Raw genomic sequence first — 72,089 nt, 5'->3', positions numbered from 1 at the left:
AGAAAAATCCATATTGGTTGACATCGGTGGTACCAGTTGGGAAGTCTTTTTTTAAAAAAAATTTAAATGTTCATTTATTTTCGAGAGAAAGAGAGAGTCAGAGTTCAAGCAGGGGAAGGACAGAGAGAGACGGAGACACAGAATCTGAAGCAGGCTCCAGCTGTCAGCATAGGGTCCGATGCAGGGCTCAAACTCTGAAACTGCGAGATCATGACCTACACTGAAGTCAGAAGCTCAACTGACTGAGCCACCCAGGTGCCCCTGGAAGTCTTAGGAATATAAGAGTGGAAGGGGAGATTGGGAGATTGGTGTTGAAGGGCCTTGAATGCTCTGCTAAGGAGTTTATATTTTGTTTAGGAAATAGGGAATTATAAAAGATATTTTTGTTAAGAAATTTTAAAAATTGAATTCTTACTCTTACCTTACTCTTACTCTTACCATGAGTGATGAAAGATTATTTTGGGAGAAAATTCTTCATGAGTCCCACATTTCTGCACAACTTCTGAGCAAAGACATTGAAAGCTTTTGGTTTTTTTTCCAAAAATGTCCTTGGAAGTTAGAGGCAGGGGGAAGATTTTTAAGGGAGATTGAGATGTAAGAGATTGGAGTTTCTTAAACTCAGAGTTCCTCAGTGTGATACAAATTTACTGTGTACTCAGCATTCATCTGGACTGCTGGGCATCTTTACTATGGGACATAGGGATCAAGAGACCTGATATAAACATGAAACTCATAGAGTTTGCTGTGCTGTGAGTTGTGAAGTCCTTTGTTCCTGACCTGGGAGTCTCATGTCTTTTGACAGCAACCATTAAACTGTAGCAAATTAACTTGTTAATTTGTAAGTGGGGTAAAATCTCCTAGCCTTCAAAGTTCTTGACAGGCTGAAATCTTGAAGTTCCAGGAGACAGTTATTATAACTCAATAAGACGCTCTAAGGTATTGGTAGTGGACATAAGTCTAACATTTTCTAGAGATAGAATTGACAAAATGTATCCATACATTGAGAAAATAATTCATTAAGAATAATGGTTTTTGAGGGGTGACTGGGTGGCTCAGTTTGTTGAGAGTCTGACTTTGGCTCAGGTCATGATCTTGCCATTCCCAACTTCAAGCCTCACGTCAGGCTCTGTACTGACAGCTCAGAGCCTGGAGTCTGCTTTGGATTCTGTGTCTCCCTCTCTCTCTGCCCCTCCCCTGCTCATGCTCTGTCTCTCTTTGTCTCTCAAAAATAAACGTTAAAAAAATAATGGGTTTTACCCTCAGTTTCCCATGGGATGATGCTTATCTCATTAATAACAAATAGGATTAAGAGAATTAAAAGGGGGACAGCTGGGTGGCTCAGTCAGTTAGGCGTCCAACTTCAGCTTAGGTCATGATCTCATGGTTCATGAGTTCAAGTCCTGCATCAGGCTCTGTGCTAACAGCCCAGAGCCTGGAGCCTTCTTCAGATTCTCTGTCTCCCTCTCTTCCTGCCCCTTCTCCATTTGTGTTCTGTCTCTCTCTCTCAAAAAAAATAAACATTAAAAGAAAAATTTTAAAAAAAGAGAATGAAAGGTACACCACATAATGGGAGAGAATATTTGCAAGACACATATCAGATAAAAAGACTGATCTCCAAAAACTTAGCGATAGGAAAATAACCTAATTAAAAACTGGGCAAAAGATATGAAAACATCTCACAAAAGAAGATACACAGATGGTAAATAAGATGGTAAATCAATTGTCATTAGGGAATTGCACATTAAGCCAACAATAAGATATCACTACACACCTATTAGAATAACCCAAATCCAGCACCAACCCCACCAAAAGCTGGTAAGGATGTGAAGAATCAAGAACTCTCATTCATTGCTAGTGGGAATACAAAATGGTGAAGCCACTTTGGAAGACAGCTTGGCAGTTTCTTACAAAATAATCATATGCCATGCAATCCCTGAATAGCCAAAGCAATCTTGAGAAAGAAGAACAAACCTGGAGGTATCACAATCCCATATTTCAAGATATACTACAAAGCTATAGTGATCAAAACAGTATTGGGATGCCTGGTGTCCCAGTCAGTTAAGCATCTGACTCTTGATTTCTGCTTAGGTCATGATCTCGTGGTTTGTGAGTTTGAGCCCTGCTTTAGCTCTGCACTGGTGGTGCAGAGCCTGCTTGGGACTCTTTCTCTCTCCCTCTCTCTCTGCCCCTCCCTTGCTTGCTCTCTCTCTCTCTCTCTCTTAAAATTTTTTTAATGTTTATTTATTTTTTGCATGAGAGAGAGAGAGAGAGAACACAAGTGGGAGAGGGGCAGAGAGAGAGAGGGAGACACAGAATATGAAACAGACTCCAGGCTCTGAGCATCAGCACAGAACCCGATGTGGGGCTCAAACGTGGGAACGGCAAGATCATGACCTGAGCTGTAGTCGGACGCTTAACTGACTGAGCCACCCAGCCCCTGCCCCCTTCTCTTAAAATAAATATAAATAAACTTTTTAAAAAAAGTCTATCAAAAAAAAAAAAACAAAAACAAAAACAGCGTGGTCCTGGCAAAAAAATGGACACATAAATCAATGACACAGAATAAACCCACACTTATGTGGTCCATTAATCTACTACAAAGGAGGCAAGAATATATAATGAGGAAAAGACACTCTCTTCAATAAATGGTATGGGGAAAACTGGATGGCTACATGCAAAAGAATGAGACTGGACCACTTTCTTATGCCATTCACAAAAACAAACTCAAATGGATTAAAGACTTAAATGTGAGACCCGAAACTATAAAAATCCTTGGGGTGCCTGGGTAGCTCAGTCGGTTGAGTGTCTGACTTTGGCTCAGGTAATGACCTCACTGCTTGTGAGTTCGAGCCCTCTGTCAGGCTCTGTGCTGACAGCTCAGAGCCTGGAGCCTGCTTCGGATTCTGTATTTCCCTCTCTCTCTGTCCCTCCCTCGCTCGTGCTCTGTCTCTCTCAGTCTCTCAGAAATAAATAAATGTTAAAAAATTAAAAAAAAAAAAGAAACTATAAAAATCCTTAAAGAAAATATAGGTAGTAATCCCTTGGATATTAACCTTAGCAACATTTTCCTGGACATGTCTCCTCAGGCAAGGGAAACAAAAGCAAAAATAAACTTCTGTGACTACACTAAAATAAAAAGTTTTTGCACAGTGAAGAAAACCATCAACAAAATAAAAATACAACCCACTGACAAAGAGAGAATATTTGTAAATGATATGCCCTATAAAGGGTTAATATCCAAATATATAAGGAACTTGTATAACTCAACACCAAAAAACAATACCATTAAAAATGGGCAGAGTATCTGAATAGACATTTTTCCAAAGAAGACATACAGATAACCAACAGACACATGAAAAAATGCTCAATATCACTAATCATCAGGGAAATTCAAATCAAAACCACAATAAGATGTCACCATATCCAAGGCAAGAAATAACAAGTGTTGGTGAATGTGGAAAAACTTGTGCTTTATTGGTGGGAATAGAAATCAGTGCAATCACTGTGGAAAATAGTATGAATGGTCCTCAAAAAATTAAAAATAGAGATACCATATGATCCAGAAATTCCACTACTGGATATTTACCCAAAGAAAATGAAAACACAAATTAAAAAAGATATATGCAGGGGTGCCTGGGTGGCTCAGTTGGTTAATCATCTGACTTCAGCCCAGGTCATGATCTCGGTGTTTGTGGGTTTGAGCCCTGCATCAGGCTCTGTGCTGACAGCTCAGAGCCTGGAGCCTGCTTCAGATTCTGTGTCTCCCTCTTTCTCTCTGCCCCTCCCCCACTCATGCTCACGCTTTCTCTCTCTCTCAAAAATAAATAAAATTTCAAAAAAAATTAAAAAATAGATATATGCATTCCTATGTTTGTTACAGCATTATTTACAATAGCCAAGATAAGGAAGCAACTTAAGTGTTCATCAGGAGATTAATGGATCATGAAGATGTGGTTATACACACACACACACACACACACACACACACATACACACACAATGGAACATTACTCAGCCATAAAAAAGAATGAGATCTTGCCATTTTTGACAGACAACATGGATGAACCTAGAGGATATTATGCTAAGTAAAATACCAGGCAGAGAAAGACAAATACTATATAATTTCATTTATATGTGGAATCTAAAACAAAACAAAAAAACCCCAAAAACAAAAATGTAATCATAAATACAGAGAAGAAACTGGTGATTGCCAGAGGGGAAGGGATTTGGTGGGGGGGAGGGGTAGGTGAAAGAGGTGAAAGGGATTAAGAAGTATAAACTTCTAGTTATAAAATATATAGGGGCACCTGGGTGGCTCAGTCAGTTAAGTGGGTGACTTCAGCTCAGGTCATGATCTTGCTGTTCCCGAGTTCGAGCCCCACATCTGGCTCTGTGCTGATGCTCATAGCCTGGAGCCTGTTTCTGATTCTGTGTCTCCCTCTCTCTCTCTCTGCCCCTCCCCTGCTTGCTCTATGTCTCTCTCTCTCTCTCAAAAATAATAAACATTAAAAGAAATTTTTTTTGAAGAATAAAATATATAAATCAGGGGGATAACAATTACAGCATATGGAATATAGTCAATAACATTGTAATAACATCATGTGGTGACAGATGGTAACTAGACTTCCATGAATATAGCGTAATGTAGAGAGTTGTTGAATCACTATGTTGTACACCTGAAATTAATATAACACTGTATGTCAACTATACTTCAATTAAAAAATAAAAAAAAGAAACTGCCATAGCCAACTCAACCTTTATTAATACCACCCTGATCAGTCAACAACCATCAACATCAAGGCAAGACCTTCCACCAGCAAAAAGATTTTGACTCATCGAAAGTTCAGATGATTGTTAGCATTTTTTGGCAATAATTTTTAAATTAAGGTATGCACATTGTTTTTTAGACATAATGCTATTGCACTTAATAGACTAAAGTATAGTGTAAGTATAACTTTTATATGCTCTGGGAAACCAAAAAATTCATTTGACTTGCTTTATTGCAATATTCACTTTATTGCGGTGGTCTGGAGCCAAACCCACAATATCTCCAAGGTATGCCTGTATATAAATTCTGGCTATAAATTTGGGATTTCCACATTCCTTCCTCAGTTTTGATAATTTGCTAGAATGAGTCACAGAACTTAGGAAAGTGCTTTACTTACTATTATTGGTTTATTATAAAAAATACAAGTTTGGAACAGCCAAATGGAAAACCCATAGGAGAAGGTATGGGGGCAGTTGCTGTGTGCACAGCTTTCATGCCCTCGCTAGACATGCCACCCTCCCAGCACCTCAATGTGTTCACGGACTTGGAAGCTCTCTGAACACAATTGTTTAGGGATTTTTATGGAGCTTTCATTACTTAGGCAAGATTGATTAAATCAGTGGCCCTTGATGATTGAATTAACCTACCCTCCCTGGAAGCCAGGGGGTAGGGCTGAAAGTTGCAATTGTGCCTTGGTCTTCTGGCAACCAGCCACTATCCAGAAGTCCTTTAGGGACCCATGTTGCCAATTACCTCATTAGCATGCAGATGACATTATTATTCCTTCTGAGATTCCAGGGGTTTTAGGAGCTTGTGTGCCGGGAACCCAGGGGGAACAAAGACCAAATATATTCCTTATTATGCCACAGGTATGTACTGTATGATTCCAAGTTTATGACATTCTGAAAAAGGCAAACTATGGAGACAATAACCAAACCAGTGGTTGCCAGGAGTGGAGGGAGAGAAGGATGAGTCAGTGAAGCACAGGGCATTTTTAGTGCAATGAAACTCTACTGTATGATGCTGTAATGGTGGGTGCCTGTAATGATACATTCGTCAATACCCATAGAAGGTACAACACCAAGAATGAACCCTAATGTGAACTATGGGCTTTAATTATTAATAATGTGTTAATGCTGGCCCCTCAGTTATAACAAATGTGCCCTACTGATGCAAGATGCTAAAGAGGAAGAAGCCCCCTGGTGGGGGGCAGGGGAGGGAGATTAGAGGAACTGTACACTCTGCTCGAGTTTTCTATAAACCTACAACTGCTCTATAAAAATAAAGTCTATTAATTAAAAAAAATAGTAAAGAGGAAGACGGTGATTGGGAGAGCAAATTCATTTAATTTGACAGTTTTGAGTTTGAGGTCCTGAGATATATAAAGATATCAGTAAGGCACATAAAGCAATTAAACAGTCAGAGGGTCAAAAGTGACCCATCAAGGAAGGCCAACAAAATACTGGGTAAAACAGCAACAAAACTGATAACAATAATTTATCCTGGTGGTGAGAATAGAGGGACCACCACATTCAGAATACAGCTTGTATCTGACTGATATACCTCTTGAAAGACATGCCATATCTAGGCCTCAAGCCTCCAGTAAGTTTGAGAGGAACTCGCCCTGTTGTCATCATTAACTTCTAGTTTTGGAAGAACTCATTTTCTTTTTCTTCCGGAGAGTAATCTAACATGTCCCAAATTGGTCTTTATTCTCTGAGAATACCATTGTAATCAAAGCATGGGCCAAAGTGGCCTTGTCCCACAGTAGATCCTCATAGAACATTGTTCTTTTATACATATCTGTCTGCTTGCATCATCTCCTGATATAATTAAGCCCCCTTTCCCTATCCTGAAAAATTTCCTAAGTATTTGATTGGTCCTTGATCACTGACTTCCCCTTTATGTATTTAGACTCTGTCTCTACCCAGCTGGCATAGAGCTTATACCTTTCTGGCTCCCCTCTGATATGACCCAAAGCAGATCTTAAATGCCATCTGCAAGCCTGTCTGCTGGCATCTGTCCAGTTATCTGTCTCCTCAGCTTTGAATTGAAACTCAAATTTAAACTGAAATTAAAAAATTTAATTTTCTGGATAGCTAATATATTTGCATAGTTCAAAAATCAAAAGAAAATAAAAGATATACCATGAGAAGTCTTGCCTCCACTCCCTATTCATTCCTTAACCTTAAGTTTCCTTGTTTATTTAGGTATTTTATAATTATGTATGTGTAACCAAGTCTGAGCTCGTTCTGCTCACCGTATGACAGGCTGATAAGTTGAGAGGCAAGATATTGGGGTAAGGAAAGCAACTTTATTTGGAAAGCCAGCAAATCGAGGAGATAGTGGACTATTGTCCCAAAGAAGTATCTCCCGTCAGTATGAAATTTGGGCTTCTTTTGTCAGTGAAAGGGAGAAGCAGGACGGGGTTGGATTCAAAAGGTGACTGACATCTGTAGGCATCTAAGGAAGGTCATGTAATTTCTTCATCCTTAGTTGATCTTTGCGTACGGCATCTGGTCATGTCATTCCTGTAAATCTTAAACATAGCATAGGTAGTTCTGTATGTACCTTTCTTATCTCCTTGGGTGAAGTAGGTTTGGGGTAAAGAGTGGTATTTGCAAATGTTAGCTGTAACATGCCAATGTGCAGGGTTAAACAGAACTTTCTAAGCTATACATCATAGCAACAAAGGAAATAGAAGCAATATGGAGTCAGACATGCTAAGTTTCTCCTTGTTACATGTATATTTCTGTAAGTTGCCTAAGAAGGTTGTTCTTTCTGGAACATGGTATGATATAGCTATTAAAATTCTGACCATTAGTTTTCCTTAATTTCCCATTTAATACTGTTAATATTTGATCAGATTTATTAATTCTGTTGATAAGTAATGTTTCTTTCTTATTAATATCTATTGTGTAAGTTACGATTCTTAGTTACCAAAGCATTTGAGAGGAAATTTACCTAAGAACTTATAAGAATTTAGTATCCAAGAAACTCTATATTTCTATTTTTCCTGTTATATATTGCAGTTTACTAACCTGTGATCTGCATTTATGATTTCCTGCAGACTTTTATAGAATGAAGGAAGAGTTTAATTCTACATGGTACAACATCATAATTTTAATGGTACATATGTTAAGAAACCCTCCAATTTAATTTATGTGGGAACGTATTTCCACATCCCTCTGAAATTCCCAGTGAGTGCTCCCCTTTACAGTGAAACTTGAAATAATTGTCTAAAGTAAATGATTTTACTTTCATACTTCTCATTCCTTCTTCAACCCTTTCTAATTGGACTCTGTCTTTACTATGTGATTAAGACTAGTCTTCTCTCAAAGGCAGCAGTAATCTCCATGCTGCCCAAACCAGTGGTGATCGGGAGTGCTCATATTTCCAGACCTCTTGACATCTGCCCTATCTCTCCATAAGACACTTTCCTTTTCTCGCTTCCTGGATACCACTCTGCTAGTTTTCCTCTTGCATCACTTGTAACTGCTTTTTAGTCTGATGTACTTACTCCTTTGTTAAACTTTAAATATTGGTATGCAGCAGGAATTGGGCCAGGGTTCTCATGTTTTATCTATGTATGGCTTCTCCTTAGATCATCTTATCCAGTACTTTGGCTTTAAATATCTCCCATGTGGCAAAGATGCCCAGGTTTATATCGGGCTCTGACTTTCTCCCAGAATTCCAGATTCATATAGTCAGCTGCCTACCTGACGTCTGCACGTGGATGTCTAATAGGCATCTCAAATCTGAGACGTTCAAAACAGAACTTCTCCCCCAGTTGTCTCCATCTTTGTGGCATCACTATCCACCAAGTTATTCACATTAAAATCTTGCCATCCATGTTCTTCCCTTTCTCTCCCCTCTCAATGTTCATCTCACCTCTAAAGTCTTGAATCCAATCACTTCTCTTCCTCTACAGTGCTGTCACCCTAGAGCAGCCACCAGCATCTTCTGCCTGGATCACTGCATCATGTCACTGCAACTGCTTGAAACCTGCTGTATTAATTTGCTAGGGCTGCTGTTACAAATTACCACAGACAGGGTGACCTAAATAACAGAAATTAATCTTCTTGCAATTTTGGGTGTTAGAAGTCTGAGATCAAGGTGTCAGCAGGGTTGATTTCTTCTGTGGTCTCCCTCCTTGGCTTGTAGGAGGCTGTCTTCTCTTTGTGTCTTGACATAATCATTCCTCTGTGTATGTCTGTGTCCTAATTTCCTCTTATTATAAGGACATTAATCATATTGGTTGAAGGCCCATCTTAATGACTTCATTTTACTTTAATTGTCTCTTTAAAGACTTTGTGTCCAAATATAGCCATATCTTGTTTGTTTGTTTGTTTGTTTGTTTATTATTTTGAGATAAAAACTTAACATGAGATCTATTAACAGATTTTAAGTGTCCAATAAGTTATTATTGCATATAGGCCCAATATTGTAAAACTGAAACTTGATGCCTCCTGATAAATAACTCCCCATTTTGCCCTCCTGCAGTCCCCAGCATTTTGGTCTCTGATTTTTATGAATTTGATTATTTTAGGTACTTCATTTAAGTGGAATCCTGTAGTACTTGCTTATCTTTCTGTGTGTGGCTTAGCTCACTTAGCATAATGTCCTCAAAGTCCATCCCTGTTGTCACGTAGTGCACAATTTCCTGTTTTTAAAGCTGAATATTATTTCATTTTATGTTTGTATCTCATTTTCTTTATTTATTCATATGCGATCACAATTTAGGTTGTTTCCTCATCCTAGCTAATGTGAATAGTGCTGCATTGGACATGTAGTACAAATATATCAGTGAAAACCTGACTTCAATTCATTTGGATATATGCCCAGAAGTGGGATGGTTGGATGATACAGTAGTTCTATTTTTATTTAGTTGAAGAACCCCCATACAGTTTTCTATAGTGGCTGTACCATTTGCATTCCCACTAATAGTATGCAAGAGTTTTATTTTCTGCACATCCTCACCAAAATTTGTTAAGTTCTTGGATTTTTTTTTTTTTTTGATGATAACTGTCCTAACAGGTGTTGGGTGATATCTCATGGTGGTTTTGATTTGCATTTCCCTTATGGTTAGTGACTAAGCATTTTTTCATATACCCATTGGTCATTTGTATGTCTTCTTTGGAAAAATTTCTACTCAAGTCCTTAGCACATTTTAAAATTGGGTCTAAGCTCCAACACTGGTAGGTCAGTTTATTGGGGAGGCCCCTCAAAAAAGAGCACTGGATAGGCAAACCAACCTCTACTTTACCTGGGAGAAGCCGGGAGCTGGGAGATCTCCTTCTGACCATGTGACATGGCACCGGGGGAAGCAACTCCAGGAAGAAAGTGTCCTGAATCTCCTTACTGACATCAGTAAATCTGCTTTTGTGATTGCCCAGCATTCAAGAGCCTTTCACTTAATTTCTAGATTTCCCATAAAGAGCATTTGTTCATGAATTGTTGCTTAATTGGTCTGTTTGTGGGCAGAAGGATGGTCCAGGGCCTCCTACCCCAGCATATTTCTGATCTTGCTAATATAGTCACATTCTGAGTTATTAGGGATTAGGACTTTAGCATGAATTTTGGGGAGCACGATTCTGTCCATAACACCTACCCTACATTTCTAATAACACTTAAATATATCCACTCTCTTTTCCCTATCTTACACCTCTCTATAGGATCTGACCTGAATCTGCTTCTGATTTCATCTCAGACCTTGCCCCCCGTAACTCATTATGTTACATACACATCAGCCTTTTTCCTCCAGCATTCCATGTTTGTGCTCACCCTAGGGTCTTTGTACTATCTGTTGCCTTTGTGTGGAATTTTCTGACCATACATCTTAACATGGCTTGTGCCTTTGTCTCATGCAAGACTCTGTTTCTTTGTTTACAGTGTATTCATTTTTAATAATAAGGGTATCACTTGAGAGCTTACTTTGCATTAGGCATTGTGCTAAACATTTATATGTTCTATTTGATAGAAACAACATGCATAGTGGTTGAAAATTTCATAGTTTGGAGCTAGACTGCCTAGGTTCACATCCAGGCTTTGTTACAAACTATGGGAATTCGGGAAAGTTATTTAACTTTTCTCTGCCTCAATTATTTTCCCCTCCGGAGACCATTTATCTTTATTCCAAACAATTTGAACCTACAGAAAAGTTACAAGACTGATACAAAGAATCCCCATGTTTCCCTGCCAAGAGATCCCAGTCATGTTGATTAATTTCACCAGTAACAACTTTTTTATAGCAAAGGCTCTAATTCAGGATCACATTTCCCCCAAGTTACTGTGTCTCTCACCAGCCTCTTTGAATATGGAATAAGTCCTCAGTCTTTCCTAACTTTCCTTGTCTGAGCATTTAAATGATTTAGGCCAGTTATCTCATAGAATGCCCTTGATTTGGGCTTGTTTTATGCTTCCTCATGATTTGACCCAAGTCAGGACTCAGTTTGAATGTCAAGTTTTCAGGGTTCCATCTAATGTAAAGTATTTGCCTCAGTTACTTTGCAACACGAGATCCTGCCATTTTTCTCTTCTTAGTGTTTTCTTGCATATTTATTTGTATTTTTGTTTGTGTGTGTGTGTGTGTCAAGTTGGTGGAATATAAAGTTCATAAGGACATTGCGGACTTTAATTTTCTTTTGCAGTGTTACATCCTAGCACATGTGGTGATTCTATCTGCTAGTCACTGTGGTAGGCAGTAGGAATATAATGGGGAACACAAACAGGTGCTCTTTGTTATTCTTAAAAAATAAGTTAGAAAATATAGTTAGATAACTTGCTATTTAGACATTCGGTCAATGCATATACTATGTTCTGAACCCAAGGGATATGTTATTCTGTGAACAACACAGAAAGTGCTCCTGATCCCCTGAAATTTACATTCGAGAAAGGAAGCAGACAATAATATGAATAAATAAATATGTAATGGTGTGAGTGGAGAGGATGAACCATCTAGCTCTTATAGATGAAGAGGATTCCAGAAAGAGGAGGAAGTGGGAAGGCCCTGAGTCGGGAATATACTTGGCAAGTCCAAGGATCAACAAGGAGTCTGCTGTGGCTGGAGCAGCATGAGTGAGGGAGAAAGTGGGAGGAAATGGGGTCAGTGAGGCAGCCAAGGGCCCATCTTGTGTGGCTTTGGATTTGATTCTAATTGTGATGGGAATCCATTAGAGCGCTCAAAGCATGGGAGTGACATAATCCTTTACTGCACAGAGAATTGCTTTATGAACTATTTCCTTTTCAGAGAGCTCCTTAGGGGATTGGCTGAGAATCTGTGATTCTCAAGAAACTTGAAATTTCTGGCTATTTCTTATACATCAGGCCCTGAACTGGTAGCTAGAAATCCTGGAATGTGTTCCCAGATTTGCACATTCCTTTTTGAGGGACCTTGGCTAGGCCAATCTTCCTGGCTTAACAGCACCTCTTCACACTCATGGATTCAAGAAACCATGAAGAGTGAATAGGAAACAGCAGAGCACTTACGGGAATTTTCTGGCTATCTGAAGCCTCAAGTATGAATATGGTATAAATAAATTAGTATGCAGAAAGAGTCTGGACCTATTCCACAATTAGAAAAAAATCAGTAAGTTCTCTTTTGGAATATTTTCTTAAGGTTTAATGATTAGTGTAGGCTAAATGAGAGGTCAACTTGATTCTGTAGAAAGCAAAAACAATTCCTCGGCTTTGTTTTACCCATAGACACTTTAATGACCCCAAGAGTATCTTATTTAAAATTTTTTTGACTTCCTCACATGATTCGCCTACGGATGAAGCATTTTCTGAATAAATCAATGTGCTGATAATAAAATAATTACTGGGAAGAGTTAGGGAAGGATACTTTAATACCTGAATATAAATGAAAAATGGAACTAGAAGAGAATTCTGGGAGAAATGGTGTATTCCATTTCTGGAAATAGTGCATTTAGATATTATATTCCTAAATATGTATCATTTTATTTGATATGGATTGAGATTGGGGTGATCCATTTAAACAGTATGATAGTGAAGAAAATGCAGCCAGGCACGGTCGTTGTGGGAACGATGGTTTAGGTGTTTATCCACAGGTTTTCTGGTTTTCTCAGTTTTGCTTTCTCACGGTAAGGGAAAATCAAGTCTTTCAAGTGCTCAGGGAAAATATAAATAGGACTCTCTGTAGTTTTAAAAAAAATTCAAAACAGAGTCTGAGTTGTTTTCTACCTGGGCTTAATTTGGGATATATTTGGTGCTTCTTATAAAGGTGTGAAATGGAAGTTTGGGATTTCCTCATAAATGACCTTTTACAGCGACTTTCTGTTATTTTATTTTCTCCTGGGAACTAGAATAGCCATGCAATACATTCCCACTGTGTGAGGTTGAATAAACCTTTCTAATTTAGAATCAGTCACTTGTGAGATCCTAATTAGCATTATGAGTAAAACGTCTATGTTTATTTCTGACCAGTCATGGGATACGCCTGTGTTAAATTCAGTGGAACGTTTTGTTGGCTCTTTCAGTTTGAGAAACTGGTGTCTGATATAAGCATGAAACATCCCCACCCGCGTATTTTTTCTTTTTCTTTTTTAAATTCTGTGTTGGTGGCCTCTGCTCATTTCCCTACCTCTTAATCACTGTTACCTCAGAGCCTAATCATGCCTGGCAGCTAATGTGTACCTTGTGAACTGACCAAACAAAGGACTGATTCAGAGAGAACTCAGAGACAAGCAGGTTGGCATTTACACTTTAAACTTAAAAAGCAAACAGCCAGGCAAATTCAGCATGAAAATGGAGTATCCAATGATCCTGGGCTGGAGATGACAGAGCTCTGTTTTGTATTCTTCATTCTCCTGTTAAGTATTCTAGTCTGTATGTGGGCACACATCCTGATTTGGAGAGAAGGAAAATAGGATTGACCTCGGAGAGACCAACTAGTAAAATCTATAGGACTGGACCAAGAGGGCAATCATTTTTAGTGAAGAATTTTAAAAATATGTAAAATGCAATTAAAATGTGATCTTGGAAGCAGGACTGAATTGTAATTATGGTCGAGTAAATGGATACCCAATGTTCACGTCCTCTTGCCTGGGGGTAGACTGTGATCACAGAGAGGGCATGGACTGAACAGAGGACAGAGAAGGCATCTGGAGGAGAAGGAGTTTGTGGTTTGTCACAGCAATGTTCATGGAGAGGCTGCTGCCTCTGCTGAGGGTGTCATTTGGTGGGTTTGGCTGTGGGATCCCTGAGATGGTGCTAGATTCATCAGCCTATCAAATCTTAGCAATGCATCCACCGACTCCTTTACTGAATTTCCCCTCCAAGAGACCACGTGTGTATGCTCTGGCTTCCGTGTTGCTTTCTGACAGGGAGTGGTTTTTCCGGTCAGCCACTGTCTTATGCTGGATGGCTTAATGGGTACATTTCTCACCATAAACTAAGAAATTGACATTCTGGCTCCTGTGAGATCATTGAAAGTGAATCTGTCCTAAGAAGCAGATCACTTCAGGAAAGGTTGGCAAAGCTGAGCTTCGGGAGCTGTCAAGCCAAGGACACGACCCTGGATCCCATCGAGCAACTGGGCCCTTTCTCATCTTACTGCAAAGCGTGAAGAGAGTATAAACACTATAGTGAGATCTAATACGAATTCATGGGCATCTCTAATCCATCATGGTCAACACTGCATTTGTAATCACTGTACTATTTTGCCTCAATCTTCACTAATAAACACTTAAAAATGGATTTTGATGATCTAAGGTCTATTTTCTTATGCACGTTTTCATATTTTTCCTTTTGTAACCAATATGGTTAGTGACTTTATGTCTAGGTACAAATCATGACAATTTTAGAGCAAAAATATCTGTAAAAGAGGAAGAATATTCATTGGCTATCCATTGTTCATGAACACCATTTTGGTACTTTACAAAGACAATTCTAAGTCATTTATTTTTGAGCTGGAATTAACACCACAAATAGATATTGTTGTTTCAAAATTTCCTGCAATGGAAGGAGACAGATCATTCTCATACCAGATGCTTCCCATCCCCAGTGGGAATATGCAAGAGGTTTTTATGAGCTAGGCTCCATAAGCACACAGGATAGGAAGCATAGAGTATTATGTTCAAATGAAAACAGAAGAAAAATGTTGGTCTTGGGAATGTTGGAATTGGCCTAGAGGACAAGAGCCAGGCCTCTGCTCCTGTGAAAGGGATCATAAAACCTGTAAGTGAGCAACCTTTATTTTCCAAAACTAGGAAAAAAGTTTTTTTTTCAAAATGAGAAATGCTAAAGAGCATCAGAACTTTCTCTTCACTCTAATTATTTAGAATGCATGACCTCGGGGCGCCTGGGTGGCGCAGTCGGTTAAGCCTCCGACATCAGCCAGGTCACGATCTCGCGGTCCGTGAGTTCGAGCCCCGCGTCAGGCTCTGGGCTGATGGCTCGGAGCCTGGAGCCTGTTTCCGATTCTGTGTCTCCCTCTCTCTCTGCCCCTCCCCCGTTCATGCTCTGTCTCTCTCTGTCCCAAAAATAAATAAACGTTGGAAAAAAAAAAAAAATTTTTAGAATGCATGACCTCATGTCTTCATGCACTTACACACCCACACCTAAGTAGTCATAAGGAAGAGAAACTTCAACATCATTTCTCTCGCTAGTGCTATTAGCTTTTGAGGAAATTAATATTTACAATGCTATTAAAAAACAATATAGTATATAGTGACAGTGATGATGGGAAAATATATAACATAAAATAGAATATAATCTTTTCTCTGGGAGGTGGGTAGAGGACAGCTTGCCCTGTGCTATCAGTGCCATTCTAAGAAATCTGAAATTTTTCCTGTGACAGGAAGCCATCCTTAGAATGTTTTTTTAAATGTTTATTTATTTTTGAGAGAGACAGAGAGAGAGAGAGAGAGAGAGAGAGAGACACGCTCGTGTATGCACATGCACACACACACACACACACACACACACACACACAGTGTGAGTGGGGGAGGGGCAGAGATAGAGGGAGACGCAGAATCTGGAGCAGGTTCCAGGCTCTGAGCTGTCAGCACAAACCTGACATGGGGCTTGAACCCACACAGTGAGATTATGACCTGAGCCAAAGTCGGGTGCTCAACTGACTGAGCCACCCAGGAGCCCTTTAGAATGGTTTTTAACCAGGAAAATTACATAGTCAATAAGTATTCATGAAAAGAATTATGGGAAGGGAAAGAGAGAAAATTCTGGAGTGTTAAGGCAGATAAGAGGGGGAAGAGACTGGCAGGAAAACTAATTAAGGTTCTAGTGGAATGGCCCACGTATGAGATGATAACAGGTTGAATAATGACAGTAGCTAAAGGAGAGATGGGGGAACCAGATTTGAAGTAAATTGAGGAGCTCCGTGAACTGTGGGGAGTGACTGGATACCAGGCAAGAAAAAAAGAGGACCACAAAGGGATTCCACAATATTTAGCTTGGGCAAGTTTTATGTGATCATAACATTTACCAGGATAGGAATTCAGAAGAATGAACTCCTTCATACAGATTTTGAATTGGACTGGGGATTCTTTTACAAAGAGTAATTTTTCTGTAAAACACATCCATTGATTTTTATGTTTCAGGGTTCCACAGTGATTTAACTAAGGATTATATTCTTTACAAGCAGATTTAAAAAAGTATATTCCAAACTGAAATTTGATAAGTACTCAATACATTCTTGTCAACAAAACAGCAGTTTTATCTATATGTTTCTTTTGATTTTACCTCTAAATGATAATCATTTGTAGGACTTCAAATCCATTTGGTTTTTCAGTTCAATCAAAAACTCTTTCTTCTTTCAGCGATGGATATGCACTATATGCACTATTATCTCAGTAGAAGTAGGAGTGAAATTATTTCCATTTTCTAGAAGAAATAGCATAGAACACCAACAATTTTAATGATTATTTAAATATTAAGCCATTCTTTTTGAACTAATCCTAAATTTGGCCTTAGCACTAAACATTATTGGTGCTCATACATTAAAAATACATTTTGTTTATAGTCAGGGAGTGGAATTGTTTCAAAAGCATCTTTGTATGTTCGTGAAAAGTAGAAAAATATTCTTCTAACTAATCCATTTTTTTTTACAAGCCCACACTTGCTTATTGTACAGAACTTAACAAAGATTTAAAGAGGTATTTCCCCCAACAGCATTTTGAAGTATGGGGTTCTTTCCTTTAGGGGGAAAAGAACTCCCTTTTAGATGCAGGATGTGAAAATTAGCATGACCCAAATTGTTTATACAAAAGCAGTCCACACCTCCCTGATTAGGTCAGAGAGTTTTGCCTTTACCTGCAGCAGCTGCCTTCTATTAGCACTAGAAACAAACTGTACCATCTATGGTCGCTGAACTATGACCACCTTCACATTTTGAATTTTTTTTTTTTTTTTGTCCGAGAGGACCCGGAATCCAGAAACTGGGTTGGTGGAGAGGAGCTGTTGCTAGGTATAACTTATCAGAGAATGGGAAGTACAGTGCCTGCCTTAACAGTAAACTGAACTATCAAAATAGCTACACATTATAAAATGAACATAATGGGGCAGTCAGAGAATGACTCCTGAATTTTTTTTCTTTTCCACTGTAAGAAATAAAGATAAAAACCGTATGGTCTTATCATAGGCAGGGCAATCTCTTCTTCCTCACTTCCTCTATGAGTTATTCATAGCAGCTCCGTGGACTTGTTTTGAGTTTAGTTTAGAGGCTTTGCAAGGTGGTACCTGTAATGGTTGTTCCCACTATTCTGGGGTTAAGAATGAAAGGTGGCTACGTGTAAGCCTTCAGATTTTGCAGATTTCTCAATGTATTTTATTGCACCCGGAAGAAATTGTGCATTGTTGAGAAAATACAATGCAAAAACGAGTTAAGACACAATGCCCCTTTATCTGTCAGCAAAACCAGTCTTACTTCTCTAAAGTGGAAATAGAGAGCAGGGAAGTTGTGGGTTCTGAAATCCAACAACCAAGTATCGCTGTGCCACTCTCTCCCCGACCCAGCGCCACTCCTTAACTTGATATCTGTTTACTTTAGAGGAGGCAGTTTTGGAGAAAGGATCATAAATATCCTGGCCCAGTGCCCCAGGAGCCATGACAAGCAAAAGAACATACTCGCCTAGAGATAGCCCTTGTGATATTTAAATGTGTGGGTTAATTTTTTATCCACTTTAATAACTGGATTATTCCCCTCCACCCCTCCTTTGCTTTCTATTTCTGCTCGGAAGCCGTGGGCACAGAAATCTCTGCAGGCAGATTACTCCTGAGCATATTGCAGGACAATCCTATAACCAACAGATACATTTGCAGCATCTGGATTCCTGATCTTTCTTCGACATGGCAGGTGTGAGTGGCTGTTTAAAATATTCTATGTTTATCTTCAACTTCTTGTTCTGGGTAAGTGTTTTCTTTTTTTTCCTAATTATCAATTTTATGCAAGAAAGGGGATCTTGATATCAATAGCACAAATAAGAACAGACTCTGCACTAGAGAAATAGGAGGAGGAAGAAAATGTATTTTCCATTTACTTGTTTGGGTTTGTTTGTTCTTTCTTTGGTTATTTCAGTAATTCAAAATGAGCCAGTGACTCAAGAAAGTAGACTTCAGGATCTGCGAGGGTAAACATTTCATAAATGTTTTGATATTGTTGCAAAACAATCACAGGAGAAAAAATACCCTTTAATTAAAGGACAACTATTCTTAGTTGTATATCATATAGGCCTCCCTAGTTTTAAGGACCTTGTGGGAAAAATTTGGTCTGATTCCACCAGAACCCAGCCCCTGAATTCTAATCTTTACATCTGGGTCTGAAACAGGTGAGTGGTGGGTTGTCAGATGATAGACATGAGGAAGGGATCGTTTTCAGAGACCCAAAGAAGAAACAGTGAGTCATAAAGTAACTTGAGAGGGAAACAATAAAATTGTTTAATCAAGGAAAAATTAAACTTTCATCATGGAAAAAATAAAAATTAAACTTACTAGGTTTATATCAACCACTGAAAGTCAGTATTTTGATTTTGATGTGTCATCACCCCACCTTTTAATCAACAGCGTTGGTATTTTAGCAGGTTCTTAGGTGGTTTTTTTTTTTTTTTGAAAGCTTATTGACATAAGACAGCAAATAAGTTGGTAAGTAGCATCAAATGTTAAAAAATGGAAAAATAAGATCTGGAAGGCAAAAGGTAAAAGGCAGGCTGGGATGTTGGAAAATTGCCATTATCACTTTTAGTATATATGGTACAGTTAAAGATTGTTCAGAAGTAAATCATTAAAAATAGCCCAAAGTTCTTAAATGAAGAAGTCATTTTGTATACTGAATTAAAAAATGGCTTATGCGATGTAAGCAGGAGAGAATTCTGGTTTTGTTTTTTACCTGGTTACCTTTGGTAAACAGGCAGCTGGTATCAATGTTGGTAAATTTCTGTCCAATTAAAATAATGATGTACCTAATTAATCTCAATTGCAGGAATACAGTCTTATTGTCCAAAATTACTTTCATTCAGTGTCAGTAGTCCTAATGACTACAGATGAAATATTGATGAAGTAAGCAAATGAGGATATAAATAAATAAAATAAAATAAAGAAGAAAATTTGTCTTTTACTTCCTCTTTTCCCTAGGAAAAATGGGCTGCTTTTGCAAATATTAAATGTAGGTCATGAATATATATCACTTTTTTAAAGTTACTCCAGATTAATTTCTTCCCTTGAAATATTTAAAATTGGTTAAAGTTTGAGAGTAGAATATAAACAAAGGAATGTCTCTGTACTTTTGATTGGCTTTGTTTGTAGCTTTTTGTTATGGAGAATTTTGAACATTCACAGAACAGAAAAGGATAATCAACACATCACCCAGCCCCAACAGCCAGGACATCATGGCAATCCTTCCGGGTGCTCTCATCCACTTTCTCCACCCTATGTAAATTGAAGCAAATCCTAGATATTTCACCTATAAATATTTTAATATATATCTCTAAAAGAGAAATAATTCTTTAAAAAATATAACCACAATGTTAAAATTTAATAAGGATTTCTTAATCGATTATCAAATATCCACCTAGGGTTTAAATTTTTAATTGCTTCATACATATTCTTCTTTAAATCAGAATCTAAATAAGGTTCAGACATTGTGATTGGTTGATATATCCTTTATGTCCATTTTCATCTTTAGGTTCCCCTTCTGTCTTCATCTCTTTCTCCCCACCTTGAAATTTTATGAATCGGTGTCATTGTTTGTGTTATCACATTACCCACGGGCTGGAGTTTGCTATTTACATATCCATGGTATAGTTTATCATGTTCCCCTGTCCTCCGTATCATCTCCAATCTAGTGATGGCATTTGTCACCTTGAAAAGATTCAGGTTGCTATTTGGGTAGGAGCACAACTACTTTATAAGTGACGTTGTGTTCTTTCTTCACACACTCTCTGACCATGTCACATTTTGTGATATTAGTTGCCACTGATGCTGGAGAACCTAAGAATCAGTCCATTAAGAGTTCCAAACTGGTGATACTCTGTGCTCGCTTCGGCAGCACATATACAAACTGGTGATACTCTATGTCTATCACCTTTTCTTCATTTATCAGCTGGAATATTTTCAATAAAGAGAAACTTGGCATTTACTGATTGGTTACCAGTAGTATCCAGTTTTTATTAAAAAAAAAAGGCAGCATAAAGGCTTCTTACTCTTCACTTAACAAAATGATGAGTTAATTTGCAGGATCATACAACAGTAATAAGCAAGTATTTCTGTAAGTAGCCTTATGATATAGTAGATTTAAACTCTATCACCATTCTTATCTTTGTTGATGTGCAATTTGTTTTACCTTTGACCACTGGGGAGTATTTTCAGTGAGACCTTTTGACATGATCTCAACAACATAACTTCTTCCCCATTTGGTATGAAAAGATGTTCCAGGCTTACTTCACTAGTTCCTGCAATATACCTGGAATCAGTTTTGTTTTTTTTTAATTTTTTTAAGGTTTCTTTATTTCTGAAAGAGAGACAGAGTGCGAGCAGGGGAGGGGCAGAGAGAGAGGGAGACACAGAATCTGAAACAGGCTCCAGGCTCTGAGCTGTCGGCACAGAGCCCGACGCGGGGCTCGAACTCACGGACCGTGAGATCATGACCCGAGCCGAAGTCGGCCGCTTAACCGACTGAGCCACCCAGGCGCCCCTGGAATCAGTTTTTTTCTTCAAGAAGTCCTCATATTTGTTTTTAAGAAACTATGACCATTGTCTTTTTATGGTACACAACGTACATGGGCCATTTAAACAACCAAAATGTGAAAGTGCTAATAAATGCATGGCTCCTATTTTAATAAGATGTTCCTTAATAAGATGTTCTAAAGTGCCTAAACTGGTGGCAATCTTCAAATCATGAAATCATCAAAATATATTTGTTGCATAAAAACAGCATATACATTGCCGGTTGCTATTATGAATACATCAGAGGTCAATGTTTCATTAAATAGCTAATTGGGAATTTGAAATAGATCTGAATTTTAAACTGAAATGATAAAGGCACATTAGGAAAGGGGCATGCTATATGTTTAGGATTATATATGTAAGTTAGAGATCTGTACCATGCTGAACCTAGATATTGTCACTGCTTTCCTGGGGACCTCTGATTATTTTATGGTTGCTATTGTCTCTTTGTTTTCTGATAATGAATACAAAGTCATTCTGATGCATTATATTTCAGTTAGACATTTCTAATTTCGCTGGGGTAAAAGGCCTTGTTCTTTCCATCAACATATTGGTATGACCTACAATCTCTATATGACATATCTTGAAATGTAGTCTTTGAATGAGAACAATGGTGGTAAAGACCAATGATAACTTCTCAGCCAACAGGTGACATCAATATTCTCATTCAAAATCTAGACAGCAGGAGTCTCTGAGGTTAGGGAATCACTGCTATTTCTATTCTCCCCTCTATCCCCCAGCCCAAAGTTCTCAGTTAGGATTTTATGACTCTTCATAGGAAATTAGCAATTTGTCACATTCCTAATGTTTACTTAAGTAAAAATTTTAATGGTCCCACTGATGTGGTTTTCTTATAGATATCCATGGCTTTATGTTTTCAAATGCATTCTTTCTGGTATAACTTGCAAAACTAAGCTTTTGCAAAGTAGGGCCAGATGTTGACATATCTCTGAGATATGCATATGGTCGTGTAAGCTAAACATACCAGTTTCTTTTGTGAGAGAACTTGAGATATGTCACATAAATAGGCAGCAATTTTCATTTGTCAGAATTAGCATTTGAAGAAGAACACGTGGAAACAGAAATCATTCTTAATCACTGATGCTAGCATTTGATGTAAGTTACAGTGAATGGAAGGTGCCGTAGAGAATGGATAAATTCCAGGTTCAAAGTCTATTTCTCCAAGTCTTGTGTGTGAACAGATGAGACGCCCAAATTTTCTTGTGCTCCTCTTAGATATCTGAGGGGGAATATGGTAGATGCTGGGGCATATGGTAGTTGCTCGGATATGGTAGTTGTCCAGATAAACATGGGACACAGCCGTTAGCCCAGGGATGCAGTGGAACTCCTGCCAGAAGTAGAGAGCTATAGAGAGGCCAGCCCTGTGTGCAGGAAAGCAGAGTGAAGCCACATTACCAATCCCAAATGAGGTAAGGGGAGAAGGAAAAGCCAGGTTGTAAAAACCAAATGTATCAGCAACTGCAGGAAGCCAGTGTGTGAAGCAGTGTGAAGAGAGCAGAAGGAAGTCAGAACTTGGAGAGAGTCCAGGAACCAGAATTTTGATATTCCTCATTGTATTTTATGTGGTGCCTGGGTCTCTTGGCTGGCTGTGCTGAGAGCAATGAAGAGAGTTAAGGCAGACATAACTGAGATAGGGGAACCTTAAAAAATCAGGCCCAGGGGCCCCTGGGTGGCTCAGTTACTTGAGCTTCTGACTCTTGATTTCAGCTCAGGTCATGATCTCAGGGTCATGGGATTGAGCCCCATGTTGGACTCTGTGCTGAATGTGGAGCCTGCTTAGTACTCTCTCTCTCCTGTCTATGCCTCTCTCTGCTTATGCCTCTCTCCCTCACTCCTGTGCTCTCTCTCTCTCCCAAAAAACAAAGAAAGAAAGAAAGAAAGAAAGAAAGAAAGAAAGAAAGAAACAATCAAGCCCAATTATATTACTTCCTGTCAGTTGTTGAAATCTCCCATGATAAAGACTTGACTGTGGCTAGAATGTGTGAACTTTTTATATACAGTGGCTTTCTGACACTGTGCCATCAGTGTAGAATTACAACAATGACAGAAGCCCAGTGTAGAATTACAACATGGAAGCCCAGTGGTTGAGAGTTCAGACTGAACCTCAGCTCCTTCATCACTAGCTGTGTGACCTAGGGGAAATTAGTTAATTTCTCTGTGCTTTAAAGTTCTTCATCTTTAAAACTGGGGATCATAGTAGTATCTACTTCATGGCGTTGCTGGGAAAGTCGTTGATTGAGTTAATGCATAAGAAAGAACTCAGAACAACGCAAAAGAAATGTTCAAGAAATGGACATTTCGACCAACGTTGTATAGACATTTTTATGAGACAAAAATATGAAAGTACTCTGTGTAGTGATAAATCAATTCCAATGTTGGAATTTGAAACAGAGGAGGAAATAAGATGGCGAGAATTATGATGAAGGCAGAAATTCTTCTGTTACAAATTAGGGGAAATGGAAAGAAAGCATATTTTTGTAAGCCGACTTGAGATGCAAATCCTGAATTCACTCTATATTGCTCTGTGGCCTGGAACATGTCCCTTAACTTTTCTGTGCCCCAGTCTCTGTATTTGTAAAATGAGGATGATAATTTTATCCAGCAGAGTTAATTGTGAAGATTAAATAAGATACTTTCTGAAAGCCTATAACCAAGGACTGTCATGCAATAATAGTTCAATTAATGCAATTTCCCTCAATTCCAACCATTATATTGCTTTTTCATTTTAAGTATTAGAATCTGGTATGGTAACATTTTATACCTAATTGGCTTTTAAAACTTAAATATTATTTTAGCCCTACTCTGGTCCTCTTCTCGCCTCATGGGGCAAGGGATCTGCGGGGCTAGAGAACTATGCTCACTCTGAGCCTGGCCTCCACTTTGGGGATTTGGGATCCCAAATTTCCCTTCCCAAATGACTCCAAACCTGTTTCCAGAGTCTGCACAGGCCCTTCTCCTGAAGCGATCAAGGGGGAGCCGTTTGGCAGAAGGGGAGCAGGTTGTAACAGAGCTGGCTTGCACTGAGGTAGCCACACTCATTCCTATCATGTCCCTCAGAGTTCAGGACGGAACCGGAAGTGAGGGCCTGGGCGGGGCTGGCTCTCCCCAGGCCACCAGCTGCTGGTAGCAGATTCTGAGGAGTCAGAGAATTCTAAATCAAACCTCATCTTCCAGGTCATTAAGTGGGCACCCTTGTCAACAAGGTTGAAGCTAGGAAACATTTTATATATGTTTATTACTGTGAATTCTAACTTCTCAATATAGAGACCTGTGGTCTGTGGACCGTCTGTGATTTGCGTCCTTGCCCCCCGGGGGACCCTGCAAACGTATGTTCAGGTCTGCAGGTGTTACTGCCATGGCAGTTGTGCTTTTGACACAAAGCGATAAAAACATCCCTGAATCTGCATCTGTTTTATGATTCAGAAACATTCGGGTGCTAATCAAATGCTGAACATCTCTCTTTACCTATTTTGAAGTTATGTAAATTTTAGTGATTGTGTGCATTCATGCAGCAAAGATAACCCGAAGCACGTTCACCCAGACCCTACTTATGTCAGAAAGGAACGTGTTTGATTTCTTTCCCCCACATTTAGAGCTATTTGAAATTAGAATTTGCAGCAGTTGTACTGGGCATTTGGCTTACTTACTAGGTTTAGAAGATACCCATGAATGCGACTATAGAGACACTTTGCTGTGTACTTAATACTCATTGTTACAATAAATACCAGTCATTTGGGGCTGAAGATAGAAAAACCATGAAGGCAGAGCCTGCTAAGAATTGAAATTTTTAATTGACTCCACTGGTTCAGAGCAGAAAAGCAGTGTGTGAGTGGCAGGAGGCCATGTCAGTAAATCAGAGCTGCATTAGGCCATGGCTGTGGAGAGAACGTAGAGTGACCTCTCCTCCAACAGGAAATCCGAGAATTACCATGACCCACGTTGTTAGAGAGTGAGGCGAAGGGCAGACCCTACTCTCAACGAATAATATAGCAGACAAGGTCTCATCTTATTCAAGGATGAATAAAGGAAAATCTAGCCCAAGTCCCAGTAAAAGGACTGAGGAACAAGTGACAGGGAATGTCCCTCTGAAACCTTAGAGGACAAGCACACATCCCTGAAACACTCCAGCATCGTGGAAGAAGGATCCTGAAATCGGTCTCCACAATGCAATGCCAGAAAATAATAACTCCCTGTGAAACAGAGGAGAGAGACCATGAGAGAAAAAAAAAGTTAACCGGAAAAGCATAGAATGGGAAGAAAAGGAAAATGGATACAATAAAGAAATGGTTCATGTAAACCCGATATGCAATGGTAGAATTAAAATCCACTCCAGAAACTACATGAAATGGATACAGTGATACAGAATCCCAAATTGAGAAGCTCTCCCAGAGGAAAATCAGAAAGAGATAAATGAGGTGGAAGAAGACGGTAGAACAGAGAATGGAAAACCAAGACAATTTGTATTCCTGAGGAAGAGGATACAATAAATGGAAAACAAATAATTTAATATAAAAAATTCACATAAGCAACAGTTGCACACTCTGCATTATCTTACCACGATGCAATGAAACTAGACTTTTAAATAAATGTTTAAGAGAAGAAGAAACTTGAAAATTAACAACTTTCCTAAAATGTTAGTACTGTCCTAAAATGTTAGGGCTGTTGGGATTCTCACCGCCTGTAATCATGGTGTCTAGTGTCCTGGGATTACCATAAAGACAAATCTTGTAGTTTTCCAGGCTATCCATTTGGGTGTGTTCTTATTCTTTCATAAACTTTTAGGAAGCTTTCCCCTAAGCTTATCTAAAATGTATCCATTCTGGACCAATAATGATGTAGCTCACAATCCATGCTTCCTCATAGCATAGTGCTATGCACTTCCCTCCATATGCAACACTCTTCAAATACAATGTGATAAAATCCAAAGATAGAATTGAGGGGCATCTAGGTGGCTGAGTTGGTTGAGAGTCTGCCTCTTGGTTTCAGCTCAGGTCATGATCTCACGGTTGATGAGATCAAACCTTGTGTCAGGCTCCATGCTAACAGCACAGAGCCTGCTTGGGATTGTTTTCTCTCTCTCTCTCTGCCTTCCATCCCCCACCCCCAAATAAATAAATAAACTTTAAAAAAAGATAGACTTGAGAGGAAGGAGTAGGGATGATTGGCGGACACACTATCAGAGAAGAGGACAAATCAGCTTGTTCTATGCCATTTATCCTTGATCTAGATGGTGATTCCATTTTTCTTCCTGACACTTTGTAGTTTTCAGCTTCTTTCCTGTCTCAGTCTGCTTGGATTGCCAAAGCAAAATACCACAGGCTTGGTGGGTTAAACAACAGAAATTTATTTTCTCGCCATCTTGGAGGTTAGAAGTCCAAGATCAAGGTGCCAACCAATTTGATTTCTGGTGAGAGCTCTTTTCCTGGCTTGCAGATGGCTGCCTTCTTGCTGTGTCCTCGCATGGTTTTTCCTCCATGCATCAATGCAGAGAGAAAGTGAAAGACACAGAGACAGAGACACAGAAGTCTCTTCCTCTTGTTATGAGGTCACCAGTAATGTCAGATTAGAACCCCATTAAACGGTAATTAACCTCCTAAAGTCCTATCTCAAAATACAGTCAAACTGTAGGGTAGGGCTTTAATATGTAAATTTGGGGGGATATAATTCAGTCCATAGCATGCTCAAAAGCAAACATCAAAATTATTACCTATTTTTTTAGAATGCTGGCTCAGACAAAATGCAGCCTAATTCCATAAAAAGAAAGAGGTCTCATGAGAGCTGAGTAGCAACCACAATGATCTTCCTTCAAAGAGAAGCCAGAAGGTGGGCACTGGGGGGAAGGAGGCCTGTTCTGCCACGTCTACTTTGGGCTCAGAGGCCCAAAATATCTACTCATTTCCTTTACAACCTGATCAACAGAAAGTAGGACAGAGCTGGATACTTATTTCTTGATTTATACTCTCAGTTATTTAAACAACATAAGAAGGCTGGAGACAAACGCCCAAAACCAAACTGGAAAAAGGCTCAAAGAACCATTATGATAGCCAGTCTTTAACAACTGGGATAACATAGGTTAATATCAACCATGACTCTAGAATGATTATTCTTTTTTTTTTTTTTTTAAAAAGTGTATTTATTTTTTGAGAGGGAGAGAGAGAGAGAGAATGGGGGAGGGGCAGAGAGAGAGGGAGACAGAGAATCCCGAGCAGCCTCTGCACTTCAGTGTAGAGCTGGACTTGGCACTCAACTTCACACACTGTGAGATCATGACCTGAGCTACCCAGGCGCCCCTGGAATGATTATTCTCTACAGAAAATCAATTTACTTTCAAAGTCAGTCAGCATAAAATTTAATAATTTTATATCTTTAAGACTAAGTTTTACATGCCAGTATCTTCAAAAAGATGAGAATGGCGTGTTCTCAACATTTGTTTCTTTTGTTTTTAAGAGGAAGTTTGAAGAAAAAAATAGAGAGGAATGGAAATGATAGTTTGCCCGACTTCAAGACTTCTAAGAAAATTGATCTAATTGTAAAGATTGAAATTGGGCAAAATACTCTTGACTCCTGAAATAATTGGATGTTCTTTCTTTAGGAAAAAAACCTTAATTTTGGGGGGGGGGGTGCCTGGGTCGTTCAGTTGGTTAAGCAACCAACTTCAGCTCAGGTCATGATCTGACCGTTCAGTTCATGAGTTTGAGCCCTGTATTGGGCTCTGTGCTGACAGCTTGAAGCCTGGAGCCTGCTTCAGATTCTCTGTCTCCTTCTCTCTTTTTGCTCTTTCTCTTAGAAAAATAAAAATAAACATTAAAAAAATACTTAATTTTTTAGAGCAGTTTTAGGTTTACAGCCGAATGGAGAGGAAGGTACAAAAATTTCCCATATACCCTACCCTCACACATGCATAACCTAACTTGTTATTAGTGTCACTCACCAGAGCAGTAAACATCCGTTATAATTGATGAGCCGCCATTGACACATCATAACCATCCAAAGATCATAGTTTTCATTAGGGTTCTCTCTTGGTTTTATACACTCTATGAGTTTGAACAAATGTATAACGGCCTTGATATGTATCCGTAATTATAATGTTTTATAGAGTATTTTTGTTGCCTTAAAAATCATCTGTGCTCTAGCTCTGCATTCTGTCCCCCCCCCCACCAGCAACCCCCAATCTTTTAACTGTCTCCATAGTTTTGCCTTTTTCAGAGAGTCATATAGTCCAAATCATGCAGTATGTAGCCTTTTCGGATTGGCTTCTTTTACCTAGTACTATGCTTTTAAGCTTCTTCCAGGTCTCTTCATGATGTGATAGCTTATATTGTTTAAGTCTGAATAATGCTTTCTTGTCTGGATGTACCACAGATTATTTATTCATTTGTTCACCTACTAGAAGACATCTTGGCTGCTTCTAAGTTTCAGCAAGGGTGAACAATGCTGCTGTAAATATCCTTGTGCAGGTTTTTGTGTGGATAAATACCCAGGAGCATGACTGCTGGATCATATAGTAAGAGCATGTTTAGTTTGGTAAGAAACTGCCAAGCCGTTTTTGAGGGTGGCTGTGACATTTTGCATTTCCACCAGCATCTAATGGGAGGGTTCCTGTTGTCGCTTCACATTTTTGCCAGCATTTGGGGTTGTCAGCGTTTCAGATTTTGGCCATTTCAGTGGGCGTGTAATAGTGTCTCATTTTGATACACCTTCTTTTAAAGTTAATGTTACAGGTGACTTTTGGTGACTGAGAAGACTAAAAGTTATCATTTGAGGAGCAAATAGAGTTGATTTCATAAGATTTCTCAATGATTTGAGATCTAAAAGCATTGAAAAAGTAAACTAAAAAGTCACACAGAAACAAGCAAAAAAGTTAAGAGTTTAAAAAAAACCACAGTCTTAGTCTCTAGGACCTCCTACAATTTTCTCATTGATAGTCTCATAAATAAATATCAGATAACGATAATAACTATAATACCTATTTGGATAATTAATACTAATTTCAGTTAAGCTAAAAGCCAGGCCAACTATTAAGGCAATCAGTGTAAATCTGCTTGAGAAGAAAAGAAAGAAAATATCAATGAACAAATTGAATAACAAAAATCCAACTGCTGTAGATTACTGAAAACCTCAGAGGGTCTCATTGTCATTCAACATAAATTTTTATAGACTTACTTATTAACACAGAACTGCTAAAATGAGCATTTATCTCCATCTGCAAGGGAAATTAGGATTTAGTGGAAAACAGGAGGAAAAAAATGAGGGTTTTCAGGCTCTAAAGCTGTCTTTTCAGTGGTTTGTATTTTATTTTTTTTTTCCTTTTTTTTTTTTTTTTTTTTTTTTTAAATGCAACTTTTTTTTTTTTTTTCCAACTTTTTTTTTTTTTTTTTAATTTATTTTTGGGACAGAGAGAGACAGAGCATGAACAGGGGAGGGGCAGAGAGAGAGGGAGACACAGAATCGGAAACAGGCTCCAGGCTCTGAGCCATCAGCCCAGAGCCCGACGCGGGGCTCGAACTCACGGACCGCGAGATCGTGACCTGGCTGAAGTCGGACGCTTTAACCGACTGCGCCACCCAGGCGCCCCATTGGTGGTTTGTATTTTATAGTGTGTGCGAGTGTGTGCCTACAAGATCATTAAATTGTATAGGTTATTTGGCGATTTGAGAAAGAGCTTTGGTTTTCTACTGCGTTTGTTATTTTGTAAGAGTTGGAGCACATAGAAGGGCGGGATTGGATCAGGAGAGGTGCCAGATTTTCAGGATGTGACTGTTATCTCACAGGGTTCTAGCTTCTTTACCTGAAAGAAAGGTTTGAACTCAGATGATGTTTTCTGAGATCTTTTAGTGAACACAGATATTCTGCCCTTATTCAGCTGCTCATGGTATGTCCTATTCCCAAAGGCTTTGACTCTATTTCCACGGCAGGCTTCATGGGACGCCATTAAAAGTGAGATTGTCGGGGGCACCTGGGTGGCTCAGTCAGTTAAGCATCTGACTTCAGCTCAAGTCATGATCTCATAGCTCATGAGTTCAAGCCCCATGTTGGACTATGTGCTGATAGCTGGGAGCCTGGAGCCTGCTTCAGATTCTGTGTCTCTCTCTTTCTCTGCCCCTCCCCCACTCATGCTCTGTCTCTTTGTCCTTCAAGATTAAATAAACATTACAAAAAAAGTGAAACTGCTGTTTTGACATTCCAAGCATATGGCTCAACCATGCACAAAAGCAATGATACTACAAGGTCACCGGGCTTCAGAGGACTCGGGCATTTCTCCGTCAGAGCACCATACGGCTGGAATAGTCTAGAAAATCTTGCAAGGCCTCCTGTGTCTGTTATGTTACCAAGCTTGTTCTCAACATCTCTATTTGATAATAGATCTTTGATTTTTTTTTCGAGGCTGCAACATATATATCTGAAACGAAACAAAAGCAAACCAAACCCTGAAAGACAAGGGTTTTCTTTACACAAAAGTAAAATGTGTTTCACATTTTATGTGTTGGCTTTGGTCCAAATTAAATAATCTGGTAAAGTCATTAAATGCATTTAAGAGTTTAAGTACTGTCGCTCATTGTTCTTCCTCTCTGGGTAAGCTTTACAACCTAAAAGTGCTGTTTTTTAAAAGAGTTTATTTGGGTACAAAAAGTGTTGTAAACCCTTGTTGTTTACCTGCAGATTTTGTCAGATGTCCTACTGTTCCCTGTCTATCCTGATTTCTTGCTTCTTGAATCTTGAAGGAATGTTTGATAATTAGTTATTTTCTTCCTTTTTGGTTCAAGACAGCTTCTTAGAAACAAACCCAGGGCTCTCGTAAGGATATTTTGCCTTTAAGCTGTTGTGACTTATCTTTTGTGTATTACAATCTAGCGAAAACAGAGTTCGAGTTGAAACATGAAAAAATCATTTTTCCCCTCCCCTGTAGTGGTGATGATTTCTTGTCTGTAGACCCGTGAATGGATCATGGGCAGGAAAAAGAATTATTCTTATCAAATTTGCCAGTCACAGCAGAACATTTTAGCAATTACCTGCACGTGAATATACCAGATTTTCTTTTAGGTGGTAATATATAATTAATGATAAACCATCGTAACCGGAAGGCTGGGAGTGTGTTCAATCAGAGTTGCAGTCGCCTTGGTTGTCTAACATTCTTTTTTTCCTTTCTACAGCTATGTGGCATCGTGATCCTGGCAATAGCGATTTGGGTACGAGTAAGCAAAGACGGTCAAGAGGTAAATAAGCTTCTCTGTTTCCAAAACAGTTTATTTCTTTTATGATGAAAGTAATGACAATGATAATGTAAATATTTCTGTAGCATATTCCTTAATTGCCTCATGTAGTCATTTGTGCTGGTATGTGATTTTATCATTTAAAAATTCAGTTTAATTAATCAAGATCACTCACTCACTGTGTGCCTGGCACTTTGCTAGGCATGGATCAAGCCTTCTGGAGAAGGGAGAGGTGTTATGCCAAAGATAGGGAGATTGCCGTGAAAGTGGGGGTTGAAGGGGCCAAAATGGAAATCAGCCTCCTTTGTTATTTGCATAGGCCAGGCTGAAGTGTGGCTGGAGGGTACAGACTACCATTCCTCCACATCAAGAACAAATTTTGCGATACCAGGTATTGACAATCATTTGGCTGATCCTAAGGTGGGGGGCTGGTCCAAAAGTAAAGAAGGTGAGAAGTTCTCTTGGAGAAGAAGAATCTGGATCTGTGTTTTAAAGGCAACAGGACCACGATGGTTGGCAATTCCTGCATCAACTGGCATTGACGGTAACTCCTTATAGCAGTAAGAAGCTGGTCACACTAGTGTGACTCAGCAGCTGGCTGGGGGTGTCCAGCTTCTTCCTCTCTAGATAAGATTAGCACGAGCCTCTTTCCTTCTCCATGCACCATTCCACGCCCTGTGGCAAAGCTCTTACCAAGATCTCCACGGGTCTGGAGGAAGCTTAGTTCATAGAGTCAATTTTGGCTCCAGTCTTTCGACTGCACGTGTGCTGTTTCTGTTCCATACCATGCACACATTTGTGAAGGTGGAAAGAGAGTGTGTGGGAGAAAAGGGGAGGGCGTGTAGGGCCGTTCTCTTGGTTTTCCCCGGCATAATACCTGGCATTGTTTCCTGGCTCTCCTGCTCCCATTTTCCTCTCTCCCTTCTTCTCAGGAGCACTCTCTCCACCCAACCCTCACAAAATTCCTAAATTATTGTTCTTAACCGTATGCACCGTAGTCCCCTTGTTCTTTGTTGTCTGGGCTCTTGCCAGTATTCAGGATCACATCTTCTACTGCTAGCGCCCTTTCAAGGTATTTATTTGCCCAAATAAAATTTCTCTCTGTAAGAGGAATTTTGATTCTTAGTTGATAATCATTAAGATATATTAAGCCAGCAATTAAAGTAATGTATTTTCTGTAAAAACTTATTACATCATGATTAAACTGAATGCCTTTGGAGACAGCCTCGTTGTAAGAAAGACTGAAAACAAATTAACATCTGTTCTGATTCCTTTCCTAAACTGGGTGACTTTTCTGCCCCTTCCTTTCCTCCCTCCCCTCCTCCCTTCCTTCATTCTCTGTCTTCTCTTTTTAAAATTTGCTTTCTACCCTTAGAGAACCTAGGGAATCACAGTGACAGCTGCTTCCTCATTCTGTGCCTACCCATGATGAAGAAATTGGGTGGGAGACAGGTGTAGCAACTAGTTGATAATACCCTAGTCCATCCAGACTTGATGTATTTTTTTATACTGGTAAATGTTAACTGTGGCTTCCTGGTGGGCTTGGGCTCTGGGTTTGAACGCTAGAAGGGTATTTGAAGATGCGCTGAATCTCTGCTATCTAGAAGTGGATGTCTGACTTTGGAACTCATAATTAAGCACAGAGATTAAACAGCCACCTATTGAGAGGGTGCTTTGGCCTTTTTAAGATATGTGTGCAGCCTGTATTTTATTTATGTTATTTTATTTCTGGTTGATGTGGGAACATTTTCTTTCTCCCAAGTGCTTCTGGTAAACAAATTTGGTGTTTAGTCTGTTAAGAAATTCCACACATTGAATGTATTAAGAGAAAAACTGCTGTCCTTGAGAGGGTGGGACTCCACATCCGGGGACACGAATGAATTACTAGAGCTAGGCAGCATCTTCGGTTACATTTTTACTCTTGCGTTCTGTCAGCCTCACACCCTGAATAAAAGTCCTTATCTGCCAGGACATCATTAACCAGCTTGACTTCTGTGAAACTGGCTTGATTTGTCTTTATCTGCAGTCAGTGACAAAGAATCAAGACTGCAAAAAACCGAATTTAGCAGTGGAAAAACAAAGGCAACAGTTTTAGAAGGAAAAGCATGAGCATAAACACAGAAAGGAAGAATGTCAGGGAGGTCTTTGTGCACAACCTCTAGCGTATCTCTTTGTGCTAAAAATGTCTCTCTCATAAGGACACTTTGTTTTTCCTCAGGGAAAAAAGCCTATGGACAGTCATTCTTGTCCCAGGAGATCCCTTATAATCCAAAGATCAAGGTTCAGCCATTAGAAATTCTCCCCTTGTCCTAATACACACAGACACTGTTCATCCAAGACAGCTTTTAAAACTCTGCTGTGCCTCTCCTGGAACAAACAGCTGAACTCAGATTTCCATTTCTTGCCTGAAAAAGAATAGCCACTTGTGTAGCTGGACTTGAAACAGTGACCTCCAGGCATCCAACACACTGCTTTCTGGCCAGTAGTACCTGGCAGGGGGTCACCCTGCCCAGACCAGTCTTAGGGAAGTACTTCACTACCTGCTGAATAAATGCTGGTTGCACCATCCATCACACTTGTAGATATTTGACCTGTTATTTCTATATCTGGCCTATCTAAGCAGAGTTCTGATAACTCAGACAGTGAGTTATTCCTCTCAGAAGCCTTAAGTTTTGCCTGCACCAGCCACGACATTCTAGTGAAGGGGTATTTGATGGTGAGGGGGTAGAGTGGATTTCCTAATGCTGGCCTTCTTTTTTCTTTTCTTTTCTTTGCTTTGCTTTGCTTTGCTTTGCTTTTTTCTTTTCTTCCCCTCCCTTCCCTTCCTTTCCCTTTCCTTTCCTTTTCTTGTCATTATCTATTTTGACCCAGATGTCACGCACGTTTATTAACAAAACTGATTTCTTAGCTCCAATATGAGCAAGCAAACAAAAATCAAACAAATAAAAAACCTGAAAAAAAAAGTCTTTGGGACATAACCAAGCTTTCTAAATCTGTAAGTTGAAACATTGTCTGTAAGCATAGACTTTTAGAGACAAAGAGGCCTTAGATACCACAGAGGCTGACCCAATTTCCTTTATAAATGGGAAACTGGGGCCCAGCAGGGTTAGTTGACTATTCCAGGGATAAATAATAAACTTAGTTATATATAAGGACCCTGACTAGAATATAAATCTTTGTTTTACTGCTTTTACAATTTCAACACATTACTTTCCACTGATCATTGAATGAAGCTTTCCTCTAGGGTATGAGTTGATTTTTAAAGTCTTTAAAAATGTATGCATCATTATCAGTAGTTTTTTGTTTTTGTTTTTTGTTGTTGTTGTTGTTGTTTTGTATTTCCTGTTAAGGGAGCTAACTTACATGCTGTGCAGCAGATTCTAGGAGGTAGAGTCTCTGAGTTAGTCTAACAAGTAGTGTTCCACTTGGAAATAGCCCAGTAGATAGAGATCATACAAGACAGATGGGCCACATGGAGTACTCACGTATAACACAGGCACAAGGCTTCACTTTTTGATTGTGATATATCTAGAGGACAAGTGGTAGATTGAGGCAGGGTATGATGAAGGTGATGAAGGACAGTATGTGTGTTGCTGGAGAGAAGAACTGAATTACAGAAGATGGGTAGCCCAAGCCAACATAAAGAGCTCTAGGACATTTTCTTCAATATCCCATTACTTAACAAGCAAAATAAAGAGTTTCTGGAAGACTCTGCAGACTATACTTTCTGGGAACAAGGAGATAGAATTATATGGAATATCAAGAACTATACTTATTTTCTTAGTTTTTTTTCAAACTTTTAAAAAAAGTTGATTGATTTATTTTGAGAGAGAGAGAGAGAGAGAGAAAGAGAGAGTGCACAAGTGTGCGAACAGCAGAGAGAAAGAGAGGGGGATAGAGAGCATCCCAAGCAGGCTCTGTGCTGTCAGCTGTGGAGCCCAAAGTGGGACTCGAACTCATGAACCATGAGATGATGACCTGAGCTGAAATCAAGAGTCAGATGCCACCCAGGTGACCCTATTTTCTTAGTTTAAATGTTTTTGTTTGTCTTGGTAAATATATAGACCTGTGTAATCACCATTGCAGTCAGTATGCAAAGCATTTTTATAAACCTAGAGATGTTCACTCCTATCCCTTTGCTGTCAGTTCCGTCTTTCCTTCCTACCTCGCTCAAAGTCAAGCACCACTGTGATTTCTGAGTTACCTGTTCTTGGATGTCATATAAATGGAATTGTACAGTTTTGAATATGGCTTATTTAGCTCACCGCAATGTTTTTTGAAATTCATTCATATTGTCGCGTCTGTCAGTAGTTTGAGAAATTTGCCTTTCTAATTTAGATAATTAAATTGGCATAAAAATGCATGCTTTACAATGCTACTCTTACATATAAAACACAAAACATGCAAACCAAAGATCACATCATGGGTGAAAGTACTTGTCCTAAGCTTTTAAAAATAATTGGTATTTTAAAAGCCTATTATATTTCTTCCATACCACATGGAAGTTGGAAATGTTATTCAGATAAGTAACACCTCAATAGATTGTAAGCTCCTCAAGGGCAAGGATTTTTGCTTGTTTAGATCACTGAAGTATCTCAAGGTTCTAGAATAGGGTCAGGCACATACTAAGTACTCAATGGATATTTGTTGAAAAACAAACACCAAAGAAAGGGATTTTCTGTCATTAATTTCCTTTCTTATTTTCAGATTCTCAGCCCTGGGGATTCTAGCACTAACCCCTATGTTTCAGTGAATATCTTGATTGCTGTGGGTTCTGTCATCATGATTCTGGGTTTCCTGGGATGCTGTGGTGCCGTGAAAGAAAGCCGCTGCATGCTTCTTTTGGTGAGTTCTCCAGACAAATCAAAATACTCAGTCTTCAGACTTGGGAGGATTATCTCCCATCCCCGTTGTCTGTCAAAAGAACTTGCCAAGATTGATGAAACTTTAACTTTTGTTTAAAGAGTTTGATTATAGAGAGTACTATTTTTAGCTTAGATTAGAGGTACCCTGAGAAGTTTCATTTATTCATCCATTCATTCATTCATTCATTCACTCTTACTGAGTATGTGCTGTGTGCCAGATACTGTGCTAAAAGACATAGACGTTAAGACATTAGGGAAGACTGACACACAAATTATTAGCTACAAGTGTGAATGGTCCAAGAAGAGGAGGGCAAGAGTAGAGGAGAGAATTTTCAAACTAGGAGCAGAAGAGAATAAGGTGGCTGTGTGGGTGAGGGTGTGATGGGCTTTCCAGGGAGAGAGCCTGGCAGGACAATGCTGGCACATTTAGAGAATTACAAGGCCTTGGGTATGGCTGGAGCGTGGCAGGCAGAGGCTGCTTTCAGTAAATGATGGGAGATGGGTCTGAATGTGGACGGCACACAAATCATATCCCACGGTAACAAAATTATAAGGGACTGAAGTAATCAAATTTGCTACTTAGAAAGCTTCAAGGAGGATGGATTGGGTTGGGATAACCCACAGACATTTACTTTTCACATGTACAATAGAATGATAAATGGGTGTAGAAAAATATTAGATAAAGACCAAGACGTATTTGTTAAATAAAATCTAACATTAGAGTTTACAGAACTCATTTAAGCTTGTTCCTCCAATAAGTATTGTGTGTGTCCCTGAAAAGATATTTGTTAACTGTTTGTTTATTAAGAGAGAAGGTAGAGACAGAGCTTTAGCAGGACTTTAATAGTATCCCTAGTGGTTACTTTTTGATCAATAGGTCTCATTTGCAGTTTGGGGGAATTTAATTACTCAAGGAGCTGGTTTTAAAAAGAGAAAACCTAATCTGTGGACCGCATTCTTTAAAGTTATGATTCAGTAGACCTGAGACAGGTTTCAGGAGTCCACATTTATAACAAGACTCCGGGTGATTTTGGTAGCGGTAGAAAACTTGTTTTGAAGTCACTTCTGAAATTTGCTTTAAAGTTTGTGTGAGTTTGTGTTTGATGAAGAAAGAGGAGAAAGATAATACACAAGTAACTGTATCTAAGTTTTCAAACTTCCCTGCACTCAACATCACACTGATGTCTACAATCCTATCCATACATTTTTGTTTTAAACACTGCTTGATTGGTGTCTGAAGCAAATGTTTCTGACCACTAATGGCCCCCAAATTGGCTTTTTGAGGCGAAGGGTAGAATAAATGAAGAACACAGTTATTATTCCAACAGTAATATGATCCCGACTGGAGAAAGAAACGCCATGCTCAAATGTCCCAAGATGTCACTGAATGCCCTGGAGATAATATGTGTTCCATTTCTTTCTTTTTCCAGTTTTTCATAGGCTTGCTTTTGATCCTGCTTCTGCAAGTAGCAGCAGGCATCTTAGGAGCTACTTTCAAATCTGAGGTGCGTACACATGACGTATGATGATTTTGGAAAAGTCTGAAAAATCAAAATAGTACTTTCTGGCATGAATAATTTAACAATGCTTTTCAATTTTCAGTCCGAGCGCATTCTGAATGAGACTCTCTATGAAAATGTAAAGCTTTTGGAAGCAGCAGATAATGATGCCAAAGCATTCCAGAAAGCCCTGGCTGAATTTCAAGAAGAGGTAATTTGAATTTGTAGGTCATCTGGGTAGTTTGCCATAGGTTTCGTGTTTACCTAATTTTTAAAGATATTATTTAACGTTAAAACATGTCTCCACTTTGCAGATTTCGACTGATTATTCTGTCACTCTGCAATAGTAAAAATCCAAGAATATTTCTAACTCTGTTTCCAGCTTATGAGGTTTTGAAGCAGTTTAGAAGGACAGAGATTAAGAAATCTTTATGATCAATTAAGCCTCAGTTGAGCCAAATCAATAGTTGTTTTCATATTTACCATTTAGTAGGGTAGTGTGTTTGGAGCATTTTGAGAGTCTCTCTCTCTCTCTCTCTGCCTCCATATCTGCCCCTCTGTCATAAAAATAATTGTACCTATCATTTATTGCTATTTAGTGTTAACTAGACTTTACCTTTGGTAGCTCATTTCATTCTTTTTTTTTTTTTTAATTTTTTTTTTCAACGTTTATTTATTTTTATTTTTGGGACAGAGAGAGACAGAGCATGAACGGGGGAGGGGCAGAGAGAGAGGGAGACACAGAATTGGAAACAGGCTCCAGGCTCCGAGCCATCAGCCCAGAGCCCGACGCGGGGCTCGAACTCACGGACCGCGAGATCGTGACCTGGCTGAAGTCGGACGCTTAACCGACTGCGCCACCCAGGCGCCCCGCTCATTTCATTCTTAAGACAACTCTTTGAGATGGATAATATTATCTTTATTATCCCTATTTTACAGATAAGTAGGTTAGGGCTTAGGGAGGTCTGACAGCTAACAAGTAATGGGATTGGAATTTGAACTCAGCTGTCTGACTAGTTAATTTTTTAAACTGGCATATCAACCCCTCCCTTATTTAGTTATTGAAACTGCTTCTCTGTCATTAGGGTATAGTCAAAACTTGGGCAGATGTTGAAGGTGTTACATTCTCTGGCTCTTACTTAATATTTTAATGTTAGTAAGCACTACCCCATCAAACAAAATAACACAAAACCACCCTAGTCCAGTCAGGTTTGTCTACTCAGGCTCCCTTACATAATTCTGCCTTCCTGACTTGGTATCATTCCCTACCCTATCTTAGAAATTACTTACTCCTTTTCTCTTTCTTTTCAAATATGACACATGCTTTAAGGTGTGTCTAAAAAATTGCTTTGTGAAACTCCTAATCACACCTTCTTTGTTCGGAGTTCAAATCATATTAGCTACATGGAAGATTCATTTCACATATAGAAATTCTCAGAATCTTAGAGGAGAGCTGGACATTTAGGGCATTTGACCTGACATGACTTGACATGATTCATTTAACATGATCCATTGATTGGAGTATTTTATATTTATGTTCATCCAGTCTCTCATTAAATATTGAAGAATTGTTGGGGTGCCTGGGTGGCTCAGTCAGTTGAGCATCCAGTCATGATCTCACAGTCTGTGAGTTCGAGCCCCACGTCAGGCTCTGTGCTGACAGCTCGGAGCCTGGAGCCTGCTTCTGATTCTGTGTCTCCCTCTCTCTCTGCCCCTCCCCTGCTCATGCTCTGTCTCTCTCACTCTCAAAAATGAATAAATGTTAACAAAAAATTTTTTTAAAAATTGAAGAATTGAAAGTGCCCCAATTTTTGCCATCCCATCCCATTTATGTCCACGTCTGATGATTAGCATGTTTTCTCTTAATTTGAAACAAAATCTGCTTCCCTAGGGTTTACATCATCTAGTTGTTCCTTCTGGAGTTTTAGAGGGAAAAGAAAATCTGATGCTTTAGCACATTGCAACTTCTTTGACAATGGCTGTTGTATGACTTGTAAAAAGCTTTGCTTTTCAAGTTGAAACATCCTTGGTTTCTTGAACTATTTATCAGATGACTTTTTATTCCAGAGCGTTCCCCAGTTCCTGTTTGAATAGACTCCAGCTTGTAAAAATTCTGCTGAAAGCATCATTTCCAAGAGCTGAAACGTGATAGGAGTCAGTCCCTGCTTCACTTCCTCTGTGTTGTGCTTTTCCCGGCTTCCCCATAGCTGCATTTCTTGATCCCCTCCCCTCTAGCATCCTACTCTAGAGCCCAGACCAATCCAGGTTTAAAGCAGGAATGATTTAAGCAACCCAATTCTTTCCCTGGGTGGGACTGAGCATCCTTGATCCTCCCAGGTGGTTGGCCTAAGACAAAATGTACTGTAGGTATCCACTGGATCTCTGGATTGGGTCCTGAATCATCTTTGCTGCACATTGTTTCTGATATCCAAGATCTCAGTGCCAACCATGGGATTCTAAATGTTCTGTGTGTTGTAGCACGCTTCTGAATTACTTCTGTTCTTGTACACTAATCCTATGCCTGAAGCTTCCTGTTTCACAGTACTATAGTTCTTTCTTAATGTCCATTTTGAGTCCCTTTCTTTCTTTCTTTCTTTCTTTCTTTCTTTCTTTCTTTCTTCCACCAGGGTTTTTCCCTTTTAGTAACAGATAGGATTAGGATAAAGAGTCCTACACCAAACTCTGGCTGGATGACCTGGGGCCCCACCACACAACAAAAATTGTAGACACTAAGTGGTTTTCTCTTTGAATTTCAGGGAATTCTCACATGAACTCTCTGCTAACATACTAATGGAATGTGCCCCTCTCGGATTCTTGGTGATGACTATTTGTCTAGAGGTTGTTGTATTATTCCGTGCACAGTGCCTTGTTCATTCAGCTTTTATAACACTTTCAACAAGTTTTGACCAACTTTTTCTTCAACTTGGCTCACAACTGATCTGGTGACCAGATATCATACCAAGTTTAGCCTTTCTACCTCCTACCCTGTCTTCTGTTTCTAGGCTTCCCCGAGGAATCCTGAGTATATTGTATTCAAAATATGGACTGATTTGTGAGTGCATACAATGGGACTTTCTCTTTTTTGATCTAGGTCTCTATATAAATTAATATTATTCTAGATTATTTAATCAGAAAGCATGCGCAATTAATCATGTCTATCGTGGACATGATAGGAAGACAAGAAAGGAAGCTATTTCAAGATTGCCCTCTTTGCTAATATGGATTGACCTTGGGACCAGCTGAAATCTTTAGCTTTTTGTCATATGGATGGCTGATGAGTCATATATTTGTGCAATTAAGTCTTTGAGCCAGAGTCCAAGGCTTTATATCTGCCTCTGTTGAACTTGTTGGTTTGAGTCCATTGTTTGAACTAACTTTGGAACTTGATTCCAGTCTTCAATGTGTTAACCATCACTCTCAGCTCTACATCAACTACAGAGTTGAAAAGGTACTTTCCAAATATTTATCTAAATTATTGATATCAGTGTTGAACAGATCATGTTCATGTGAGAGCATCATGGAAACAACAACCACTGCAAAATAGAAACAACAGCAATAATACCTAACATATACTGAGTACTTCCTACAAGTCAGGCACTGGGTTAAGCACTTCAAATCTTCACATCAATTTTCCCATTTTTATCTTTACAACAAATCTACAACTTACATACTATTGGGAACAACTACTATTATCTGCATTTTTGCAGATGAAAAAACTGTAGCACGGAGAGGTTAAGTAATGTGGGTCACCCAGTGAGGAAGTGAAGGTTTTCTCAATATCCTGGCATTACAATGCATCTGAGCCTAGAAAACAATGTACTCTTGGTTCTGTTTTCTTCAGCAATTTTTTTTCTACCTTTCTTCATGAAGAGTTGAATAGTACATGAAGAATAGAACATGAAAAGGACATGCTCTTCATGAAGAGCAAATAGGACAAGATGAGGGACAGTTATTTTTTTCTTTCATCTAATAATATGATGTGCCATATACTCTGAGTCATTGGGCTTTTGGTTTCCTTGTTTTTCTTCCCAAAACACGACCACAAATTCTCTAAGTGTTTCAGTATATTCTGGGCCTTAAACTTCCTTGACATTATCCTAAGAGTTTCATCCTTCATTTGCACCCCTCCCCCATTTTGCAGATGTCCATGTTAAATTCAGACTTATGGGAAGCCTGCTAAGCCACTTTGTCCTTTGAGAAGCCTCTCACTCTTTTCCTCCTCTCCTCCAAAAATGATCAAAGATCAAAGATGGAAATATCATTTTTTTAAAACCTCTCATCTCTTTTGGGCAAAAGTTCTTTAAAGAGACCTTGACTCTCTCATGAACTCTTTGGAAGCTTCTTTCCCAAAATCTAGGATACATAGATTTGATTCTGCCCCTCTCTTTTGTCATTTAAAACTAGGTGGGTTTTTCATCTTTTCTCCGACTTCCTGAGACTTATGCATCTGCAACCCTATTTTTCGTTCATTAATATTAAAGTCAAAATGGAAGATTCCTGTATTTTTGCTTCTACATTCAGAGAAGTTGGTGAGGTGATTTAGATGATATTTTAGTATAAGAAACATCTTAATAATAGTTTTAGAGGAATATGATTCAGTGTATTGACAACATTTTTATCTTCTTTAACAATAGCTTTTTATATCTATTTTTCATCCAACAGTTTAAATGCTGTGGTTTGGTCAATGGACCTGCCGACTGGGGAAATAATTTTCAACAGAATTCCAAGTCATGTGCATGTCCAAGTCCATCAGATTCTTCTTGTACATTGTATGATGGCAAATATGTTTACAAACAGGTGAGGACAAATCAAATTTGATACAGTAAGTGGTTCCATTAATTTTTTTTCACAATGAAAGTCTCTATAGAAAAATTAAATTGCAGTGATTACAATAGGAATCATGATATAAAAGTCCCAGGAATTTCCCAAATAAAAAATAAATCCTATTTAAAGATAAAAACAGATATAAAAAAGTGAAATTAGTTCATTTTTTTCTGAGCCTGATATCATTTGAAGTCAACTTTAATAGATCAAAGAAACATCCCACTGCAAGGAGAATGAAAGTACAAGCTAACTGATGAAAGTTTATCATGTCCTTTCTTTGGTGACCTTAATCATTATTCTTCTCTTTTTTTTCCCTATTTTAACATAAATCCTGGAAATCTATATTTTCACTTTAGTTATCAAATAAAGACCTCTTTTTCTTATGAAATGTTCCTTTTCTCAAGTAATTGCGTAGACCTGCCCTTTCGGGGTTGGGCTCTGGATACTAAATGTTATCAAAAAATCTGCCTAATTTTTGCTCCAGTTGAGAAGTTGCCTCAGACATTGAAAGTATATTGAAAAAGCTGGGTTTATCTTTTATGTGTTGTAAATGTCACATTTGTGTCACTTGTAAACATCAATATATGGATGTCAATTTCTTATTATTGCTTAATTCATCAATTAATATTGACTCCCTCCGATTCTCCAGACCTTCTATTGGCCACTGGAAATCCATTCTTGACAGGCACAATGTCTGCACTCATGGAACTGATGTTCAAATAGTGAAAAGAGAGAGATAATTAGGCAACTTCAATCAAATGAATTATTGGTAATTCTTAGATAGGGGCAGGCACGAGGTATTATGGAACTCTGTCTAACTCAGTCTTCAGGGTTCAAGGTATCCTAGAGGATATGATATCTGTCTCTTACCAGAGGGCTTTACATAAATTGTTCCTTCTGCCTGGGAGATGCATACAAAATGCATAATGCATACAAAAATGATAATTAATATTAATGTTTAATGTAGTTGCTGTTATTCTTCAGTGCCCACTATGTCTCAGACAGACCCTTGCTAAAATCGCACATACTTCTGGACCCTCTGGGAGATCATAATCTAGTTGGCAGAGGGATATGTTAAAGCTATTATAATCCAATGAATTAATTTCTGTAATACCTGAAGATTAGTTTGATTTTGCCATTGGCTTAGTAATGGCTACTAAGGTTAGTTACATATTAGGAAATAGAAAGCATCTCAGGGGAAATTTCTCTCCTGCTATCACATCCCTTTTTACTAATCCAATCAAAATAAGGAGACTTTTTTCTAAAGGAAAATTGCTATTACCAATATTTAAAATAATTCATGTGGAGAAGTTATCTACCAGACTACAGAGCTACCATGTTTTTTCTTAATTGTCCAAGTAGTATCACTAAACAGTTTTATTTTTACTTTTTATACTCCTAATTTAGTGCTGCAGTATCTGCAAGGAAGGGGGAAATAAATATGGTGTAAATGAGTGCAGTTTCTACTTCGGATAATGAGGAACTTAGTAAATTCAGTTGCAGTTGTTATCTGTTTAAGATTCAACTCAAAGATGTTTTTCCTCAGGATAGATTTTGCAAAGCTCTAGCATTATCCTAAAAAGTAATTGACATTCCCTTCAAATTCACACATAATTCAGCTGAAGATAGGCTGATAGCTGCACTAGTTTCCCAAAAGGAGGGTCATAAATTCATAAAATACTTCCATCTGTACTTGCAAACTTCTGTAGTTTGCAAGAAGTCTGGAAAAATAAGAAATCTGGAATGGCCATAATTCACATTTCTTTTTTTTTTTTTTTTTTTGTCCTCTCCCTTTTGCCAAGATAACCTGGTTATCTGGAAGGGAAAGAGGGAGAAAGCTCCTCAAATATAATAAATGTGACTCAGTAGATAAGATCATTAATCTCATAGTTAACCCTAAAAGACATAATAATTCACTCTAATGTTTACCACTTTGGATCAGATGTGAATAGAGAAACCAATTACATTCAAGAATGAGAGGGAAAAGAATGTTTTACTCATTTTTACGGAGAACTCTTATTTTATTAACCAGAGCAATGTTTTGTTAGCCCTTTGTGCATATATAACTATCATAGGGATAGTGATATATTTTCTGGCAATATGGATAATACCACTATTACATTATGTAGTATTTTTCCATTTTGAAAATTAGCCATATAATTTAAAATTGTTGGAATTTTTAGGTTTGGTCTGAAATGTTATAAGCTTGAAATTGCATGCTAGCTTGAATAAATTCAATAAATGTGGCAGATAAGCAGCTTTCTAAATTCTCTTTTTTATCTAAAGTAGGGACAAAATAGTGGACATAATTTTTTTTTCCTTTTTAAGGTAAAAATAACCCTGATATATATTATTAAGGGATTTTTTAAAAAACCTTGTTCTAAAAATGAAAATTTGTTAGCTGAAACCCCAACTAGGGAACTCTTTGCTACAGATTACAAGCCTAAAAAATACACAGTCAAAGTGATAATAACTCTAAAATGAAAAATTGGAAGTTAGGATAAAATTATTATTTATGCCTAAAGATCCCTAGATTTAGCAACAAGACAGTTGAAGCAAAAGTTTACTTCTTGGTGCTTTCTAATGTATGAACAAACCACAGCTAACAATCTTTTGAGGAGTGTGGAGGGGCAGAGTGATATAATCCAATTCCTCTTGGTTGAGTGTGTTCCTCAGTAGTAATGTAAAAAGTCAACCCAATGGGCAAATATCTTAATCAAAGTGAGGTCCAAGTTTTGATTCAAGGTAACTTCTTATGTTTTGTTTTTTAACAGCCATGCATTTCTTTGATAAAAGACGTAGTTGCAAAACATATTCTCATAGTAATTGGAATTGCGTTTGGACTGGCAGTAATTGAGGTATAGTATTATCTTGCAATGTTGATTCTTCATTCATTCCCTTGTTTATTCATTAATTCTTCCAACAAATATTTTTAGTGAGCCAAATGTAGACCAGGTTCTTGAGAAAAACATTGGGTAGCAACGCCCAAGGTCTAGCATCTTTTTCTAGCAGTCTTTGGTCTGGGGAGAGGATTATAATCTTATCAATCGAGCAGGGCTGAGGCCATTATTTATGAATGATCTCTCTACGGGGAAACAAAAATTGAATTAATTTCCACCCAGTTCTTAGTCCTAGATAAGGACTAACAAGAGAAATCTAACAATTTTTAAAAACTAGAGACAGTTGCCTTAAGGACTATGGAGTCACTTGAAGAAGTTTTAAAAGAAATTTAAGGTTTATATATTTACTCTCAACAATGTGATTATTGATGTTGAAAAAAAATCCTGTGTAGAATTTTTATCTTGATGGACTTTCTTGGCATGACTTTTTAAAGAATCCAAGGATGCTTTCTATATGGCCTAAAATTCTTTGCTAAAAAGATGAAATAAAACTATTTCAGAGAAGCATTTTTTGAATAATTCCAGATTTTGGTTAATTTAGATATCAAATGAGTCAATTCACTCTTGATTCCCTATCAGGACATTGGCAAGAATTCTAATATGTGATGTGTTTTCCTGGTTACTGCCTCTGAGGGCTGGTTAGGTCAGATGAGTGACTTATGCTTCACTGTCATGGAATGTAGTACAATGTCCTCCTTGGGATTTCTGGTAACTTTCTACCTCTTACTTGTGCCACTTTACCAACAGAGAGGAATTTTGATTTTTTTTTCATGTTTATTTACTTTTGAGAGAGAAAGAGAGAAGGAAAGAGAGAGAATGAGTGGGGGAGGGTCAGAGAGAGAGGGAGACACAGAATCCGAAGCAGGCTCCAGACTCTGAGCTGTCAGCACAGAGCCCGACACAGGGCTTGAACCCACGCACCTTGAGATCATGACCTGAGCTGTCAGCACAGAGCCTGATGCTGGGCTTGAACCCAGGAGCCGTGAGATCATGGCCTGAGCCAAAGTTGGAAGCTTAACTGACTGAGCCACCCAGCCGCTCCTCCAACAAAGAGGAATTTTAGCTGGGAATGAAGCAAATTAGTGTTCTAAGTGGTCTTTTGGTTAGTGGTAGAGTTTCCCACCAACCATTAGGGAAAGGGTAGGTACTATAAGCAGTAAGTTGGGCTGTTGAGTATTGCTTCCTCGTAGTCCAAATGAATAGGTCTAAATATGACACACTCTCTGTTGGTAGATATGTCTGTCTTTCTTTTTGTCTGATATATGGTGGAAGTCAAATGGTGCTATATACTAGGTCTATTTTTCTTGATTCTGCCTTTTGTAAAATGTTTCTCTGTTTTCCCTATTGGTTGTAGAGGTGAGTAAGGAATCACACACATATGCACTCATACATTTATAAGCATAAAACACACACAAATATATGTTGGTGACTAGACTTCAAATGAATGTTTGAAAGATCAGGCTTTAAATGAGGTATTCAATGTAAGTGTCAATATTATTAAGTGTCAAATCCATGTTAGACTCGAATTCAGACAATTGACTATGACTGGCTACAACCCACTGATGCTTTTAAGAATCTTCTCAAAAGCAAAGCCAGAGAAAATAAGGACATAATCAACTGGGAAGATTGATGTCTCTCATATCTTAGCCAAAGACATTGCCAAGAATCTAAATACATCTAATGGAAAATAAGATTACAAGAGGAATAACATTACAAGAGGAATAACATTTTATGAAATTGGTATATTCCATGTATTTGTTGCATATTTAGATATTTTACTGGTTGTTCTAAAGACATGTATAGGGAAAGACCTTAACAAAAAATTTCCATGGAGTAACTCATAGGTATGGAATTTATATAGTAATATCATAAATTATAACCATTTTATGAGTTAACGCCAGTTAAATTAAGTGTGATTTTTAGACTATATGTAGATATGGCAAATAGTTAGTTCAAAGAACTGCTTGACATTTTTTGTTGTTCATCCCCTCAATCTAAAATCTGCCCTCCCTCTAGAATTTCAAGAGAAAAAAAATCCATTTTTATATTCCCTCTCTTTTTATTCAAAAAGGAGCTTTGAAAATATCTAGTCTATAAAACTGTATCCAAAAAATGTACATTAGTCTGTCTTACAGGTGTTAATACTACTTGCCTAACAGGCCTATCTCCATTCTGTTTCCCAAATTCAAATTCAAGAAAACACAAAAATACATAGATAGAAAAATCACTCTAATAGCTTTTTTAAAAAACTGTATTATTACTATTTTATTGTTAAGGAATCCACTTGTGTGACTAGCATGAAGTCCAGACTGGGTTAACAGCAATGAGTCCTGGAGGTTGCAAGCACTGTATTCTCTCTCTACCTGAGCTGAAAACCCAGACTCATGAGGCCTCAATCCCTGCCTCCCAATTCCCAGAAGATGCCAAAGCCAACTATATGGCAAGCTTCTTCAGAGGAGAATACGACTTTGTCTTCCCAGAAGACAAACCCTCTTACTTTGCTTTATGAGGGAGATAGCAAGCCCAAACCACAGACAGGTTGGGACTTGCACAGGCCCCCACGTAATACCTCTTTTTAAGAAGGAAAAAGAAACAAATATCTTCCTGCAGAAATTACATTCAAACTCTTTCCATAGAAAAATCTCACATGAAAAAACTACCCACTGGCATTTAGACTTTTGGTGTTAATCTGTTTAGTCACAGGCTGTAGCAGATTGCGGCCGATGGTTATTTTCAAGGCTCTGTTAAGACCACATACCTGAGGAATTTTCCTCAGATAAGATGCTAGGGGTCTATGCAGGATGCTTTATTTTGTAAGAAAATTTTATCTATAGGCATCGGAATTCTCCTTGTTCAGAATTAAATGACCAGGTTATCATGTCTCTCCTTATTTGACTACAGCAAATTACAAGCATAAAACATAAGCAGTGCTTTCACTCTCATTTTAATTAGAAAAAAAAAAGAAGAAGCGGTTGATAATGATAGTCACCACTTTGTAGGATACAAGTTAGCTTGTCAGGAGGTCCCAGGAACAGAGCAGTTAAAAGAGGGAAAGGAGAACTGTGTAACATTTTTTTAGACTGCTTCACAATGTGGGAATTCACGCACACTACTTAGCAAGTTTATCCTGAGTCTCAGCATGCATTACCATATGACGAATCCCTTTTAATTATTTCCATTTTTATGAGCAATGATAAATTATCTTTTCCAAAGCAAGATAGTGTGACATTAAGTGTCTTGTCTGCCGATGAATGGTGGACTTCCATTTCAAGGATGTGACAGTGAATGACAATAGAGATTTGTGTTATCCCAGTATTTTGACCACTTTCTTTACTCTGTCCTGGTACTTGTCTCCCAGACTTCAAGCTTGGGACAAAGGCAAAAAGACTGAATTTCAGTGCTTTTCCGGGTCATTCTAAAAGAATGACTTTTAGCACATTCTGGAAGAAAATCATATATATTTTTTTTGCAGAGAATTGGTGTCTACTGCTTTGTTTTTAAGAAGGTATTGGCCATCAGTTCTCATCTGAGATTCGTTTCCAGGAAAGATTTAGTAAGCAGGATGCCTCAGTACAGTAGGAACATTGGAGATGACTAAGCATAAATGGCACCTCATGATCCTCCTGCTTCTGGTGGGGAGGAAACTTTCGATCTTTCCATCATTTCTACATCAAAGCCACAGCATGCAAAGCACTAACTGCCGGGCCAATTAGGGCAAGTTTTGGGGTCCCTCATTCCTTGGGAGAGCCATTTAATGAGATGGAAATTATGCCCCAGATTTTCAGCTGTACTTTTTCACTTCAAAGGAAATTCCTGAATTAAGCTATTCCCCACAGATTTAGAAGCTTTTTAAGAAAAAAAAAAAAGTTACTTTCTTCATTCCTCTTGGCGATGCCTAAAAATATGGCAAGAGAAATTCTAGACTCCTTGATTTTCTGCAGATGATCTAAACCAGATGATCATATAACCCTTTCATGGAAGCAGTAGGTGTATTTAGCCCCCAGAGGCCTGACTTCTCCAGAGCTCCAGTGTAGATGCCCCACAGTGTAGATCCAGTGTGTGTTTTCCAGAAAGGTAGGGCACTCTGGTGGTAACCAGTTCTGCACCATCAAATTGGGCCAGTTAGAAGCAGATCGGCCATCTAAAAACCCTGATTGAAACACAACAATACTCAGAAAGCTTTCTCAATGCTCTTTTGTCCCACTGGAGGCTCCAATTTCCCAAGAAGAGAGATAACTTAGATAAAATAAGATTAGAACTGTCAGTAGTCAGGATCTTTTCACATGTAATGTTCTTTCTATTTATAATGTTGCCATCATTTTAAGTTCCATGTTAATCTTGTTATTCTATTTTCTAGATACTTGGTCTGGTATTTTCTATGGTCCTGTACTGCCAGATTGGGAACAAATGAATCTGTGGATGTGTCGAGGTATCACCCATCAACCCCCTTTAAAATTTTGCTTTGGTTTTGTAACTTTAAATATATGAGTGCTGTACATGTTAGGAGCAGCTGTCTTATTAAAACGTCTCATTTAGCTAGATCACTGATATATTCCAGACATACTAAACATATTTAAGATTTGAGCGACCCAGGAAAATGATATGAATGTGATTTTTACTTAAAATAAAAGTAACACTGTTGTGCTGGTGTATTTTCATGTCTGATCATTGTGTTCAGGTGGTACTGTGCTTAAAACCTTCTTCTGGAACCACCCAGTGGAATAATCTTCATTGCTAAGTGACAGACAAGGCCATAGTTAGTTAAAGCAGTGAATGTGGGCTTTTCAGAAGCAACACTCTCTTTTGTGTGCCGTATCAACCATTGGTGATAAGACGGAATTGAGTCTCAAGTTGAAAAATTGTGGCCCAGCTAAAAAAGTCAACATCTCTTTTCCATTTGTGCTCGTGTTTACTAATGGTATCTCTCTTTTTTCTCCTATCTATTGGGACGGGGTGGGGAAGGTGAGGCAAGAAGCTCCGAGTGCTGCCTTTTGGTCTTTGAATCTCTGGTGCCTCTTTGGACCTTCCTCTGGGACTTAGATAAGACTGCTTTCGTCTTTCTAGTTCTCAGACATCTTTACATTTTACTTTTTATTATTGGGGTATAATATACATATAATAAAGAACAACTCTTAAGACTCTACCTGTGTAAGCACTATCCAGACCAAGATGCAGAACATTTTCAGCCCACCAGATGGTCCCTTCATGCACCCCCCAGTGGCGTGCTAGCCTGGCTCACACCAGCTTGCCAGGCAGACTGTAGACGTAATCTGTGCTCAGTGATATCACACTGGTAACTTGAAATCCACCATGGTGGGAGTATTTATACCATGGGACCTGGCAAATGCTGTAAAATCAGGCTTTTCTTTCTAGAGCTGGCTGCTAAACATTTACCAGTATACCAGTGCTCTCAGCAAGTACTTCCCCAAAGGTAACCACTCTTCCGATTTCTATGACTATAGCTTCATTTTGCCCATTCTTGAACTTTCTATAAATGTAACAGTAAAGTGTGTACTCTGGCTTCTTTTGCTCAACATTTTGTTTGTGAGATTCCTAATTGCTGCACGCAACTCTAGTTCACACTCATTGCTATGTAATATTCCATCGTATATGAATATATCACAATGTATTTACCCATCCTCCTGCTGATGGGCATTGGGTTTGCTTCCAGTATGGCGCTAGTATAAATAAAGCTGCTATAAACATTCTTTTAGATCTTTTCGCACTTACAAGTACCGATTTCTGGATAGATACGCGGCAGTGGAATTGCTTTGTATTCATATATTTAGATTTAAAGGATTCTGCCCAAGAAATTAGCTTTTTAATTTTTTAAGTTTATTTATTTATTTTTGAGAGAGATAGAGATAGTGAGTTGGGGAGGGGCAGAGAGAGAGGGAGAGAGAAAATCCCAAGCAGGCTCCACACTTTCAACATAGAGCCCGACGCGGGACTCAAACTCACAAACCATGAGATCATGGCCTGAGCCAAAACCAAGAGTCGGACGCTCAACTGGCTGAGCCACCCAGGTGCCCCTCTCTAAGAAATTTTCTAAAGTGGTTCTGCTAATCTATACTCATACTAGAAAAGTAGGGGAGACTTAATCTCTTCTGAGGAGGAGGAAGGGAAAGTAATTATCAAATAGATCAGAGTGGGGAAGGAGTGGGAAACTTGGTGGAGTGGGGGTTAGGCAGCCTGTTTCTGTGCTCCCCTATTGCTGATAAAGATAATTAACAATCCTTTTCTGCTCACTTGTCATCATCTGGGAACTATACCAGAGAAACTATATTTTTTATTATCTTGTTTCTTCTCACCACACCTTTATGAGCTAGGTCCTATTATCCTCATTTTTGCAAGTGGGAAAATAGAAGCTTATTGAAGTTAGGTAACTTGTCTAGAGTAAAAGCATTAGTAATTGACAGAACTGGGTCCAAACCTTGACAATCGTCTTCCAAACTTTCCAAACAGTTGCCTCCCAAATGGATCATGCTGTATTTGGCTTTCCCATATATCTATTAATATACTTGCCACATTTTATTTTAATCATTGTTCATGTATTTGTCTCTGTTGGTATAGTGCAACTTTTTGAGGGCATTCGTTGTTTTTATTTGTCTTTATGTCTCCTGTACATATCACAGTGCTTGACACATAATAGATGCTCAGTAAATTATAGCTAAAAAAGAATATTTAGATTATTCAGAGCATATATATATACACCTAAAAATAATCTAAGCACTTTGCACAGAGTAGCTCATTTAATCGAGAACAACCTTCTTCCGTTAGTACTATTATTAGGTCCATTTTACAGATAAGAAAACGAGATGAATGAGATGAACTTTTCTTAGGTCATGCAGCCAGCAAGGGGTGGAGTTGTAATTCTATCTCTGTGTCTCAAAACCTGTGCTCCTTATGTCATGTCATTTTGCTCTACGTTACAGTATGGTTGGGAGACTAGATAAGGAAATGAATATGGAAGTGCATTTTATGTAGTGTCAGGCACATACTAGGATATTTTATGGTATCAATGATATAAAGAACCGTGTCAGTCACGGTAAACAGGAAAGCAAACATTCTCTTAGTTATTTCAAACAGTGGAAATACAATGCAGGGAATCGCTGTATTAGTCAGCTAGGGCTGATAGAACAAAATACAACAGACTCAGTGGCTTAAACAACAAACATTAATTTTCTCACGGTTCTGGAGGCTGGAAGTCCAAGATCAGAGTGCCAGTAAGATGAAGTTTTTGGTGAGAACTCTCTTCCTAGGTTTCAGACAGCCTTCTTCTTGCTGTGTCCTCAAGAGCTGGGGAGAGAGGGAGAGAGAGGGAGAGAGACAGATACAGAGAAAGGGAGCAAGAGAGCACTAGCTCTCTGTTGTCTTCTCTTACAAGGACACTAATGCTATCAAATCAGACCTCCACCCTTACGACTTAATTTGATCTTAATTACTTCTTTACTCCAAATATAACCACACTGAGGGTTAGAGCCCAAATATATGAATTTGAGGGTCCATACCTACTGTTTACACAAGCGAAGGAAGAAATGGGATGGCAAGATAAACCAGAGATTAGCAACAGTGGGAAGTTATACCACCCTTAGAACCGGAGGGACAGAGATGGTGTCCCCAGGATCCAGGGTCACCAGGTGGAAGATGGAACCGTGGCAGGGGCCACAGAGGAAGGACTGGCTAGCAGGAGTAGGAGCTATGGAGGCGACTCAAAAACTGTTGTCACAACAGAGAAAGTGCGAAGGGGCCGGCCTTCTTCCCTCTGGCCCACTCCAACCTTTTGCCAGTACCTCCCATTGGCTGAACTCATCTAGAAGCCTGAGAACAAGGGAGCCTGGGAAATGTAGTTTCGTCTCATACAAAGCAAAGCTGAGAATGGCAAGGACTGGACTGAGCAGACCGAGAAGACTGTTGTTATAGCAACTGGACATTCAGCGAGCAAGCACAAGGGCCTGAGCTTTATGATTAAATGTAGTATGAAATTTTAGAATCAGCTTGCCAACTTACGCACGCGCGCGGGCGCACACACACACGAGTCCTACTAGAATTTTTATTGATTGTGAAAAGTATAATTGACATTTAAAATTTTCCTGAGAAATTATACAGTTTCCTGGATTCTTTCTGTTTGGGTCAAAATTTAAGGATTTTAAGGATAGAGAGGACTTTAGAATAGCTGCTCTTAACTGGGGGCCATTTGTCCTTCAGGGACTAATTGGCAATGTCTAGAGACGGTCTGTGTTGTCACAACTGGGGTAGAAGGAGAATGTTACTGGCACCTAGTGGGCAGAGGCCAAGGATGCTGCTAAGTATCCTATCATGCACAAGAATGTGCCCCTACAACTAAGAATTATCAGTCCAAAGTGCCCATATCAGTCACTGTTGTAATTGATTGAGAAACTCTGCTTTAGAGAGTTGCATCTGAATAATAAAATAGCCTCCTTCCAGGGGACAGTAAGGTATGTTACCATGGAAAGTGAAATGGAGTGGATCAGGAGTCATCCTAGACCAGATTCTGATAGGCTGCTGGCTTTATGATTTTTGCAAATCACTTAACTTGAAGTTTCTTCAATTACAATTAAGAAATTTTACCTACAAGAAGAGAGTTATCTGCTTGTGATAGCTCATCAAGATTTTAATTTTGGCCTTTGGTACTGAAGGTGATTATGAGGAAAGCTTTCATTCTCTTCAAGTATATTAAGATTCATTTTAAGAATTAGTCATACTTGGGGCACCTGGGTGGCTCAGTCGGTTAAGCATCCAACTTTGGCTCAGGTCATGATCTTGTGGTTTGTGAGTTTGAGCCCCGTGTCGGGCTCTGTGCTGACAGCTCAGAGCCTGGAGCCTGCTTCAGATTCTGTGTCTCCCTCTCCCTCTGCCCTCCCTCTCTCTCTCTCTCTCTCTTTCAAAAGTAAATAAACATTACAAAAAACTAAAAAACAATTTTTAAAAAACAGAATAAGCTCATACTTTACCTTCATGGCTCCCAGAACTAACCACAATATTCAAAGACATATTAAATTACTTAACAGCTATAAAATAATAAAAGGTAAATGTCATCAAATTGATCATTGATAATGTAGATGGAAATGCTTCTTCCAATTAAGAGAAATGTAGGAATTATATTCATTATGCTTAAGACTGTACTGTTGCACTAATTTAGATATACACAATTATATAAGATTCTGACAAATGCTTCTCAAATCTGTCCATTTCTCTGCTTCCCTGTTTCTACAATCCTGTGTGATCTTTTTCAATCCTTCTGGATATAGACACAAGTAATAGTCTACTCAACATCCTTTGTTTCTTTGTCTACCTTACTGGTATATCCTGATCTTGTTGGAGTACAATGAACCCAACTAAAATATTTTGTTTCCCATCACCTACTGTGGTGAAACTCCTTTTTTAAAATGTTTATTTATTTTTGAGAGAGAGAGAGAGATCGAGAAAGAGAGAGAGAGGGAGAGAATGCACAAATGGGTAAGGGGCAGAGACAGGGGACAGAGGATCCAAAGCAGGCTCTGCACTGACAGCAGAAAGACCAATGTGAGGCTCAAACTCACAAACCATGAGACCATGACCTAAGCTGAAGTCGACGCTTAACCAAGTGAGCCACCCAGGTTGCCCCACAACTCCTCTTGAACATACTTAACAAACACACGAGCAAAGAACACACATAATTAGTGAGTGTTTCTCATTTTCCACAGTGGTAGGCTGATCCAATTTTTAATTAATCTAACAATATTGTAAGGACATCTTTTAAACGACTGGGTTTACTGGATCCAACTGAGAGCATTAAAGTAGAGTTTTATCATATCGATATAATAGACACTGATGTTCGTAATCTAAACTGAGCAAGAGTCACATAATTTGAACTGTGCACAGTTGAAAAGTGCAACTTCTTCTGTACCCCAGGAAGAATGGCTGTCTTGGGTGATAATGAAAGCCTTTTTCAAACACTTTATCCTTAGAGCTACCTCAGTACTAGACAAACACAGTTAGCTGGCAAAGTAGGATATTGTTCCAAATCATCTCAGAGTCTGTTTCTGGACTCTTCATTTTGTTCTGTCCTTAGATTGATACCATACTGTTGAATGTTATAAGACTTGATATAAAATAGAATAAGCTCTCTCACTTTGTTGTTCTTCATAAGTTTTGTGGTTATTCTTTGCCCTTGCTTTTCTGTAGAAATTTAAACATCAGCTTGCCAGTTTACACACACACACACACACACACACACACACACACAGACACACGCACACAGAGTCCTACTAGAATTTTTATTGAAATTGTTTTGAATTTATAGCTTAGAATGGGGAAAATTGACAGCTTTACAATATTAAGCCTTTCATCCTTGGTATAGCTATCCATTTATTTAGATTCCCCTTAATTTCTCCTAATAATGTTTTAGAATTTCTCTTGAAATCATATGTAAGTTTAGCAAAGTTGTTGGATTTAAGGTCAACACACATGAAATTGTATTTCTACATACCAATGACAAAAGTTACATATTACAAAAATTTTTTTAAAGGTATCATTTATGAAAGAGTCATGAAATGTCAAATACCTAGGAATGAATCTAATAAATAATTGCAAGACTTTTAACAGAAAATTTATAAAACATTATTCAAATAAATTATATAGAAATACAATTTTTGTGCATTGATCTTGAATCCAGTAACCAGGCTAAACTTACTAATTAATTTTAATAATTTACCCGTAGATTATTTTATTTAAGGATTTTCAATATATATCACTGTGTCATTGGCTCATCACACAGCTTTATTTCTTCCAGTACTTACACATTTTTATTCTTTTTTTTTTCACTCTATCTCATTGACTAAAACTTCCAGTGGAATGTTAAACAGAAGTCGTATCTTCCATGGGCATGCAATGTAGATACACAGGCTTTTTTTTTACACATTCTGAAATTAGGGTTTACTTCTGCTAGCTTTGTAAGTAACCAAAATTATGCTAAAATTCAGCATAGCCCTGGGGACTTACGTAAAGAAAAAACATTTTAAGTGACATTCTCGATTAGATGGTTCGTTAGTCTGAAAGAACAAAGAGATTTGGAGGAAGAACTTGGACCCAGGAAAATAGTAACTACAGCATTGGAGTGGTGACAGGGGCCAGCTCCCCAGACATATATCTTTCCCCAAGGAAGATGGTAACGGGCATTGGACTACAGAGAAACGGTGCTAAACACATTTATTTTTATATTAGCAACATCCACATTTGTCATTAGTGAGCATTCAGCCACGTGGAAAACAGTTTGAGTAGGAACATGAACTTTGCATATATTGCAAAAAAATACAAAAATCTGGATTTAAATCCCAACTCCATCACTGTAGAACCACAGGCAAACCATCCCTTTGAAGCTCAGTTTCTCACCTGTAGATTGGGGAAAATGGTTCATACTTATTAGGACCATTATGAAAATGAAATGAGATAATATATGTATGCTATTGGTTATATCAAAAACGTATAGTAAATGTTAGTTTTCTGCCCCTTGTTGGCTTGAATTCTTCTTTGTCCGTAGTGTTGTATATTATTTTCTACATATTAGACTATATTCTTTTATCTTCGTCTTTCTCTCTTCCCTGCCTCACCACCACCCCTAAATGCCCACACTGTTCAGGCACATAAGACCCTCGGGGAGGAAGTGAAAAAATGGAAAGCAGACATAGTCTGCTGTGCTTCTAGCTTTTGCATTCAAAAGCTTAAAATTTGAAGGCAGATGTCTTAAATTCATGAGTTCTGGGCTTATTTGCCTTCAGATGTGTTTTGTATTGCTTCACAGTGTTTAAAATATTTTTAATAGCCCCTAGCAGTTAATAATTGGGACACGTAACATAAAAGTCTGGAAGATCTGACACAGCTGGATCTGCAATTTCACAAGGAGGAATTAGCTAGAACACTACAATGCCTGCTCCTTGAGATGGGCTGCTTGAGCTCCAGTCTGGCATCGCCACCATGTGCCTGTTTCATTCATCTAAGTAACCTGTCAGTTGTTGTAAGCAGTCCCCACCTGGGGACATTTTATGTATTTGGAGTGTAGACAAATATTTGGGAGAAGCAAGTGGGTGAGATTGTGGCATTGTTGACCCCTCACCATCTTAGAACAGATATCTCCCAGACCCAAACTGTGGGCAAGAGAGAATGAGAGGAGAAATGTGTGAGTGTGCCTGTGTCTGTGTGTGACTCTGTGTGTATATGTGTTTGTGTATGTGTGAACCCAAGTAAGACTTGGCTAAGCACCTGGGGAGGCAGCAAGCCCTCACAGAAGGAAGGACATCACAGCATCTATAGAGTAGGCATGCAAATGTTCCAGTCTCCTGCCCAATTTTGGTACCAAACTAATGGAATAAAGTCTTGTCCTCTACTTCAAGTATGGATTTGTCCCTGAAGTGGCCATGAGAACTGAAATGAGGTCTTTTTCATGGGGCTCTGTGTGCAATTCTGGGGTCTGGTGAGTGATAATCAAGCTGGCTCCTCCAACACCCCCATAATATCTTGGCATTGAAACTTCCAGAAATGTGCTTAGATCGAGTTTCTACCTCTATACACTATATGTCCTTCTCCACTCCTCCCCACAGTGGACACTAACATAAGTTTGGTTACATTTCTTTATATTCATTTCAACAAATTGAGAGTATGGACTTCTATTCTTCTTGACCTCTTTGCCTCCAGGTCACCACAACTTTCTTGAAATCTTGTCTTGTAGCTTCCACAGTCCTACTGCCTGTTTATTCTTCTGCTTCCAACACTGTCATCATCCCTCCAACCCACAGTCAGATACTCGGTGCACTGGCTGCTTTTTCTGTATCTGTTCTATATTCTATTACTTATTGTCTTTCTCCTGGCACCCCTTTCACTTAGGAGTTTCTCAGGCTTCTAGTCTTAGTCTTCTTGTCCTTCCCCTTTCTCTTCCTTGCTGATCGTAACTATTTCCAAATTTCCAGCAGACTCTCAGGACTTCTAGATCCATAGCCCTCATGAGGACTGCTCTCCCGAGCCCTGAGTTGAATTTTTTAGCTGCCAAATACAGATGGTTTAGACAAATCTGCTTCTCCTTCTGCCTTTTTGCTTTTGGCTATCAGCATTAACCAATACTTGGTCATCCAAGCCAGATGTCTTAGAGTCATCTTCAACACCTCCTGTTTGTTATATCTAATTGGTCACTCCATCTTGACACCTCTACTGTATCTTCCCTCTTCCTCATCCCTAGTCCCAGCCCAGGCATGAGACATCTGCATTTCTCTTCAGTATCATTGTAATAATCTTTTGATGTCTTTTTCTAGCTTTGTTTTCTCTTCAAACCTATTCCCCATGGTGCCACAAGAATGATATTTCTAAAATGCAGATGTTACCATGTTACATTACTCTCTCCCAGGTTTAGAATTGACTACAAAACTCTTTTTAAGAACTAATTCCACTTTTCCCTGCTCATCTCCAGACACTCGTCCATAAGCACCTCACAAACCTTCAACTTTCTGTTTTTCTGTTATCCCTTTATATCTTTGCCATGCTGCTCCTTATGTCCGGAATGGCCTTGTTACTTATGTAGTTGGATTCCTTCAAAGTCTGGCTCAAATGTGACCTCCTGAATAAAGTTTTTATGAGTCCATGGGGACCTAATGAATTTTTCCATTCATATGCAGTTTTCCATAGCACATTATATTTAAATATCACTTATTCTAATGTATTATGGCTAGTTTTCTGTTGTCTCCATTTTATTACATGCTTCTGGAGTATTCCTGAGGTCTCTTTTTTTTAATTAAAAGAAGTTTTTTTTGTTTTTTTTTTTTTTTTAGTTAGAGAGAGAGAAAGAGAGAGAGAGCATGAGCAGGGGAGAGGGGCAGAGGGACAGAGAGGTCTTATGCAGGCTCCATGCTCAGTGCAGTTCCTGACACGGGGCTTGATCCTACAACCCTGAGATCACGACCTGAGCCAAAATCAAGTGTCAGATGCTCAACCAACTGAGCCACCCAGGAACCCCATTCCTGAGATCTTGAATTGAATTTGTTCCCCAGACCCTGGTATGGTACCTAGAATATATTAGAGGCTCATAAGTATACATTGTCATTAGTATCACCTGGTCCATTTGAAGAAAGCTATCCATCCTCATTTTATACAGCTCGTCCATTGAATATCAATATTTTTATTAAAAATATAATAGCAATAGCTACTATATATAGTACTATTATATATCAGGTGTTGCTGTAAGGAATTTATATATGTTAACTCATTCAATTCTCAAAATGATTCTATTATTAGAATTATTATCTTTATTTAACAAATAAGGAAACTGAGCCACAGAGACATTAGGTAAGTTGCCAAAAATTAATAGAGCCAGGCTTCAAACCCAGCCACCCTGGCTCCACAGCTCCCATTCTTGAACCACAACACTATAGTGTTTCTCTTGGAGAAAAAGCTAATTTGTTTAAGAAACAGAGTTTTAGGTTTTTTTTCCAGAGTAGCTAAATAACTGAGGGTAATAATTGAATATGAGAGTATATTGACATATTGCCATAAATCCAAATGGATTGGTCTCACCCTTATATTTTGTGCACACCTCCATCACAACCTTTACTACACTATATTTCAAGGCTTTGTTTCCATGTCTGCCTCTTTAATCTGATTATGAACAATTTCAGGCAAAAAAATGTGCCTTTTTAACTTTACGTCCTCACCACACATAGCATAGTATCTCACAGATACTTGTTCAACCAATGTTTATTGAACGAAAGAATAAGAAGGAGTGCTTGCATTTTTAAAGACATTAAAATTGCCATACCATAAATGAAAGTTGACAAGTCCTATGACTTACAACCAATTGACTGCAGAAATATCTGCAGATTAGAATATCCTGTCCTTTTTAATGAGAGGGGTTTGTTGATTTTCTCCATCTATGAGTGGTGATTAAGAGCTATAGAATCTGTAATCAGATTTGTCTGGGTTTCTTTACAGGGCTGCTGTGAAATTAAATGGGACAATACATGCAAAATATTTTGGACATATGGTACAGTTAGGACTCAGTAGGTGTTAGCAGCTATAATATCATCATTATTATCAGAATGAATAGACAGCGTTGGCATTTAAAAATTTACTTATCAAGTTTTGATTTTGATTATGAAGCTTCTTCGCACTTCAAAGAAAGTTTAAGACCATCAGAGACTTCATCTTCAAAGATTTGAATTTTTAAAACGGATTTTGACACCAGCTATATTCCACAGAATAATAAATCTTCTCAGAATCTCCTTCCAAGACTGCTATCCAGCAATCATGTTGAGCAGCGAAACCAAAAAGACAGGGAAGGGCTCATGGGCCAGGAACTGAGCTGCATGGAATGACAGACAGCAAATGAAAAGGGATGTAATCCGGGAATCACCTTGATGTTCAACAGCATGCATCAAGCCGAGTGACGAGACAGCTCTTTTGGCATTGCTGGCAAGGTGAGACCCAAATAAGTCATGTCTATTTAATACAATCTGAGCATCAACTGTGGCAAAGCCAAGAGCAATAACTAACCAAGGCGAACACGACATTGCACCTGGATTGTTCTATCTCCAAGAGTAATTTGTGACACTATTTCAAGTGATTCCAATAGAACATGTTGTTCTCTGCAGAAATTATGATTTGGGAAAACAGGTTAGGGTTCATGGCAAATTTTGAGATGGAAATAGGAATGTCATAAACAAGCAAGAAATCATTAATACGTTCATAACTGGAAGCCATAATAACTGGCAATTGGACTTCTTTTTTTTTAATAACCCCAAAAATGCTTAATATAGAAACAGGCAAGTCAAGAACACTAAGACCAATAAGTACTCAGAAACAAAATGAGAATCAAATGTGTATAATGAGCACTAGGATGTGGTGAGTATGTGTTGACTTGGGAAAAGCAGTCTCATGGGTCTGAAAGTTGGAGCCATGGGTTGTAAGTCAGGCTGTGGGCCTGGCTCTGTGTGATGCTGGCTAAACTCCCAATACCTTTTTTATCCTCATTAATTACCCCTCAGTGGTTTAAAATGCTGGACTTTGGAAAGCACTTTCCAAAGATCTAAAGATCTAAAAATCCTTAGATAGAAAGAGCAAGTTTCTGATGGAAGAACCAACTTTCTTTCCTGGGAAGCATCCAGCCATAAAAAGCCTAAAAATATCTTGGACAGCATATATTTGAGCAGAAATTCTATTTTCCCTACTACTCAGATTATTCTCATATGTAGTTATCCTATATCTTTACGGTTAAATGGTAGTAGTGTGTGTCTGGTGAAAGAACTGAGAAATTTCAATTATTCACTTCAGGGGAGCAGGAAAAAAAGGAATGGTATTGGGATTGTGAGGCCTTTAAGCCTCCAAAGAAAAATGGCTATTCATATAAGATTTTCTGAGATTGCTGGATTAAATTGCAACATTGGACTATCTGTTGTGAAACAAAATGTTGATAACATAATTAAAATTCTTTAAGTAACAGGGTGCCTGGGTGGCTCAGTTGGTTAAGCGTCCAACTCTTGATTTTGGCTCAGGTCATGATCTCACAGTTCATGAGATCGAGCCCTGTGTTGGGCTCTGCACTGACACAGCCAATTCTGCTTGAGATTCTCTCTCTCTCCCTCTCTCTCTCTGCTCCTACCCCATCCATGGCTGTCTCCTTATCTCTTAAAATTGAAAAAAATAAACATTTAAAAAATAATTAAAGAAATAAAATTCCTTACATAACTTATCCTAGAAAAATGAAAGGCCATACCGTGTACATGAAGAAATTGGCCATATCATGTACAAGATTTACTCAGTAGATCCCAGCTATTTGTCAGCCTTAAGATTAGACACCCCAATTCAGAATCTCAATACCAATGCCTGGGTCCCATTTACAGAGAATTTTATTTATTTATTTATTTATTTATTTATTTATTTTAAAGATCTTTGAATTAATTGGTTATTATAATGTGCAGCTGCAGCTGAGAACCACACCCTTAGAGGAGTCCAGCGAGAATTGGTTCTTGCTCCCCAGTGGCTTTTTCTCTTGTGCTATTGAATTCCACAAATTCTCTCAGGCATGTTCCCTCGGAGTATCTGCACACCACCTACAACAGGATCACCTTGTTGTAATTAAATATTTTTATCAAGTAATTAAATATTTTCCACTCTTGAGCCTGTGTACCAACCTTATAAATTCAACATTGGGCATTCCATGGGTTCCATCTTGGCCCTAACTTCAGAGTGGAATTTGAGGCAGTTGATTCATGCTGCCTTTCTAGAGACTGGCTCTAACAATATATAGCCATTATCTCCCCAGGGTTCTGAAGCATATATTAAACTCAGCAGTCTTGTGTTGAAAGCAGCCAACACTGTTCCTTTTTCCATTGTCTAGCGTGGAATGGCTGTCTTTTCTTTAGACTTGAACCTTTGCTTCAGGTGTGCCTGTGGAGTAAGATGCGGCGACCTGCATTCTAAAGCTTCCCCCATCTGGCTCAGGATGGTCTAAAGGCACAAACATACCTTTCTTGAAATTCGAACCGGACCTCTGTACCCCATCCCAGGTCTTACCACCCTGATGCCTCTGCTGAGGCCTGTGTGGTCCAAAGATTTGTGTGAAGCTGCCCACGTGTACAATCCTGGTCTGCAAAACAGCTAATTGCCTGTGGACACAATGGCCAGAAGCAGCAATCACCTGCCAAGGTCAGGCTGAAGCAGTTACACAGTAAAAACCCTCTTGGCATACCAGACTCTATATGAGACTTTATGGAACCACCAAGGGGACATCCCTCCCCACACATTCAAGTCCATGGCCCACGAATCTAAGCCCTGTGAGAATCCTCTTGACGTGTTATTCTATTCTTGACGTGTTCTATTCCTAATTTTATTTTTCAGTGTTCAAAGCACATACACCAACAGTTGGATTTGAGGTAACACTCCCCAAATTATAAAATCCTGCCATAGAGTGAGCTACCCAAGAGATATACCAGTTTCCAAAGGGGAAAAAGGAGGAATTAAGCCAAGCAGGCCCAGGTTATAGCAGGCCCTAATTTACCATTAGATGAATCATTCTACCTTTCCCGGGGAAGAGAAGCCTGTGGGATAGCGAAATCTGGGGAAGATATTTTTTAAAAGTATAATTATACTAGCTTATAAACTGATAGAAAGTTGAATGCGATATGGTTATAAATGAGATATTTATTGGATAGCAGATTTTCTGCTTCAAATCACACCTAAGTAAGATTCTTCTTTGAGACTTATTTTTAAAGAATTATTTGACATTAATTATAGACTCTGAGTAAAATTGAGCAAGGTAACTAATTATGGATATCTTTTATCAACATGGGTTTGGCTTTGATTTTCTATCTTTTTTGTTTTGTTTCAAATTATAAAATTTGAAACATTTAAAACATACAGACAAAAAAAGAACAAAACAGCTTCCCATGACTAAAATGCATTATTTGATCCAGGTCTGTCTCATACAAAAAAGATGTAAATCTTCTGGACACAGCTTAAGTCTTATTTTCCTCTGCCTCGTACAAAGTTTCTCTTCCTTCCTCCCCACAAAGAAAATGTTCTCCCAGAGGTTAATGTTTAAAATTCTCATGTATTTTTTTTTATGCTTTAAATAACCTTGTGATTTGAGTTTTAAAATATTAGATGAATGGTCTCCTGCCCACATCTTTTGGCAACTGACTTAAAAAAAAATTGAACATTGTGATACTGAGAGTTGTTCAAAGAGAGTGAATTCATTCTAGAAGATGTAGCATTCCGTGACCCCAGTTTATTCACATACCGAGAAACAGCTCATTCATTTCTGCTGCTTTTGAATTACCAGCGGGCTGTAGTCAGCGTCCATGAGCATATTCATTTCTCCTTGCACATCTATATTACAGTTACTCTAGGGACCATGCCCACTGTGGGGACACATGTGGACACACATCTCCAAACCAACAAACTGCTTTCCCAGATAATCGTCTCATTACTTGTCACACCAACCAACACTGATTGTGTGTTTTGACTGTTGGATGACTATTTCCCTTGGAATTTTATTATTTCATTTGTTTGAGTTTTTTGAGCCCTCAAATGCAGTTGAATCTCTCCAAGATGGTTTGTGTTTGCTTGTACTAGTTGTCTGGGGATGCGACCAATCTGAGTGAACTGACGTTTTTCAGACCATCTTGGTTCTGAAATTCGGACCATACACTACTGTGAGTGATGACTTTGTTACAAATCCTCAGGGGAGATTTTTGGTTTGTACTTTCACTCAATGGAAAGCTTCCCATAAGTGTAAACTTACTGTATAGTAGGTTTATTTCCTCTTCATTTTGACACAGAGGATAAAAAGGTTTTTGGGTAACCAGTTTTAGGCTTTGTTAGGTATTCATTTTAGCAAAACCCAAGGCTTATCCTCCGTCCTTGCCCCATGCAGCCATCAAAATAAAAGCTCACAGTCTTTAGGACTTGGGGCCAGATTCCCTAAGATGGAAACCTGCTGTGGTACACATTGCATCACAGAATTCTAGCATTCCATCAGTTTTGACCTCTGTGTGCTTGCTTTTTGTTTTGTTTTGTTTTGTTTGTTGCCGGCTTAGCAAAGCATTCAAAAATATTTTTAATATTTACATATTTGCTTAGAAGTTTAACAATTTAATTCAAAATATCTACTCTGTAATGTGCCAGAAACAGAAATCACAGTTAGGTCTTTAATCTACCTGTAATTTATTTTTTGTGTGTAGAAAGTAGAGATAACACATTTTTTTTAACCTCCTAAATGAATAGCCAGTTATACCAGCACCATTCAATAATTAAACTGTTCTTTCTCCACTGATTTGTAATGTACCTCTATCACACGCCAAGCTCTTATGTAGACATAGATATAGATATGTTCCTAAGTATTCTTTTCCATTCACTTAATTTTCTTATGTAACTTGGTAGAATCTCATTCTGATTTAATTTCTGTATGTTTGTAATTGAAAGATTAGTAAAATGTGAATCCTCCCCTTTAAAATTCTTTCATTAAAATTGTTTTGTCTGGTTTTAGGTTTTAATTCTTCTGTGTGATTTACAGAATGAACTTGACAACTACAACAAGAGAAAATTGTTAAGCTATTGATTGGTCTTGCAGTTAGCTTATAGACTATTTAATATCTTTACAATATTAAATCTTCCCATTTCTCTCTCTCTCTCTCATCTGTTTTATATCTTTCAATAAAATTCACCAACAAGGCATAATGATTCGAAATGTGTTTGCACATAGATAACAGTGAAAAATTCATCAGGACTTTGAAAAGAAATAGACAAACCCACATTCAGAATTGTATACTTTTAGCAAATATTTTTCAGTATTTAACAGAAGAAACTATAAAAAAGTTTATAGAAAACTCAAATTATGTTATTACTTATCTTGCCTTAATTGATACTTCTAGAACATTTCATCTAACAACTACAGGATACACATTCTTTTCCAGCACACATGGGACATTTGCCAAAATAGGCCATATGATACATAGTAAATATTAATAAATTGTAAAGGGCTGAAATCAGACTGTAAGTTCTCTGACCACAGTGAAATTCAACTAGAAGTCAGTAACAGCAGCAAAGGTCCTAGAAAAATTCCCAAATGTTTGGAAATTAAGCCACATACTCATATTTTGAGCAGCATGACCCATATTTTGTTTTAAAAAGAAAGATAGAATTGGAAAGTGTTTTGAATTAAATGAAAATAAAAATATGACATATCAAAATTGCAGGGGTGCAGCTGAAGCAATGCTTTGAGGGACCTTGCATTTTCAAGAAGCTATAAAAAGAGAGCAAATTAAATTCAAAATGCAGAAAGCAAAAAAAGAAAAAAGAAAAAAAACAGAAAAACACTAAAGATGAAAGAAAAAAGCAATGCAATAAAAACCAAATGTTTAATAAATAAAATCAGCAAAGGGAGAAGTTGGTTCTTTGAAAAGATTAATAAATCGATAAAATCAATCAACCCCTAGTAGTATTGACCAAGATAAAATAGAGGCAAAAAATGTCAATATGAAGAATGAAAAAGAAGATACTATTATTGATCCTTCAGATATTAAAAGGATAATAAGAGATGCTGTGGACAAGTTTATGCTGATAAACTTCACAGCTCAGCTTAAAAGGAAAAATTCCTTGGGAATCACAACTAATCAAAACTACACAAAAAGAAACACAGCTTATGAATTATTAGAGCTAATAAGTAAGTTTAGCAAGGTTGATGGATACTGAAACATTGTTTTTCTATATACTAACAACAAGCAAGTGGAAATTGAAATGAAAAATTTTGCCTTTTACAATAGTATCAAAACCCATTAAGTACATAGGTTTGAACCTAATGAAAAACATGTAAAAACACTATGGTGAAAGTTACAAAGCAGTTTTGTGAGGAATTAAGCAAGTCTTAAATACAAAGTAGGAGTTGTCATGTTCATGAATATATCCCTTTGGTTACCATGAAAAAAATCGATATTGTAAAATGTCCACTCTTTCCAAGTCGGTCTATAGACACAAAGCAATCTCAATAATAATCTGAGCATTTTTAAGTGGAAATTGATGAGTTGATTCTAAATTCTCGTGGAAATGTAGCATCTAGAAGAGCCAAGACGACACTTGTAGAAAAACAAAAGCGCATGACTATTAGATATTAAGACTTACTACAATAATACAGTAATTAATACAGTGTGGTACTGGCACAAGGACACACAAATAAACTCATGACACAGAATAGAAGCCAAGAGCACACCCATTTATATGAAGTCACCTGATTTGCGGTGACATTCCCCCGCAATTCAGTGAGTGAACAGATGGTGCATCAGTCGAGGTTCTGAAAGGAGATAGAAACCACACTAGTAGTTTGAACAAAGAGAAGATAATATGAAGCATTGCTCACAGAGTACGATGTTAACTACTAAAAGGGCAAACAGAGAATCCAAGTGTAACAACTGCAGAAAGCAAACTGCAGCCACCATCCCTGTAGTTGAGGGATCAAAGGGAAAAGCTTGAGAAGTTAGGGAAAGGGCTTGCAGGGCAGATTCTCAGCTCTGAGGAGGGCTGGCCTCAGCTGGTACGTCCTCAGCTGGAGGATGAACCTGTGTGATGGGTCCCAGGCCCCTGAAAAGGGAGTGTTGTTGCTGCACAAGGGCAAAACATTCTTTTGCCACCATAAGGATGAAGTGTTGATGGGCTGCCACACAAAGAGACCACCAGCCCCAGAAACCCTCGGGAAAGAAACAACAAACTAACAAACAGGAACAGTAGGTTTTCCTTCTCCAGCTTTGACACCTCTCTCTAGCAAGTTCTATTGGTACAACTTAACAGCAAGCCAGCTGGCAAAGCAGAAGCATGCTTTGCAAAGTCTCAGCCCCAGCATCACAAAACAGCATACAGCTAGGTGGGTTTGGAGTTGGAAGACAGTAACTAGTAAAAAATTGGCACATGCAATCTTTGGAATAAATGTTATTGGAGCAGCTATATTTCCATGTGATAAAAAATTAACTTTAACCACTATTTCAAGCCATATATAAAATTAATTCAAGATGGACCATAGACCTAAATGAAAGAAAGCAAACTTTTAGAAGACAACAGGCTAGTCTGACAGCCTTGAGATGGGCAAAGATTTCTGAAACAGCCACAAGAGCCATCAACCTTAAAAAATTGATAAAATATACTTAAATAAATTATAAACTTCTGTATATAAAAAAACATCAATAAAAGGGTGAAAAGGTAAATCAGAGACTGGGCAAAAATATTCAAAATACACATAAACGATGGAACAAAAACAATGTAATTATAAAAAGGACAGAATGAGAGATGGCTTATAAAAATCCAGAAATTTCACCAGCCAGTTACTGTCAAGTCCTCCAGTTCTGGGAATGGGGAGAGTCTTTGATCAGACTCCAGTTCAAAGGACTTATAGATATATAGGATGACCCTCAAATTATTACAAAGATAGATAATTTAAAAATAACAAAGACTTGAAGAGGCAATCCACAAGAAAGACCATCAAAATGTCCTATAAATATATGCATCATTAAGTATCAAAGAAATTCAAGTGAAAATTATGGTAAGATACCACAACTGACCCACTAGGATTGCGAAAATTAAAGACTGGCGTTAATAAGCATTGCTGAGGATGTGAACCTCTCTTACATTGATGGGGGGGTAAAAATTGGAATAATCATTTCAAAAAACTGACAGTTCTGAAAAAAGCTAAACATAAGAATTCTCTATTACACAAAGATTTCACTTGGGAGCATATACCTAACAAATAAAAATGTTTATGTGCACCAAAAGCCATACGCAAGAATGCTCACAGAAACCTTATTTATAATAGTAAAAAAACTGAAAAGAGGTCAGGAATTGTATCTTATTTGTCTCAGGATTTAAAACATCTTGCATAGTACGTAACAAATCATTGGTATTCAGTAAATTCAATAAGTATTTTGGAATATGAGAATGAAGGGAGACATTAGGAAGACCATATTATTGGGAAACAAAGAAAAATAAAGCCTTCTGTCACTGGAGCATACTGTGTTTTTTATTCCTTCCCTTTGCTACCATACATCAAAGCATTATTCAGCTATTCTGGGATTGCAGTACGTATGTCTTTCTCTCTTATGGTTTGTTTTCTTGATTTACATTAACTGGGTCTTCTCCAGCCCTGCTTCCCCTCTATGTCCTCTCCTTATGTTCTCTTGTAAAAAAAGAAAACAAAAAACTATCCTGGAACACCAAAGTATTTTTTCCTCCTTCTTTTAAGTATATAAAATGTATATTTCCTAAATACAAAGTTATATTATTAGCCATGTTGAAGAACAATGATACTTAGAAATCACAATTTTGAATGAAAGTCTTTTTTTTTTTTTTTTTGGAGATTATATTCTTGTTGAATTGCCCAGATAGAATTTACTTGCTACCACAATGAGCAATTACGTATCAGGCATAGTCATTGTAGAACTGCTTAGAATTACTTATTAAACGAAGTTACAGGTCAAGTAAAAATTTCCACAAACTGCTCTACCATGGTTCAGTTATTACCATCCTCTAGGAACTTAACCCTTTGAAAGGGGATAAAAGGCTCAGGAAATAAGAATAATTCCATTTATTTCCTTAATAATCTTATCAATGGGTAGTGTCAGATGAAAAGGAAAGCTAGTATTTTTAAGAATGGAAACATTGTGCTCTGACTCACAAAAGAAATCCAGGACTAGGGGCATCATCTTGGACATAACTGTGAAGTCATAAATACGTTTCTTTCGTTCTCTTCTACCTTGTCCTTCTGAACTCTTTCCCTAGCACCCTCCTTTCCACTGCTCCTTCAACCCTCTTCTTACCCTGTAGCCACAAACTTGGAGCCGACATCTGGTGTTTCAACTTTATGTATATATTTGGCTTTTAATTGACTGCTACTTATTTTTTTTATCTTTTAAGGTGCTAGAACATAAAGCTGAAAGTCCTACAAAATGCAATGAATACTTGGTTGAGACCCAAACAAATGAATGTCAAGTATTTTTTGGCACCTACTAGAATATAGGGAGGTATTTGTGGGGCAAGAGGACATGCCCACATTCCTTAATGTCAAGTTGGTCTCCTACTGAGTTACTCATAAATCAAATCATACGTTGATGACTAATAAATATAATCAGTAAGTGTAAGTAAAGGTATACTCACCGGACAGCCAGCTATAAACTAATGAACATCTTGCTTGATTATCATTCTAAAGCATAGTTAAAGTAAAAATAGAATCAGGCTAGGTTCAAGGCTTGCTCTTCTTATGATCATAATAATAAATATTTTTATTTATTTTCAATAAACATAGTTTAAAACGCTTTAAAAGGATATAGTGGAATATGTATTTAACTTAGTTTTGCAAAGACAGATGATAATGCAGTGATATCACTTAATAAACATATAATCTGAACTAAATTTGGCAAAGGAAACATGTCAGGCTATGACCATACAATGGGCACTCAATACACTTGCTGATGATGTTGATGCGAGCAAAATCAATTTCTCCAGATTTACAGTAGAGCAAGCATAGGCAACTAACTACAGCCTGCAGGTCAAATCCAGCTGCTGTCATCCTTTTTAAAAAACTTTAAAAAGTTGGGGCACCTGGGTGGCTTAGTCGGTTAAGCGTCCAACTCTTGGTTTTGGCTCAGGTCATGATCTCACGGTTTGTGAGTTCCAGACCCGCATCAGGTTCTGCCCTGATAGTGTGGAGCCAGCTTGGATTCTCCCTTTCCCTCTCTCCCTTCCCCTCCCTCACTCACTCCCTCTGTCTATCTCAAAATAAATAAATAAATAAACTTAAAAGAAAAAACTTTAAAAAGTTTATTTATTTTGAGAGAGAGAGAGAGAGAAAGAGAGAGAGAGAGAGAGAGAGAGAACGTGTGCACATGCCAGTGGGGGGAGGGACAGAGAACAAGGAGAGAGAGAATCCCAAGCAGGCTCCACACTTATAGCATGGGGCTTGAACCCACCAACCAAGAGATCATGACCTGAGCTGAAATCAAGTTGGTCGCTCAACCAACCGAGCCACCCATTTTTGTATGGCCTGTGAGCTAAGAATGGTTTCTACACTTTAAATGGTTGGTAAAAGAATAAAGAAGAGTAATATTTTGTGATATGTGAAACTGTATAATATTTAAATTTGCATGTAGAAGATAAAATAGAGCATGGGCTACTAAATATATAATACTCTTTCTTTTTTTTTATATATGAAATTTATTGTCAAATTGGTTTCCATACAACACCCAGTGCTCATCCCAACAGGTGCCCTCTTCAATGCCCATCACCCACTTTCCCCTCCCTCCCACCCCCCTTCAACCCTTAGTTTATTCTCAGTTGTTTTTTTTTTTTAATTTTTTTTTTCAACGTTTTTATTTATTTATTTTTGGGACAGAGAGAGACAGAGCATGAACGGGGGAGGGGCAGAGAGAGAGGGAGACACAGAATCGGAAACAGGCTCCAGGCTCCGAGCCATCAGCCCAGAGCCTGACGTGGGGCTCGAACTCACGGACCGCGAGATCGTGACCTGGCTGAAGTCGGACGCTTAACCGACTGCGCCACCCAGGCGCCCCTATTCTCAGTTTTTAAGAGAGTCTCTTATGGTTTGTCTCCCTCCCTCTCTTTTTTTTTCCTTCCCCTCCCCCATGGTCTTAAGTTTCTCAGGATCCACGTAAGTATAATATTCTTTCTAGAGCAAAGACAACTTTTCAATCCAGCAAAAAAATTTTGTGTAAGGCTTAAGTTCAGTACATTTTAATGTCTGGAAACCAATCTAAGATCAATATTTTTATGGGGCACCTGGGTAGCTCAGTTGGTTAAGTGTCCGACTCTTGATTTCGGCTCAGGCCACGATCTCATGGTTCATCAATTTGATACCCGCATCAGGCTCTGGCCTGACAGTGTGGAGACTGCTTGGGACTCTCTCTCTCTCCCTCTCTCTCTGTTCTTCCCTCTCTCTCTCTCTCAAAAAAAAAAAAAAAAAAAACAACTTTATTTATTTTTTTGATGTTTATTTTTTGAGAGACAGAGAAAGACAGAGCGTGAGTGGGGGAGGGGCTGAGAGAGGGAGACACAGAATCTGAAGCAGCCTCCAGGCTCTGAGCTGTCAGCAGAGTCCGACGCTGGGCTCGAACCCCCAAACCACGAGGTCATGACCTGAGCCGAAGTCAGACGCTTAAACGACTGAGCCACCCAGGTGCCCCTCAAAATAAACTTAAAAATAAAAAGAAGATTAATATTTTTATGGCTTTTTTTTTCCAGAAGCTTAGAATTTGCAGTAATATCTTCACCCT

At 38.4% G+C, this 72,089-nt stretch overlaps 1 protein-coding gene across 2 annotated transcripts; it reads left to right on the top strand.

The window, feature by feature from the left end:
• The first annotated feature begins 17,725 nt into the window (after window positions 1-17,725).
• On the top strand, window positions 17,726-61,791 carry TSPAN8 (tetraspanin 8). 2 transcript variants are annotated; one of them, XM_047066151.1, is made up of 9 exons: window positions 17,726-18,154; window positions 31,138-31,200; window positions 35,905-36,042; window positions 37,493-37,567; window positions 37,665-37,772; window positions 42,224-42,358; window positions 45,160-45,243; window positions 49,643-49,714; window positions 60,259-61,791. In XM_047066151.1, the coding sequence occupies exons 1-8, from the start codon at window positions 18,095-18,097 to the stop codon at window positions 49,694-49,696; spliced, it is 717 nt and encodes a 238-aa protein (XP_046922107.1). In that variant the 5' UTR covers window positions 17,726-18,094; the 3' UTR covers window positions 49,697-49,714; window positions 60,259-61,791. The 2 variants fall into 2 exon arrangements, with proteins under 2 accessions (XP_046922107.1, XP_046922104.1); XM_047066148.1 differs by lacking the exon at window positions 60,259-61,791 and having other exon boundaries at window positions 17,728-18,154; window positions 49,643-49,937.
• Window positions 61,792-72,089: the final 10,298 nt, after the last annotated feature.

The sequence above is a fragment of the Lynx rufus genome, unplaced genomic scaffold (genome assembly GCF_022079265.1).
Source record: "Lynx rufus isolate CCGP_SWC_20201006 ecotype Redwood Valley unplaced genomic scaffold, mLynRuf1.p SCAF_7, whole genome shotgun sequence".
Classification (NCBI taxonomy): domain Eukaryota; kingdom Metazoa; phylum Chordata; class Mammalia; order Carnivora; family Felidae; genus Lynx; species Lynx rufus.
This window is presented reverse-complemented; position numbering and strand designations above follow the sequence as displayed.

Excerpts from the sequence above, each read along its gene's own strand:
- TSPAN8 (XM_047066151.1), top strand. The coding sequence starts at position 18,095 with ATGGCAGGTGTGAGTGGCTGTTTAAAATATTCTATGTTTATCTTCAAC. Across the intron at positions 36,043-37,492 it reads GCCGCTGCATGCTTCTTTTG|TTTTTCATAGGCTTGCTTTT; the intron begins GTGAGTTCTCCA and ends TTCTTTTTCCAG. Across the intron at positions 42,359-45,159 it reads GCAAATATGTTTACAAACAG|CCATGCATTTCTTTGATAAA; the intron begins GTGAGGACAAAT and ends GTTTTTTAACAG.